This window comes from Choloepus didactylus, chromosome 2 (genome assembly GCF_015220235.1).
Source record: "Choloepus didactylus isolate mChoDid1 chromosome 2, mChoDid1.pri, whole genome shotgun sequence".
NCBI lineage: Eukaryota > Metazoa > Chordata > Mammalia > Pilosa > Megalonychidae > Choloepus > Choloepus didactylus.
The window spans coordinates 84695040-84767128 of NC_051308.1; the positions used below are offsets into that span (position 1 = coordinate 84695040).

At 40.3% G+C, this 72089-nt stretch overlaps 1 protein-coding gene across 3 annotated transcripts; it reads right to left on the reverse strand.

Annotated features, from left to right (window-relative positions):
* Positions 1-5507: 5507 nt before the first annotated feature.
* On the reverse strand, positions 5508-45852 carry FAM20B (FAM20B glycosaminoglycan xylosylkinase). Of its 3 annotated transcripts, none has more exons than XM_037825264.1 (8): positions 45729-45852; positions 32997-33503; positions 28616-28702; positions 17265-17374; positions 12496-12667; positions 12093-12284; positions 10385-10444; positions 5508-7406 (listed from the first exon to the last, which is right to left on the reverse strand). In XM_037825264.1, the coding sequence occupies exons 2-8, from the start codon at positions 33371-33373 to the stop codon at positions 7175-7177; spliced, it is 1230 nt and encodes a 409-aa protein (XP_037681192.1). In that variant the 5' UTR covers positions 33374-33503; positions 45729-45852; the 3' UTR covers positions 5508-7174. The 3 variants fall into 3 exon arrangements, with proteins under 3 accessions (XP_037681192.1, XP_037681194.1, XP_037681193.1); XM_037825266.1 differs by lacking the exon at positions 45729-45852 and adding an exon at positions 45560-45599; XM_037825265.1 differs by lacking the exon at positions 45729-45852 and adding an exon at positions 45216-45496.
* Positions 45853-72089: the final 26237 nt, after the last annotated feature.

Consider the following 72089-nt stretch of genomic DNA (forward strand, 5'->3'; position numbering starts at 1 on the left):
AAGGCCTACTACATAAGGGCACCCGTTTGTGCCCCGCCGGTGCCAGCAGACCAACTTCCCGCCAACGCGTTAGGCGACACGGGGGAAGCCTCACGCCCAGGGGCATTACATGGGGTGGGACGGTCAGCTGACTGCTGAAGGCCCGGAGGAGGACGCTTGCAGGTCAGGCGCGCAGAATGAAGCTGTGGGGCCAACGACGCCCTGGCTCTTCTGCAGAGGGAAATGAAACCTCTCAAGGCAGGTACTCATGGGGGTTTCCAAAACCAGAATAGATCCACACTGGAACTCATCAGCTTCCTCTTGCTTTTGGTATGCTCCCAGCTGTGGAAACCTCCTAAGTATGGGGAAATCATGAGGTCCCATGTCAGTGTACTGTGTGCACTTTTTTTAGCTAGATTTGTGAATTGGAGAGTATGCGGCTTTGAGACTCCCATCACACATCACTGGCAAAAAGACTGGAGGGCTTCTTTCTCTCAGGCCTCCTCTCTCCATAATATAGAATGTGGAATGAGATTGTTAGATGTCCGCAGAGCTTAATGCATTTTGCAAAATCCCCAGAGAGTTTTCTGAAGCCTCTGTTGTCCTGTGAGGAAACTGCTGTCTACAGCGATCAGGGGATGTCACATGCTGAGTAGCTTTGAGGTTGGGTTCTCCAGACAGTAAGGTAGATTCTAGCACCGTGTCCCACAAGCATCACAGGCAAGTTGACTCGTGTTCATCCCAATCTCTTAGACTCACTCAGTGTCTAAGGAAGCAAGTCTGCTGCTTCCTCAGCAGCTTATCAAATTTGCTCCTGCTTTTCATTCAGTTACAGAAATCAGATAAGCACCTTTGTTGCATACCAAGAGAGTTAAGTTGAGAAGTAATGAAGGTTATGCATGTATATTGTGTATCTTAGCCACTCAGAGTATGTCAAAATTGAACCAAAACCTTCCACAGAGCAGTGGCCATGGCACCAGTACAGTATTGTGTGCAGTGCAGCTTGTGAAATCCTTCAGAGGACTGTTGAGGAACACACCATTATTCTTATTTGAAAATTGCGAAACATTAACTCATTCAAGCAACATTATTTGAGCATGAATGGCAGTCCAGTATAGTCATTTACTGAATAGTCCCTTCTGTTTTCTATATTTGTGACTTTGAGTGTTACTTAACTGCTCTATGCCTCAGTTTCCCCACTTATAATATGTGGATAATAAAATAGCCACCTCATAGGAATGCTATGAAGATTAAATGAGCAAATTCAGTGAGGCACAGTAAACATTTAATACATGTTAACTATCAATATTGTATGCCCAGCCCTGGAGGCTCAGGATGGTATATACAGGAGGTTTGGATGGCTTTGTTTATATTTTATAGGTGAATTTATGGTGTTACAATTACTAGTATTGACACTACTTCCTTAAAACAATCCAAGCCTTGAGACTCTGCGGAAGGAATTCTCTCTACTTCTAACTCTCATTTAGGGATAAATAGTTAATTTCTGAGACATTTTGATTTGGATTTAGCATTTCATGGTAAAGTAGGTAATTGGAAAGTTCTTTAAATAACTGTGAAAAAGCAAGGTGGTTTCAAGAAGTCATTATTTTCCTGAAGAGTAGAGGGTAAACATTTATTTCTCTAAAGAGACTATCCCACCTAAATGAATCCAAACACCAGTTTCTGAACAAGCCTCTTTGGTGTTTCAGGAAGTTGCTGAAGTTTCATTCTCAGGTCTTAGAGGCAGCTGGTTGTGAAACTGCAGAAGCAAAATCTCACAGATAATGGGCCATCTAGAGGCTGCCACAGAAACTACAGGCAGCTATGATTCTTTAGCAAGCAAATTCCAAAACTTTCAAATTTTCCTTAGCGAGCAAACTCCACGCTCCTATGCAAGTGTGGTCCAAGGACTAGCAGCAATGGCATCACTGAGAAGCTTGTTAGAAATGCAGAATCTCGGGCCCCATCGAGACCTACTGGATCAAAATCTGCATTTCCACAAGGTCTTTCTAAGAGAAAAAGCACACAACAGCTTTATTAAGGTCATCTGAATGGGACCTAGTTTTGTAAGTGACATCTCAATCCTACTGAAGGCAGAACCATCTGCCTCAAAACAATCTTTGGGTAAATATCAAGTCTATTTCCAAGTTTGTAAAAAACCAACTCTGATGATATTCAAGAACATGAAATGAATGTTACACAGCTCATCTAGCTGTATGCCAGCGGTCCCTTTGTTGAACATCCATGCCACAGTGCACTTGAGGCATCACGTGGACTGAAACTGTCCTCTCAAGAGACAGGACAAGCCAGTATTTCCAGGTGAAAATTACAGGCAACCTCTGAAGTCTGGATCAACCTTCCCTTCTTCAGCAAAGACACTGCTACTCCTCACCTTTCTAACTCCCCAGATTCTTTCCCATTCCTTACTCCCATTGTCATTAATTTACATCACCTCCCTGCCCCCCCCAGCCATTTAGTGCTTTGCAAGCAGTTTTCTACTAGGAAGTGTCTTCAGGCTCCTTGAGAGAAAGGTTAGTCATCATCATGTGGGTGGCACCCACAACTCCCTGCACAATGTTCACATGCCTTCTGAAGACAGACAAGAACCTCACAAATTGCTATTTAATACTATTATTCCCTGGACTATATACAGCAGCCTACCTCACAAACTCCCAACCATGCTAAACAAATGGTTAGGACCATTCTGGTCTCTGTTTTACAAAATAAGGGCTGCTAAAAATCAGTTTTTATGGGCAAACACACTGGGTAAAATTAGCCAGTAACAGAAGTCTACCTTCCCCACTCCTAGATACCCTTTTTAAAGCTCTAATACTAGTCTTTCTGATATGCCCGAGAAACAGAGCTTGAAATCTAGCCTAGAAAAAAGATTTGTATGCAATGAGTCAGTAACATGTACCAGCCCTTAGTCTCCCACACATATTCAAGTACAAATGACAAATACTGGCACAAACAAATGTGCTGCAAATCAAAAAAGAAAAAAAAAAAATCTTATGTATTCTGTTCAGTTATGTGACTGAGGGTTAGGATACTGGATTTTCATTTTGAATGGTAAAAATCTGGGTGTGCTAAGAATTATAATCAGGGCATCTGGCTCTCTCTTCCATGCCTCTATGGCACTAGGCTGGCTGGCATGAGTTCTTCAGGATTCATAATTCTCTACCTCTAAGGAAGCTGCAAGAATGGAGTCAACTAATAAAAAAAAACAAAAACAAAAACAAAAAAGCACCTAAAAATTAACCTAGGGAAATCTTGGTAGAGTCACAATCTGGTATAGATCTTTTGAAGCCTGGCGAAGAAATGTATGGGTCTTATCCATCAAGACTCTGTGAAACAATCCTTGTGGGCCTTTTAAGTGCATGCAAAAGATGTAATCATCTCTGCTCCTGATAAAAGCGATAGGAAATTGGACTAGGGAACACTGAAAATAATCCTGAGGGGGGGAAAAAAGATTAAGAAAAAAAGATGACACATCATTTATTTACTAAAATCTTTATTTTTGTTTTTTTTTCTTCAGAATTAAAACCCATATTAGAAATTTAGCTTTGCATCTGTCTTGTTTGGTGTCTTACCAAATACAGCCTCCATTTGTGCAACAGCTCTGAGGTGAAATCCTTGGCAGAACAAGAGAGAGAGGGAGTGGTTCTTCCACCTCCCTTATAAGCAAATAAATTAGCTTCCCAGTTAAGTTCTCCCCAGTTCTCCCCACGCTTTATTTGGTTCCTTAAAATCCTGGGGCGGTATAGTACCCAGCCCCTACCTTTTCACCACCCAGACTTGCGGAATCAAAGGGAGAAAAATAGGCCTTCCTCTGTACAGTACATTTCACGAAGTCAGGTCTGTCCGGCTCACTAGTGTGTGGAGCAGGAGCTGGCACCCCCGACTTGTTCAAGTTGCTGTTCAGATGAATGGTCTTTATGTCACTTAGTACCCAGTCTCAGAGACTGAGAAAAGAATCTTTTATTAGCTTTAAGTCCTTCAGCAACATAAGTCAGTTTCCCTGTGTCAAAATAAATATGTTTTCTTCCTAGAATAACATATATGACAATATATATACATATATCTTTACTAATGTTTCCTGAAGCTCAAGAACACAGGATGTCTCCTAGGAGATAGCTCCCTGACAGAAGCTTTCTATTGTCATTCAGGTGTGGTCATTTACCTGTCAAACAAGAGTGGGAACGATAGGAGGGAGGCTGAGTATGATGGATGGGAAAGGGAGGCCAAAAGACCTTTTCCCCCATTTTAAAAGAAAAGACAGATTTCATGGGAAGAACATGATGCCTTCAGGTGACACTGAAAAATTTCCATGTATAGGATTCATCTTTCCTTTCATTTGACATATTAACCCTGAGTGAAAACAGGGTTTATTAATGAGGAGAAATGCTTCATTAATACATTACTGAACAATACTCTGAGCACACAGATCCTATTAATTTGTTCTTTACAGAAAGTTATTTAGGTCCCTCCCCTAATCCACAATCTAGCCTCATATTAAGGAACACTTAGAATGAATCCTCTACATCCACTTCCCCACTCAAACTTTTGAATAAATATTTTTTAAAAGTGGGGGAAGGAGAGCAGGAAATGGCAGGCAGTTCTGATTCTCCTTGTTTTGTAATATTAAAATGTACCCACATCTACCTATTATATATCAGCTAGGTACACTCAACTCAGGGTTGACAAACGCCGAACACCCCTCCAATGACTTGTTTTGATTGTAATAGCGCTAGATTCTAATAAATAAACCATTAGAAGGATAGCGTTATGAAACTTTAAAAACATAGCTACCCCTTTTTTCTAACAGAATGTACTGTTTTTGAACTTTAGGGCTGTAAACTTATGGTTGTTTTCTCCAAGTCTCACCTCTATGTACTTTTTCAGCTTAATCCAATCCTGACTCAGGAAATAAATCTGTACTGTCATACCACTCTATTATCATAATTCTAGCTTTAACTATAATGGATCTGAACATTTTTAAAGTCAAGAATTTGAAATTAGTAGGGAGAGAATTAAATGATATATTTTCGGCAATATTTTGAAGAAAGGATGAGACGTTTTTCAAAGCAGCTTTCCCACCTGCTTTTTTCGTTAGCAGAATCTTCTACCTTCAACATTATAAATGAAGTTCCCAGTTTGGGAAGCTGTGACTTACTCCAGTGTGGCACACTGTGTGGCATCATGTGTTTGAAAGGACATTAATTCACAATTTAGTTCAACTAACATTATCAAGGAGAACAGAGATGACATCCTTCCTACTGTCTCCTTCCAGCTGTCTCCCAGAAGCTGTAGGATAAGCACTATCTAAAGTATTCTCAAGCTAAATTGTGCATGTCCCTGGACACACATAGTAAATGGCCTGAAAATGGAAATCAGTGCCTCCTTTTGTTAATACTCCTTCAGTTCTGTGCTAATATCTGACATCTTAAATTCAATACCCTTTTTATAACTCAGCCCATGCCCACCTTAAAACAAATATACAAAGTACAAAAGTACCTCCAATTTCATGCTATTTTAAAGTAGTTACAGGTTACTCGGTTATCTTTCAATAGGAGAAAATTAGCGCACAAATCCTAAAGCTTTTTTTTTTTTAAGTGTGGTTGCCTAAAGTTGATCTCCAATGGCTGACATAAAATTTGTTCAACCGCACTGTTTAAAATATTAGTCTCTGCTGGACAGAAGTAAAAAACTTGAACAGCACCCAGACAAGATGCAGGAGAGAAAAACATACAGCTCTGAGCACAGGTTGAGTGGGTGCACCAGGCATGTTGCCTTCTGGCCCAGTCTTTCACTGCAGCTGCTTACATGTCAAATCACTTTGCCAGAACACAAAAATGCACTGGTGGTTTAGTAACTTGAAATGTGAATATGCTAAGAGGTGGAAGGACAGTACCACATCGTGGGTTCAGAACTCCAACAGAGACTGAATAATGAAATTAGGGTTTGATATAAATCAAAATCTTAAGGCTCCTCATGGTAACTTCCTTAATTTCAAGGCTCAGAAGGCTTAAAATCTTTGTTGCCAGTCTTTTGCATGGCCCAAATCGTAAGCTAAGTCCAGCCACCAACAGGACGTGCACTACTATCTGTAGGAGTGAGCTGGCTTTTCTCACAAGAAAGGCACGGACAGGGTTGTCAGTCTCTTGGGAGCAGCAGCTTCAATGTCCAAATGCCTTAAAGGCAGATGTGGAAATTCGGTTCAGAAGAGAAATGAAGATGGCAGAGAACACAGGCAACCTGACTCTTACTCAAGGTATTATTTCAGTTTGCTTTGTTAATTAAGAAAGGATTTGCCTGCTTTGGGCAAAAGGGGGAAAAAAAGTCTCCATAAGAGAATCATTCTTGGGATGTAAAATATTTTCTTTAGAGACAATTATTTGACCAATTTGGACAAAACTGTGAGAATGAAGACTTTACTTAGGTACAAAGCCATCTTTGTTTTTTACACACCTGAAGAACCTAAATTCAGGGGAATCTGTTTTCACTAATGATCTCAGTATAAAATTCAATCATCTCCCTGATTCTGGAGATCAAGTGATCCCTTTCTCCTTTCCTCCTCTAAGAATCATCAAAAGCACCACTAGCCAACTGCTTAAAAGCCCAAATGCCTTCCCTGCTTTTGCCCTCCTCTCAATGCTACCTAAAACCATGTCCCCTCCAACAGAGAGTGCGATCTCGGCTCAAAAGAAGGCAAGGTTTTATTTGCCGCCACTCCTTAGGAGGCAGTAAGCTTTCCAATGTGACTAGCTCTGGTGAAAAAGGACATAAGAGACTCTAAAGTGTTTTCAGAAAATCCACACATTTGGGAAAAGGACTGTAAGGTTTAACTCAAAACACACACTCCAGAAACAATGCCAGCATTAACCTATCCAATGTCACTTCTCTGCTTGTCCTTTGGCATGAGAAATTAAGACTAACCATGCCGCCCACTGCTAGAATGGGCAGATGATGCCAAGGAAGTCAAAAGGTGATTCAGCAGGAACAGCTCTGTGGTCTGAAACTTGTAGTCTTTGCTTTAGTTTCTACTATGGAAAACACCAAAGACATCCAAGGCCACCCTGTCCCCTATCGCCAGAACTTGCTGCTGGCCATTTCCAATCCATCTGTTACATTTAGAATTGATTGTGCTGTTTTTCTATCTTTGCAAAAAGAAGTTTCACATATTCTGTGTTGAAAATTACAAGTGGGAGAGAGGCATCCTGTCTTCCACTAGCACAGAGTCCACCCCAAACTGGTCAGTGCACTGCTTCACGGTGGCCAGGATGCTCAGCAGCCGTGGGTCCACAGCATCCAGGTGAGGCCCAGAAAGCACTGGAGAGATGGGGTCATGGGCCATGGCAGATTTTAAGGCAGACTTCAGCACACCATTCTTCAGGTAGTTTAGTCTGTTCCAAGTAGAAACCCGAATGCTAGAAGAAAAAGTTTTAGGACAAGTTACATACAAACTTGGATGGACTTTAAGGCCTGTTTGGTAGACAGAAGTAAAGAAATAACAATGTAAAATACCTCAACTGAAAAAAATCATTTCTATTTCAGAATTACCTCTACATTATGAGTTAAGTCACATTACCCGGTTTTGATTTTTTTTTTTCTGGGTATTCAGTCAGATACACAAAGATTTGTACATATTTATGTTCTCTGCAATGCTATTTTTAACAGGAAAAATGGGAAACAATTTGAATGCCCAACAACTAAGAAATAGTTAAATAAATTATGGTTAACCATTCAAGGGAATACTGTGCATGGTGGCCTGGGAAAATGCCCACTATATAATGCTGGGTAGAGAAAAAACCTGGGGGGAAAAACCCATTTTACTCTAAATCTATGGGAAAGAAAATGTGTGTATATATGTTTACATGTATATGCGCATGCGCACACACACACACACACACACACACACACACACAATTAGAATAAAGTACACTGCAGCATTAATAGGAGTTACCCTGAGATGTTACTGAGTAATTTTTATTTTCTTCTTTATATGTTTCTGAATTTTAAAAAAATTCTACTACTGATATTAAATAGGAAATTTTATTTTAGGAACACCTATTTTCCTTAATGATTTCACCAACTAAAGAGGGCATTCTGTTTATTTCAGCAAAAAAGTCTTAAGATAAAATAATGACCTCTCTGTGAATAAAGTGGGAATTACTAGGTATGCAGAAACGTCTGATTCTGAAAGAGGCTGCCCCTTCGGGAACTATTTAAAAATAAGGAAGATGGATCTTTGCACAAAGTATGAAAGGGACAGATGAGCACAGATGTGGTATGCCTTTATTTTTCTGAAATAAATGCCCAGGGCATCAGAGCTTCCCCTCTAGGACTAAGTTATCAATTTATTGCCTCTTAGTCTCCAATTCCCCCTTCAATATATGCTACGTTGTAAGAGACAGAATTCCTTTAAACATCACTCCTGTTAAGCTTTCTCAATAGAGGACACTGGAGGGACATTGTATGGTGAATCAGCAGCATGGGCTGAAGAACTCTGCCCAGCCATGTGCCAGAAGACACGTGGTTCCTCAGTGACCCTGCAGCCTCGGCCAGGCATGGTGATAACCTTTCTGAGGCTCTCTTGACATGGAAACCAGCACCCCAAAGACCTCCAGTCCACACCTGCACCCTGATTCCCTCTGTAGACCCATAAGCATGGCTTGCCTGCAGCCCAGAAGGTTCCCAGACTGCCCCTCTCTCTGCATGTCATGCCACCAGTTGTGGATTCCCCATACCTTGGCCATACTCCAGAGGGTTGCTTCCTGCTTGGCCAGTGCATGCAGACCAGCTCTGGCCTAGGCAAACCAGCAAGCTCTCTGCTATCCAGTGGGTTTAACTACACTTTCTCCAATGAGTTCCAAAACCCAGCATTGGGAAGGGGGCCCTCTTTCAAGTCTGTCCTTCCTTGAGGATTCTCCCTTCTTTTATCAGAGTTCAATAATAATTCTTTATATTAAACTTCCCTTGTTTTCCCCATTGTGTCTTCTATCTCCTGATTGGACCAAACTGATACACTGACTATTAATACAAAAACATCTTCCTTCAAAGCCAAACACAATTTTTGGATTGAATGTATTACTGCTTCCCAATATTAATGAAGACAATTAAGGGTTGCCTGGGTAAACTGTTAAATTATACCACTTAAATGAAATAATTAGAATATGAAAATTTATAGAGACAAAAAGTAGAGTACAGGTTACCAGGGACAAGAGTGGGGTGGGTATGGGCAGTTAAACCTTAATGGGTACAGGGTTTCTGATTGAGATGAAGTTTTGGTAATGGAGGGTGGAGATGGTAGCACAACATTGTGAATATGGTTAATGCCAATAAATTGTATGCTTGGGAGTGGCTGGGATGGGAAATTTTAGGCTGTAATATGGTACCACAATTAAATGCAATACATGATCCTGGACTGATCTAATAATAGAGAAGAAAATGCCCAAAAGAACATTATTGATACAACTGAAAAAAGTGAGATACAGACACTGTATGCTTTATATCAATGCTTAAATTTCTTGAACTTGATAAATGTACTTAATGTGGTTACATAAGCGAATATCCTTATTCTTAGGAAACATACATGGTAGTACTAGGTGTTAAAGGAGACTTATGTATGTAATCTACCCTCAAATGTTTAGAAAATGGAAGGGAGGGAGGGAGGGAAGGAAGGAGAGAGGGAGCGAGGATGGACTAACAAACGTGGCAAAATGTTGTAAGTTGGTAAATCTGTGTATCTGGGTTGGGGGGTGTTTACTAGAGTTTTCTGTCTTGTTTCTGTATTATTTTTGTAACTTTCCTGTAAGTTTGAAATTATTTCAAAATAAAAAGTTAAAGAAATTCTATCAGCAAGGATGATCTGAAAAGGAATGCTTTAGAACTCAGTCTTTATTTCATTTTCTTGATTTACTTTTTGATTTATTTGTTTCCTAATACAGACTTAAAAATATTAAATACCTATGAAAAAAGTTACTTTTGGTTTAGACAATTTCAATCTGAGACTTGCATACCCCACATGGTATGTGGCAGGCTAAGAAAGTACTTGAAGCCCCAGTGTAAACATGGTACAGCGACCTGGGACTCAGATTTTACTAGATATTTTTTTTTGTAGTGGGGAGGGGGAAGACACTGCATTTTGCTATTGAAGCAAACATGGACTGAATAGACTGCAAACCTCATTCATATAAAATTAAAATGAATTTTGAGCTTTGAGTGCCTGCCCTCCATCTTTCCATGATCCTTCATATCTCAGGATCTCCAGGGGTTCTGGGTTGGAAAGTATGAGAAGTACTACTCAGATATCAGGAAGTTTTAAGGCCAAGAAAATTGAGGTGCTGTTATCTGAGCCTGAAAAGGATGGCAATGCAGGCACATGTATCTGATGTGTGGAACTTACATGCAGCACTGATAGAGAGGGGCAAGAATGCTTCTCTCATCCAGCGAGGGGTTCCCAAAGCTGAAATTTAAATGAAAACTTTGTCAATTAGCTGAAAGCACTCCTTAGCATCAAAGCAAGAATGAATTCCATAAGAAACCCAATCGTGATCCAAGATAATTTCATGCTCCAACAGCTCAAATCACTTAAATTAAAAATAAGCAGGGCATAGCCAATTAGATACAGGATCCCCCAAAGCCTACAATGAAATATCAAACAAAAAATAATTTACAAAGACACTTTTATTCTGCCAAGATACTGCAAGGTGCTAGAGCATAACTGTATGGTAACACACTGTGGGGTTAACAGATTAAAGGGAGAACTTGAAGACCCCTAAACACAAACAGGTTTTAAGGAGTGGGGAGAGAGATAAAGGCTATTCGTGTTAGGTTCTATAAACAAGCACAAGATAATTACTTGTAAAAGAAATTATCATTGTTCTACCTCAAAATTACTAATCAGAAAAGATTTGAATTATCTTCTTCCTTACAAGTTTGTATATGGCAGATTCAAACCACTTTTCAAACTGCTCACAGAGGCTGAGAAAACTCTTATTGAAAGTAGATGTAAAAATGATCTTAGAAGTAACTCAAAGTTAGTAAAGGAAACCTGAACCTAGAAAAACTGACCATCCTACAGTCTTTCCCTGGAAGCTCACCTTAATAACTGTACCCTTAGCAGAGTGTAGGCCCACAAATAATAAACAGCAAAGGCAACTATTCCAATTTCCATAGTACACATGATTTAAAAAAAAAAATCATTTTTAACAAGTAAGGGTAACAATTTTCAGGAATATATATAGTACTGGCCACTAGCTGCTTTGCTGGGAGTGGAGAGAGAGCGTGGCAGGGCTTGCTGGCCCCTCACTTTCTGTAGCTGTCACCATCTTTCACAGAGCCCCTGGGGTCCTGCTTCATTAACAAATGCTGCCCAAGTGTTCTTTGCTGAGGACCCAAGTCTCAGCTTACTCTCAGGTAACCAACGTTAACAGCAGTGACCTAGTGCCAGGATAATTCTGAGCTCCAGGGAGCTTTTTCATTTAGCAAACATAATTATTAAGTATAACTAAAAGTGTGGTACTGAAATGGGTACCATGGAGAATGGACAATACAAACTGAAAATACACTGCTTTTCAAATAGCTCAGCTCTAAAAAAAAAAAAGGATATATACTTATTCAAAATGAATAAACGTGTCTTATTCAAGATAAAAATAACTTGTCTTCACATATAATCAAGCAGTTGCTCTTCTTCCCATGATAGCAAAAAAGTCTGGGCCTAGACTGCCACAAATGTAGCAAATGTCCTATGAAATGATTTTTTTTTAAAAATTGCATCAACCTTTGGATAGAATAAATTTAATGTTAATTAAGTTTCGCATTCTATTAAATCTGTTTTTCTCAAGATTGTAAACTCATAGCCAAGTAAAGTAGTGATAAATTAAAGACCTTGGTTTCCAGCTGTCTGTCAGGATCTTTGACTCTTTGGAAAGAACCACTTTTGTGGAGGTGGGGCAAACCCAGAAGGGAGGTTGGGTGCCAACAGTGGAGACAGCAAAGGGAAGAGTGCCTTCTGTCAATCGTGTTCTGGATGTTTTCCAGGACCCTCTAGTAAATTCCTTATTTTATACACAGACACCCCTAACTGACAAGGGTTGTCCTGCCAGTCCTACCTTTTGGCATTATCAAGAAGGATGAGCATACTAGCGCCTTCATCATCTTGAAAGCTCTCATAGTGATGGCGGTCAGCATTGCCAATGAGATAATCAAACACAGCTGTGTCAATGATGTCCAGGAGGCGTGGGCCAGAATCATAAGGAGACGTTTTCTTCACAGCGTCGCAGTAGCTCTCGTCATACTCCCACCTGGAGGCAAGCAGCATCACCAGGGTTATTTACTGAGTGCCAACACTGTACCTGGCACTGTATAAAACAAAGAGAAGGCAGAGTCCGGGCCTGGCAGTTTCACCCCTGACCCCACAGTCCTATAAGTCTGGGGCAGAAGCTCTGGCTTCTGTGCAGTGTGTGCATCTGTTCAGGCCTAGGCGAGAATCCAATGGCCCACAGGAGCGTTTACCTGGCCAATTTGCCCTCTCGGTAAGTTCTGCCCCATGGATGTCGGTGTTTCTGCAGAGGCCACACATCTGGAAGCCAGAGTGTGACAGATCCCTCCATCGTGTCTCCATCGGCACAAGCTGGCTCTGTTTCTCGGCAGTAATAACACTTCCCATAGAAGCAAGTATTGTTTCCTAAAGGAGAGAAAGGAGCCAAGTACACATAAGGAAAAACGACTCCAAATTCTCCCCAAACAATGCAGAAGATAGCAGCTGAGTAAAGAGTTACTGTGAAAGCTAAGATTCTAAACTGACTACAGTTAAAACATTTACTTATTTTCTGAATAGATAATAAAAGCACAGTGTGGAAATTCAAAAAGTACAAATGGATATACATCAAAAAGTAAGTCCCCCCCACCCCCATGTCCCTTCTACCCAGCCTCTCTCTCAGGAGTCAACAATTGTCATCAGTATCTTTCTGAACTCAAATTAAAGGAAAGTAATGCCCTCTTCCCCTTAGCCAAGGCTGAGATTTTGGCAACAGTGCCCAATGGAGAGAGAGGGCATGTCTGGGACCAAGCTATGGCCAGGAGTTTGGTTACATACAGGAGGTTTCAGCAAATAAGACTGAGGATAATGGGAGCTAGTCTTCTCACAGATAGAGAAGGGAGTTACCCATATAGAAAGAAGGAAGGCTAGAAGTCCTGTGGTATTGGGTTAGAATTGGAGATACTGGTGTGAATAGATGGTTTTAACACACATACACACATTTCCTACCTCTATTCATTAAGAGAACCTAGAAACAATGACACATTGGTGGTAATCAGCACACCTAACACCCACAGTTTAATTCCTAAATACCATTTTAATACCATATTAAAAGGAATCAGTGCTCCTTGGGAAAACAGCTGACTCCAGGGCTGTGGCAGGAAAAGTACACGATGAGCTTATCTGTTATGCCAGTTAGTAAGGGAGTGCTCAGAGAATGAAGGGGGCATTCCAAAATGACACAGGAGCCAGCTTGTATGAGTTCCCACTGGCCATACTGGGGACAGTCTGAGCATCAAAATAAACAATGATAGTGACAAACTATAACTGAGCAAATAAGAGTCTGTGAGTTCATAGTACTATAAATAAATTGGGGAGGAGCTCAACCCTTCAATAGAATGGTGAGTAATAAATCTAGAAGGAATGATGGAATTAGAAAATCAGCATTTGACAACTACCATTGTAATAACTGACTCAGGCAATAATTATCAATGAACACATAGCTGGTGGGTGAAAGTTTTATAACAAACAGAACATTTATACAGTTCTAGAGTAGCTCCCTACAAAGTATTTAGTAATTAATAAGTACAACATACTTATTAACTTTATATTGTAGAAACTCTGCAGACATCATCTTAAGTGATAAAAAAAGTTAACATCACCAGTAATGGGAAATGATAAGTCAACATTGTGTGCCACTTGATAAGATAAACTGAGAAGAGCACAGTACCACTTCTCTGGTATTCCTAACAAAATTTTAAATCATGAGGAAACATCAGACAAACCCAAACTGGGAAACATTATAAGCAACTAACCTGTACTTTTCGAAAATGTCAAGATCATGAAAGACAAGGAAAGACTGAGGAATTGCTCCAGATTGATGGAGGTTAAAAAGACATGACAATTGCATGCAACATGATTATAAACTGAATCTCTGATTTATATGGGGCATTACAGAGACAAGTGGCAATACTCATAGTGTCTATGGATTAGATGGTGAGACTAGATCAATGTTTATTTCTTGATTTTGATAGTTGAATGTGATTATGTAGGAGAGTGTCCTGGTAGCTGGGAAATATTCACTGGAGTTTTAAGGAGTCATGAGGCAGTCCACATCTGCAACCTATTCTCAAATGGTTCGAAAGTGTTAACTGACAAATCTGGAGGAAGAGTATATGAAATCCAATCCAGAAACTTGGAAGTCATTCTTAATTTTCTGTTCTCTCTCAGTCCCCCTCCAAGCCCCACTGTTCACACCAAACTCCTTCCATTCTAATTCCTTAATTATCTCAAAATGTTTCTATCTCCTGTCCCTGTCTGAGTTCTGACTCTTACTGCATATGAATTTACTGTAACAGCCTCCAAGTGCTCCCTTTATCTCCTGATTTTCCTCTTCCCAATTCATCCTCCAATTGCTGCCACAATTATTTTTCTAAAATTCAAATCTGAATTTTTCATGTTCAAACTCATTGAATGGCCTCCAGTGCCTAAAGAGAAAGTCTTGAAACCTAATTATGGTGTACAAGTCCAACTTCAGTGACACTGTCCTGACCGTCTGCCTTTCTCACTCACGGACCCCACATACCCTTTACTTCGGCTAACCTACACAGTCTCCTGAGCTTGTTATGCTCTTCACTCACTTCTTGTCACCCGTGTCCATGCTCTGTCCTCCACCTGGAGGAACAGGATTTTTAATTCAGGAGGGCTGTGGACAACATGGGAACAAAATTACCTCTTTATTTTCCTAGCCTCTATTTGAAATGTAGCATTCCCTTCAATTATGAAGGAAGAGAGCAAACTATAGTCGTATTAGCATGACCTGTGACTTTGTCACCAGAAGAAATCACAGATTTTTTTATATCACTTTAGTGTTGCTGCAGATATCTCAAAATATCATTTATATTCATCACTAGTTTGAAATTATGGTAGTCACTAACTCACCACTAGAGTTTTTTATGTATTATGTTAAATAAGGACGCACATGTTGCTATACTACAAATTTGCTTTTTGAATTTTTTCATAACAAAACTATACCTTCAATATTATTGGTTTCCTTTATAAATCTATGCATCTCAGGTATTTAAAAACACCATTCTGAGAAGGGATTCATAAGTGTTTCCAGACTGTCAAAAGGATCCAAGAGCCCAAAAAAAGTTGAGTCCAAACCTAGAATGTTCTTTCCCACTATATCTACCTGGGGGGCTGCTATTCTCCCTTTAAGTCATGGGTTAAATATCACCCCCACCAATCCACTATCATTTAGGCCCTAACTTCCACCCATTCCCTGTTCCCTTAGGCATTTGTACATATCTAGCTCCCCCATTTCTCAAAGTGCCTTGAAGGGAAGACAGTGTCATTCATTTTTGTATACTAAGAACCTACTTCAGAACCTGTCACACAGAAGTGAAATAAACTATTGTTGAATAAATGAATGAATATTAAAGAATATAAACAGATGAAAGATTTTAGAATCTTAAAATCTAGATCTGAATCCCGGCTAATAATTGGTAGCTTTGTGACTTTGGAAAGGTGTTTGACTCTTCTAAGCCTCTTTTCTATGTATGAAATGTAGGCAATATCTCCCCTACTTACTGTACTCTTGTCAAGAGAATCGAGTAAGGTAATTGTGTGAAAGTGCTTCATAAAACTGCAAAGGCTACACAGAATTTAGTCTTTGTTATACCAAGTTACCTATTAATACTTAAAAAACAATTGTGCTAACATCAGCACATTATTAAAAATTTCACCTCCAATCAAATCCCTCTACCTGTGCTATGCTGTGGGATACCCAGAAGCTCATCATTCTCCAAAAGTACCATTCCTGTGTACTTTCAGGCCTTTATGCCCTTGTTCCCACTATTATTTCCTGTTATTCTACCCAATGCCCTTTCCTCTTTGCCTGCCTAGGTAATGCTTACTAATTCTTCAACACTCAATCCAGTGTTAATAACATCTTCTACAAAGCCTTTTTCTGTCCTCTCCCTTCTCTGTACTTTTTTATAATGTATGATAGTGAGTCTCTGGAGAGCAGGGACTCTGGTTTGTTCTTCTTGACCTTCTCTCTCTATCCCAACACCAACAGGAATTCAAGTCATGTTTGCTGAGCATAAAATTGAACAACCAAAGGTGATTAGAAAATATATGAAACAAATCAGTGACTTTGCTATTTGTAAGAAAAGCAGAGTCCCAGCCTTGTAAATATTTAAATTCTGAATGATAAATCTGTCACAAGTCCTTTAAATATTCAGTTTCACTTCATTTTAAACATAAATCTACTCACGCTAGCAAAGTAAGGTGAAGTTCGTCTTGCTATGTCTGTTTCAACAGTCATACCATGATGCGGAGAACTGTGTCACTGAAAATGTCACCATGCAGAGACTGAGGCAAGAGACCATGGCACCTCTGAATTCTTCTTGTTCTCATTATGCCCACAAGGAGAACAGGAGTGAGAATTTTAGCTCAAATCTCTAACCTCAGAATGAGAGAACAGAGACCCTAGCCAATTCCATGCACACTGAGTTATAGGCTAACCCTTGCAGAACAGCAGTAGGTAGCAGTGATCTTCCAGGTCCAAATGCAACCCTACAGGGGAATTTCTGACCCTCTACAGGGTTGCCTTAAGGTTTCCTCAATTTAAGAAGATAAGAGACAGTTCCTAAGAAAGCACATGTATAAGAAAAAAAAAAAAAAAAAAAGCCCAACCCAATGAATATAGACAGTAACAGAATAAGGCCAAAATCAGTTTGAGGTTTAACTGTAACACCAGGCAGAAAAAAATAAAGTTATTACACCATTGGTAAATGACTTCACACCCTAGTTCACAGACAAAACAGGGGGCATTGAGGAAAACTTCACTTCCTGCTATTTAGATCCATTTTCTACAGTAACCTGAGAACAGGTTGCCTGATTTGCTTTTGTATTCCTTTGAGCTCTTCAATTCCTAAAAGTCATGACCAGTTTGCTCAATGATCTCCCATTTAACTTAGGAACTATTCCCCTATTTAAATGTTCTCGATAATCTTACCTACAGTTAGAAAGGTGCTCAACAGCTGCTCCGTGGCAACAGGCTTGATCTCTGTCCGCAGATTAATAAATCTGCCAACCACCAAGGGGGCTCGACGGAAGCCCAGAATCCTGATTTGGAAGGTTGAAGAAGAGAAGAGAAAAATCTTTGGGAATGTATTTTAAATATCAGCCTTAAAACATGGCAATCATGTTAAGTGTGTAAAAGTATTGTATCTCCTTAATTTTTAGAGGTACAAATATTTAGGAGTTTAATAACTATATATATATATATATATATATATATAATTTATTTTGATGTACTTCAGCAAAAAGGATATAGCAAATCTGGCAAAATGGGAACAATTGTTAAATGTGTAGTATATGGGTTCATTATACTAGTCTACTTTTTTGTTAGAAATTTTTTTCATAATTACTAAAATAAATTTTAACAAAGTATTAGAAAAAACTGGGTCTAAACCCATACACAGGTTTAAAGCTTTGGCTGAAACAGGACACTAACGAAAAGCTATGCAGACTGATCTGAAATAACAAACCCATAGGACAGCTTAAATATAGAGACATTGGAAGATAGCTCTCTAATGGCCTAAAAGCACTACCTTATGGTTGAACACAAATAATTTTGTAAAAAGGAATACACACTGAAGAAAAGTTTAGAGGGACAGAATTTGAAACACTCAGAAAAATCATAAAGAAGAAAATAAAAATGACACATAATTCTACAATCCAGAAACAACCATTAACACTTTGGCATATAAACATTTTTTCCTTCCCATGTACATATAAACACATACAATTATGTATATATATATAGAGAGAGATTATACTGTAAGTAGTAAAAAAAATTTTTTTTTATTAGAGTAGTTGTGGGTTCACAGAACAATCATGCATAAAATACAGGGTTCCCATATACCACCTAACTATTAATACCTTGCACTGGTGTGGTACATTCATTACAACTGATGAAAGTTCACTTTTATAACTGTACTACTGACTATAATCCATGGCCTAACTTAGGGTCCATTGTTGTGCAAGTCTATGGATCTTCTCACAAAAATTTTTATTTTAGTACCATATATACAACTTAACATCTCAATCGCTTTTAACCACATTCAGACATATATATTTCAGTACTGTTAATTACATTCACAGTGTTGTGCTACCATCAATGCAATCCATTACCAAGACATTTCCATTTTTTCAAATAGGAACCCTATAAATTTTAATCCTTAAATCCCTATTCCCTACTCCCTCCCTGTCCTTTGGTAACTATATTCTAGATTCTGACTCCATGAGTTTGCTTATTCTAGTTATTTCTTATCAGTGAGATCATACAATACTTGTCCTTTTGTGTATGGCTTATTTCACTCAACATGATGTCTTCAAGATTCATCCATGTTGTCACATGTATCAGGACTTCATTCCTTTTAATGGCTGAATAATATTCCATTGTATGTATACACCACATTTTTTTTATCCATTCATCGAATGATGGAAACTAGGGTAGCTTCCAACTTTTGGCAAGTGTGAATAATTCCGCTACGAACACTGGTGTGCAAACATCTGTTCAAGTCCCTGCTTTCAATTCTTTTGGGTATATACCTAGAAGTGGGATTGCCAGGTCATATACTAAAATTCTATTCTTAACTGTGAGGAACAGCCAAACTGTCTTTTACAGCAAAGCTGCACCATTTTACATTCCCACCAGCAATGAATAAGTGTTCCTGTTTCTACATATCCTCCCCGCACTTGTAATTTTCCACTTTTTTTAATAGTAGCCATTTTAGTGGGTGTGAAATGCTGTGTGTAGTTTAGTATCCTCTTATTCATCGTTGTATCATGAGCCTTTTCCCATGTCATTGGAAATTCTTTAGAAATGGCTATCTAATAAATAATCTATTTTTCATGGCTGTTGACTCTGTCCCAAACCCAATCTTGGAAATGCCACAAGAGCAAGGAAATCAACAATTTTGTCAAAATAACATAGAAATCAAGAGAACCCCCTAAGGCAACAGAAGGTAGTTAAATCCTAATGTAATGGAGAAACAGCAACCCAAAGCAGAAAAGTATCAGGATGGGGACTCGGGCAAGATGGCGGCATAGAGAGGAGTGGAAGCTAAGTAGTCCCCCTGGAACAACTACAAAAAACCAGAAACAACTAGTAAATAACCCAGAATAACTGCGGGGGGACAAACGAGACCATCCATTCATCATACACCAACCTGAATTGGGAGGAATGCCCGAGAACACAGCATAAAATCTGTAAGTAAAACCTACGGAACCAGGTCGGGAGACCCCCTCCCCCATAGCCCGAGCTGCAAAGCCTCGTGGTGCCAGAGAAGCTCTCTCCCAGCAAGCGAATATAGCTCAGCTGAGCTCCAACTGGGGTTTTAAGTAGCGAGTGTGAACTGCTCACTACAGGTACGCAGCCCCAAAAAACAGAGGCTTTGGGTGACGACTGACCTGGGAGAGCCGGAGGGTTGCCTTGGACTCGGCCTGAAGGGGACTATCTGTTTCTTTTTTGGCTCAGTGGAGAAAGCCCCAGTCATTTTCAGTTTCCAGGGCTGTGACTCTGGGAAGGGTGGAGACAGCACAAGCAGAGAGAGAGACCATTGAAATGCTAATGACCTCCACCTGAGGGGTCTGTCTTCTCTAGGAGGAAAGGGGTGGGGCCCTTTCCATTCAGAACCAGACCCCAGAGCCTGTGGGAACACAGCCATACCTCCTCACACCAGTCAAGAATTATAGGCTAACAGGCGCCACCTGCTGGGCAGAAAAGCACAGTGACCCAAGGCATCAAAGGGTGGAGCAATTTTCTAAGACACACCCTCAGGGAAACCAGATACTGAATATTTCTTCCCTCTGGGACCTGAGCCTGTTCTGGTCTGGGAAAACCTGATTTGGATAACCAAGGAAACCATGCCTAGACAACAAAAAATTACAACCTACACTAAGAAAAACAAAGTTATGGCCCAGTCAAAGGAACAAACGTACACTTCAACTGAGATACAGGAATTTAAACAACTAATGCTAAATCAATTCAAAAAGTTTAGAGAATATATTGCAAAAGAGATAGAGGCTGTAAAGGAAGAACTGGACATGTATACGGCAGAAATCAAAAGTTCAAAAAACCTACTAGTAGAATCTATGGAAATGAAAGGCACAACACGAGATGAAAGACACAATGGAAACATACAACAGCAGATCTCAAGAGGCAGAAGAAAACACTCAGGAACTGGAGAACAAAACACCTGAAAGCCTACACACAAAGGAGCAGATGGAGAAAAGAATGAAAAAATATGAGCAACGTCTCTGGGAACTCAAAGATGAAACAAAGTACAATAATGTACGTATCACTGGTGTCCCAGAAGGAGAAGAGAAGGGAAAGGGGGCAGAAGCAACAATAGAGGAAATAATTAATGAAAATTTCCCATCTCTTATGAAAGACATAAAATTACAGATCCAAGAAGCGCAGCGTACTCCAAACAGAAGAGATATGAATAGGTCTAGGCCAAGACACTTAATAATCAGATTATCAAATGTCAAAGACAAAGAGAGAATCCTGAAAGCAGCAACAGAAAAGCAATCCATTACATACAAAGGAAGCTTAATAAGACTGTGCGGATCTCTCAGCAGAAACCATGGAGGCAAGAAGGAAGTGGTATGATATATTTAAGATACTGAAAGAGAAAAACCACCAACCAAGAATCCTGTATCCAGCAAAGCTGTCCTTCAAATATGAGGGAGGGCTCAAAATATTTTCTGACAAACAGACAATGAGAGACTATGTGAACAAGACACCTGCCCTACAGGAAATACTAAAGGGAGCACTACAGGGTGATAGAAGACAGGAGTGTGTGGTTTGGAACACAATTTTGGGAGATGGTAGCACAACAATGGAAGTACACTGAACAAAGGTAACTATGAATATGGTTGAGAGAAGAAGGTGGGAAGCATGTGAGACACCACAAGAAAGGAGGAAAGATAAAGACTGGGACTGTGTAACTTGGTGAAATCTAGAGTATCCAACAATTGTGATAAAATGTCCAAGTATGTTGTTTTACAAGGGAGAACAAGCAAATGTCAACCTTGCAAGGTGTTAAAAATGGGGAGGCATTGGGGGAGGGATGCAATCAGCATAAACTAGAGACTGTAACTAATAGAATCATTGTATCATGCTTCCTTTAATGTAACAAAGGTGATATACCAAGGTGAATGCAGATAAGAGGGGGGGATAGGGGAGGCATGTTAGATACTTGACATTGGTGGTATTGTCTGATTCTTTATTCTACTTTGATTTAAGGTTATTTTTCCTTTTGCTGCTTCCTAGCTGTCATTTTTTTGTTTCCTCTTTCTTTTGCCTCTCTACCTTCTTTGACTCTCCGTCCTGCCTTGTGGAAGAAATGTAGATGCTCTTGCTTAGTATGAGCAGAATGTTCAATTAGGATGAACTTAAATGTTTGGAAATGAACAGGGGTGTTGGTAGCAAGATGTGAGAATTAACTAACAGCGCCGAATGGTGTGTGAATGAGGTGGAAAGGGGAAGCTCAGAGTCATATATGTCAGCAGAAGGAAAGTTGGAGGTCAAAAGATGGAAATGTATAAAACTGAATCCTATGGTGGGCAATGTCCATGATCAACTGTACAAATACTAGAAATTGCTTCCATGAACCAGAACAAATGTATGACAATACAATTAGAAGTTAATAATAGAGGGGCATATGGGGAAGAACTATATACCTATTACAAACTATATACTACAGTTAGTAGTATTTCAACATTTTTTCATAAACAGTAACAAAGGTACTATATCAATACTAGGAGTCAACAATTGAGGGGGGTTGGTTAGGGATAGGGGAGTATTAGAGTTTCCTTTTCTTTTTTTCTTTTTTCATCTTTCACTTTATTTCTTGTCTGGAGTAATGAAAAGTTTCTAAAAATTGAACAAAAATTAAGTGTGATGGATGCACAGCTGTATGAGGGTACCCAGGGGCAAGTGATTGTACACTTTGGATCTTTGGATAATTGTATGGTATCTGAACAATCTCAATAAAAATGAAAAAAAAAAAATCTTCAAAAAAAAAAAAAAGAAAAGTATCAGGATGGGAAAGGTTTTTCCTCTCAACATATCACTGCCGGGCCAAATAGCAGGCAGCTTAGCACAGAGGGGCAGTATCACAGTGAAGTTTGAGCTTGGCTGGGGTGGCAGTTAACAACAGGGGTAGAGAGAATAGCTTGAGAACACTTTCAGACTTTGAGGTAGGGAAGGGCTTTTAAAAATAAGACTTTGAGGGGGCAAGATGGCAGCATAGGTAGGTGTAGAATTTAGTTAGTTCCCTGGAGCAACTAATAAACAACCAGGAACAACTAGTAAATAATCTGGAACAACTGCTGGGGGATAGCCGTGACTGTCCACATATTGTGCACCCACCTGGCTTCGGTGGAATGGCTGAGATCGCAGCATAAAATCTGTAAGTGAAAACCGTGGAACCCCACCGGGAGTCCCCTTCCCCAATGGCAGGATGAGCTTCAAGAAATTCGCTGTGGGAGAAAGCAGCATTCCTGGAGCAAGCGAATATAGCTCAGCCTAGCTCCAACTGGGGTTTAAATTAACAAATGTGGACTGCTGAATACAAGCTACAAACAGAAAAATCCCTAACAAGCAGCCAAGGACCCCAACGTCGCTCCCAGTGGAGAGGAGGTGGGGCTGATGGGAAAAAAAATTAATTAAAAAAAAGAAGGAAAAAAATACAGAGGATTTTAAAGACGACTGACCTTAGAGAGCCAGAAAAAGCCTGTGCCCCAGGAAAGGGAGCCCAGAAGACCAGGTGAAACTGGGGGACCTTGGACTGGCTCTGAAAAGGGGCTTTCTTTCCCTTTTTCTCTCTCTAAACCTGAGTGGCTCAGTGAAGAGAGCCTCAGCTATTTTCAGTTTGCAGTGCTCTGACCCAGACAGGTGGTGTTAACAGAGAGAACAAGGAGTAATTCTTCCCTAAGAAGAAAGAGGTGGGGCCCAGATCTAGTGCTGGCCCTCCCTTCAGAATTCAGACCCCAGAGCCTGGGGGAAAACAGTCAAAACAGAAACAACCTCAGTGGAGAATTAAAGGGGCCACACTTCCTTATACCAGTAGGGAGCAACAGGCTGACAGGCGCCATGTGCTGGGCAGGTTAGAAAACGCACAGCGGCTAGAGACCTCACAGGAAAGTCTGTCTCTTCTAAGACACACCCTGAAGGAAACTTGACACTGAATATAGCCCTATTCTGAGACCTGAACCCGTTTTGGTCTGGGAAAATCTGATTGGGGTAACCAAGGAAAACAGATGCTAGACAACAGAAAACTACAAATTACACTAGGAAAAATGAAGATATGGCCCAGTCAAAGGAACAAACTTACACCTCAATTAAGATACAGTTAAGATACTGTTTCACTTTAATGAAACAATCAAAGATTTTCAAATAAACTTGCTAAATCAATTCAAAAATCAAGTCAACAAGTTCAGGGAAGATACGGCAAAAGGGATGAAGGATATAAAGAAAACACTGGGCAAACATAAGGTTGAAATTGAAAGTTTGAAAAAACAATTGGCAGAATCTATGGAAATGAAAGGCACAACCCAAGAGATGAAAAACACAATGGAGACACACAACAGCAGATTACAAGGGGTAGAAGAAAACACTCAGGAATGGAGAACAAGACACCTGAAATCCTACACACAAAAGAACAAATAGCGAAAAAAATGGAAAAATATGAGCAACATCTCAGGAAATTGAGTGACAACATGAAGCACATAAATGTATGTGTCATGGGTGTCCCAGAAGAAGAGAAGGGAAAAGGGGCAGAAGCAATAATAGAGGAAATAATCAATGAAAATTACCCGTCCTTATGAAAGACATAAAATTACAGATCCAAGCAGCTCACTGTACCCCAAACAGAATAGACCTACATCAAGACACTTAATAATCAGATTACCAAATGTCAAAGACAAAGAGAGAATCCTGAAAGCAGCAAGAGAAAAGCAATCCATCACATACAAAGGAAGCTTGATAAGACTAAGTGCAGATTTCTCAGTAGAAACCATGGAGGCAAGAAGGAAGTGGTGCCATATATTTAAGATACTGAAAGAGAAAAACCACCAACCAAGAATCTATATCTTGCAAAACTGTCCTTCAACTATGAGGGAGAGTTTAAAATAATTCTCTGAAAAACAGCACTGAGAGAGTTTGTGAACAAGATACCTGCTCTACAGGAAGTGCTGAAGGGAGAACTGCAGACAGACGGGAAAAGACAGGAGTGAGAAGTCTGGAACACAATTTTGGGTGACAGCAGCACAAAAATGAAGGTGCACTGAACAGAGATGACTGTGAGTGTGGTTGAAAGAGGAAGGTCAGGAGCATGTGGGACACCAGAAGGAAAAGAGGAAAGATATAGACTGGGACTGCATAACTCAGTGAAACCTAGAGTACGCAACAATTGTGATAAAATGTACAAATATGTTTTTATATGCAAATAAATTTCAACCTTGCAAGGTGTTAAAAATGGGGTAGTATTGGGGAAAAAATACAATCAATGCAAACTAGAGACTACAGTTAACAGAAACATTGTATTATGCTTCCTTTAATGTAACAAAGACAATATAACAAAGCTGGTTTCTATGGGAGGGGGATATAAGGGAGGAGCATTGGATTCTTTTGGTGATATTGTCTGACTCTTTTATTATACTTTAGTTTAACTCTAGCTTTCTTTTTGTTGCTTTTTAGCTGTCATTTTTTTTCTTTCTTTTTCTTTTTCTTTTTCTTTTGTCTCTTTACCTTCTTTGACTCTTCCTCCCGCTTTGTGGAAGAAATGGAGATGTCCTTATATAGATAGTGGTGATGGTGATGATGCATAAATACATGATTATACAGGGAACCATCGACTTTTCACTTTCGATGGAATGTATGGTGGGTGAACAAAATCATCTTAAAAAAATGGGTTGATGAAGAAACCGTGAGGGCAATACATTGAGTGAAATAAATCAGACACATAATGACAAATATTGTATGGTCTCACTGATATGAACTAATTATAATATGTAAACTCATAGACATGAAATATAAGTTACCAGGACATAGAACAAGGCTAAAGAATGGGGAGCATTTGCTTATTATGAGCAGAATGTTTAACTAGGTTGACTTAAGTATTTGCAAAGGGACAGAGGTGATGGTAACACGTTACTGTGAGAATAGCTAACAGTGCTGAATGGTGTGTGAATGTGGAAGAAAGGGGAAGCCTGGAGTCACATAGGTGACCAGAAGGAAAGTTGGAGGTTAAAAGACGGGAATGTATATAACAGTGAATCTTGTGGTAGACAATGTCCGTGATTAACCATACAAATATTAGAAATCTCTTTCATGAACTAGAATAAATGTATGACACTACAACTAGAAGTTAATAATAGAAGGGTATACAGGGAAAAAATATACCTATTGCAAACTATGTATTACAGTTGGTAGTATTTTAACATTCTTTCATCAACAGTAAAAAATGTACTATACCAAAACTATGAATCAATAATGGAGGGGGGAGTGGTTAGGCGTATGGGAGGATTTGAGTTTTCTGTTTTGTTTTTATTTCTTTTCTGGAGTGAAAATTAATAAAAAAATTAATTGTGGTGATGCATGCAGAGCTGTATGATGGTACCATGGGCAACTGATTGTGCACTTTGGATGACTGTATGGTATGTGAACAATCTCAATAAAATTGAATTAAAAAAAAATAAGACCTTGAAAGCACAAGTCATTAGGTGAAACATTATATCTAATTAACATAAAAGTAATAATTTTCATACAAAGAATACCTGACTCTAAGATAACAAATAGATATCACGTGAAAAGGAAATCTAAACTTTGTCAGTAATTAGGGAATACAAAGCAAAATAACAGTGAGACACTACTTTGCATTTATCAGATTAACAAAAATCAGTAAGTTGAAAAACATGAACCATTGGTATGGATATGGGGAAACAAGAATCTTCCTGCATTGTTGGTGTTCAACAGGAAAACAGGAAGGGGTTGGGGATGAAGAAAAAAGTGAAACAAACAAGGCCCTGAAGAGAATGATTCTAAGGTACTATCAAATAAGAGTAGGATTGACCCAACCCTCCTCCTCTAGGTGTTAAAAGAGGTGGCAACCACCTTGGCAGGTGAACTCACTGCCCTCCCCTCTACGTGGGACCTGATTCCCAGGGGTGCAAATCTCCCTGGCAACACAGGATATGACTCCCAGGGATGAATCTGGACCCTGTACCATGGGATTGAGAAAATCTTCTTGACTAAAAGGTGGATGTGAAATGAAACGAAATAAAGTTTCAGTGGCTGAGAGATTTCAAATGGGGTCGAGAGGTCACTCAGGTGGACATTCTTATGCACTATATAGATAACACCTCTTAGGTTTTAATGTATTGGAATAACTAGAGGTAAATACCTGAAACTATCAAACTCTAACACAGTAGTCTGGAGTCCTGAAGATGACTGATAACAATGTAGATCACAAGGGGTGACAGTGTGATTGTGAAAACCTTGTGGATCACACTCCCTTTATCCAGAGTATGTATGGATGAATAGAAAAATGGGGACAAAAACTAAATGAAAAATAGGGTGGGATGGGAGGGATGATTTGGGTGTTCTTTTTTACTTTTATTTTTTATTCTGATTCTGATTCTTTCTGGTGTAAGGAAAATGTTCAAAAATAGATTGGGGTGATGAATGCATCACTACATGGTACTGTGAACAGCTGATTGTACTCCATGGATGATTGTATGGTATGTGAATATATTTCAATAAAACTGAATTTAATTAAAAAAAAAAAGAGGCGGCAACAACTTCATGACATTATAAACATTTAACCTTTTCCATGTCGTTAAATGTTTAGGCTGTTACCAGTTTTTCACTATGAAAATGGTACAGCTAAGAATCTTGCATAAAATCTTCGAATTTTTGATTATTTTTCTAGGGTACTCCCTAGAAGTATCTTGGAATTTTCCTACATATTTGCATAGAAAGGTAGTTACTAAAGGATATGAACATTAAGTTTTTTTGATACATAATGCCAGAGTTCTTAAAAGAAAGAATTGAACCAATTAATGCCACGAGGAGCATATATATACATATATATATATGTAGTCCTGCCGATGTAGTCTCAGTGTATTCCTGACAATAATATATTATCTTTTTTTAAATCTTTGCCATTTTTGGGAGGTGTAAACAGATCTCATTGCTTCAACTGTATTTTTTTTACTGGTGAGGATGAACTTTCTCCCCCTATTTATTGTGATTGATAATCCCTATTTAGGGAAGTGCCTGTGTCATTTGCCTATTTTTCTACTAGAGTTTGTAAAGTAGTATAGATTTGTATAAGCATTTATACAAATAAGATTTGTATAAGATTTATATAAGGCTATTAATACTTAGGTTACATTAGATTAATATATTTTCTCCTAGTTTATTGTGTGCTTTAAAAATTTTGTTTGACGTTTCTTGATAGATAAGTTAATTTTTTCATTGTCAAGACCACTGAACTTCTCCTTGGCGATTTTTTATTATTGTTTTTATGCTTAGAAAATCTTTCTTAATCCAGAGAAAAGGCAAAAACCTTTATTTTCTTTTGGTTTCCTTATAGGGTCACTTTTTCAATATTGTGAATTTCTTTTGAAGTCTGCCAATATGCCCTGATAAAAGAGCTGGTCAGAAAAGTAGCTGGGATACCAGATAGTTGAGCTACAAGATTCCTGACTAGGACCTTGCTGAAAAAAATATTAATTTTCCTAGTAAACTAATTAATTTACGATTCACATCTATTTTTCTTTTGGAATTATTCTGGTTTTTGAAGTTGCACATGTTTTGTAAGAAGGGTAATAAGATTCGTTACATATATCAGGCTATATATGTTTCCAGAATATGGGGATAAGTCACTAGTACTTAAAACAAAAACAAAACAAAGAAAAACAAACAGAACTGCCAGGACCAATTTAACGACAAATTTAATGAAGGAATTTGAGTTCAAACATTGGTTTTCATCCTGCCATTTTATTTACCAAGAACATCTTCACTTATGATAAGTGACAAAGGGCATGCCAGGAATGAAATGACCCTCCCCAAATCCTGGAGTTAAAAAAGTTATTTTGTTATTTCTGGTGCAACCCAAATTATGATGGGCTCATAAAAATTTAATGGAACTAGTCAATCAGATATATATAAGAGGCAATGAATGAGTCAGTTATTGCACTGCACCCTTGAGAAGTCCTTGAGACCTCTCCAAGAGAGATTTTTTTAAAGGAAACAAAATGAACAAAACCCACTGTGATTACACATACCTGTCCAAATGAAAGGCTGCTACCTCTGCATTGTGTCTATCATAACCGGCATATGGTTCCCCTTCTACCACATAATCTCGGCTATACCTGCAAAGTGAATGGGAAGCACAGATGTAGACATGAATTACATCAGTACCAGAGGTGACAGCACAAGAGGAAGAATATAAACTTTAGTAAGCCTGAGATTCTGCAATACAGACACCTTCTCTGTCAATCTTGAGAACAATTCTGGGTTAACATAAACCACTGGGGTGATGACAAGGTAAAGAAGCAAACTAAAATTCTGTATCTACCTCAGCCATCATCCTATGAATATTTTGGAAGATGTTATTTTTACCCCTCTAAAGGGCTTTCAGTGTTGCTGATACTAGCTTAAATAGAACCACAGATTATATTATGGAAGGCAAGGACCATCTTTGTATCTTCAGAACAATGTTGAGCCTATAGTAGGTGCTTAATAAATGTTTACTGGGCTGAACTGAAGAAACAAAGGAAAACAGCTAATGAAAACTACAGCTTACCAAAATGGCATATAGGAAAGTTTAAATGTCTTGGGAAAAGTGGTCCTAAGATTCTTCATTTTTGTTAATGAGTAGGCAACTGTGCTTGTTTAAAAAGTTGTTTGAATAGCTATTCTCTTTCTCTCTTTTTATGTTTATGATGATGTAGTGGATTGGGAATGAGAGTTGGGCATCTGTCTGTCATACCTGACTGTGTAATCTTGAACAAAACCCTTCTCTTCTCTGGGTCTCAGATTCCTTATCCATTAGGGGCTGGATTATTTCTAATCACAAAAAAGATATTTTAAATCTGGTAGTTGGGAAGATAAAAATACTTAATTCACCTATGACCTTTACTGCTCATTTGCCTTACATGTCCTGAATCAAAAAGAGACCTATTAGACTTAATCAGGGAATTGTGGAACAGTAATGACTTGAGACTGAAGTGAAGAAGAGCAGGTCCACCAAGGACACCCAGATCTCCACTGCTGAAACAGTTATGAGGCAGTGACCGTCAACTCAAATGCCCTTAGAATATGAAATGAAATCACTGTGATGTCCACAGAACATCTTCAGGGAAAACTGATTAAATATTTATGTTAGAAAGCAACCTAGCATCATCATCTGGTTGGACATCAATTTCTTCTCGGCATGGTCAACACACTCAAATGCATTTTTTGCTTCTAGTGTCAAAGGATTATTTAGGCATTATACTGGCTACCTCCAAAGTAAAAGTCTCAATTGTTAAATATGACTTTAGCAAAAGCTGACATTATTCAAGCACATCTATCTCTACTACAGATGTGTGGTTATGGGTAGTGCTTTCCTTTCAGTGTAACATCAGAGAGCTTTCCAAGGCATCCAAAGGCTACTTGGAGTGATATGTAAAACCCAGGAGGAAGGCAGAACTTTGGGAGTAGGGTTGAGGGTTGGGTGGAGAGGAAAGGAGGGAAGGAAAAGAAAAAGATGTAAGAATCAAAAACAAAAGAACTACTCTGGAGTCAGAAAGCTTAGATCCTTAGCTCATGTTTTGTCTGTGTGAGATATGGAAAGTCAGATAACTCTCTGGGTCTCATATTCCTCATCTGCAAAAGGAATGTCTGGACTAGCTGAACTCCAAGGTCCGGTTCAGGGCTTCTAACTCGCACATTCACTTCTACCCACTTCTAGGTCCCTGCCGTCTTGTTCCTTTTCCACCGTAACTACAGTTTTTGCTTCTGAATATCAATTTACTTCCACAATGAATACAGCAACATTGATAAAAAAAATAACTTTTAGAATGAAAGGCAAAATGTCAAATAAAAGTGTCACTGTGCTCCCATATATGTCATGTACCTATACATATCTTCTATCTCTGAGAGTAGGTTATGGACAACCAGGCACCAGAAATACTAAGACCACAGTGGCTATTAAAGAAAGGTGCATGTCTTGATTTAGCAGTCAGGACTTAGTACCTCCTCTCAGCAGAGAGTAATCCATCTTAAGTCAGTGACAGGGCAGCAAAATTCATACAGTGACTGCCAATAAATCACTCCTATCCTTCTGGTGGAGGACATCAAAGTCTGACCAAGGACATTAATTTGCACTTAGACTAGGACTAAAGAGCCTCTGAGGCCCTGTGGGTCAGAATAGCAATTTACTGGGTATTTAAGGACTGGAGTCTATTTCTACAAGCACTTAAACCTACACTCACCTCCCCCAGCCTCCAATAGTTCCTGGTGTAAAGCAGCACGGGTCAGTGTGTGCAGTGACTAAGAAAGCTATCACCCATTGCAGGGGACCACAAAACTTGCTCGGTGGGGGAGGTGAATGCCACAGAGCTGGGAACAGACAGCCTGTTCAGGAGGTGGTGGGAGTTGGGTGGCCCAATCAGGAATAAAAAGGAGGGGGAGGGTAAGGCTGGGTCTACAGAGAAGGAACAGACAGTGTTCAGCCATCAGGCTTTGGAGGCTGGGTTTCTGTCTGGTGGGCAATGAGAAGTTGGCAGATGTTTCAAAGCTGGGCAGCACAGTGATAATACAGGTATTTAGGGAAAAATGGACATGGTTTTCAGGATGCTCTGGAAGAGGAAGGTAAAGGGATGCTTGGAGTGGTTATAAGAGACATGCTGAAGCAAGTAGTGACTAAGGTTGTACATTTATTTGCTGCCACTTCCCCTATTAACCAGTCTGAACTCTCGTCTCTCCAATTATGCCTACTTCATCTGAATACAGCTCACCAATATGCAAGACACCTGGGCTAATTCTCCAGCATGGAAGCAGTGGGTGTGGAAAGATTGCCTCTTATTTGAGCACAAAATGCCCTCTTTTCTTTCTACACAAATTTAATTTTCATTTTTAGTTTGCTTTCTTTCCATTATTCTGTATATGCTGCTGATCTCTCAGGCTTGAAACCTAGAGGTCAGGGATCATATTTCAAAATTAAACTGGTAATTTTTGATGATGAGTGCTCTGTATCATCACACATAGAGGAAGGCAAACACATGTGTGGTAGACTACAAACTGCTCAAAACTGCCAGATCTGGGTTCAAACCCCAGCTCCACCCATATTACTGGATGACCCTGTCAAATTAGTCACTCTCTCCAAGCCCTGGTTCCATACTCCGAAAATAAGAACTGTAACCTCCTACAATTGTGATGGGGTTAAAAGCATTAAGAGATACAGAAATATTTAGTGTAATGCCTGGCTCATCATGTGCATTCTAAGGAAATTAGATCTCAATGGCCACATAACCATACTTTTTAAATGTTACCTGCCAATCAGTCTTGTCTATTCTCCAAAAGTCTACTGCATTTTTAAACACTCCTAATTTCCACATCTTCCATACATCATACTTCCCAGTTCCAGGCAAACAGAGATTTCTTTCCCTTTTTGGAATCCCAATACATTCATTCTCAGGTTGCTGTTAACCTAATTAAAAAGGGAGCTAGACCAACTACTTGTGGGCACTTGAATTGTGCATCTTTTCCCCATATTTCTTCTCCCAACAGAACAGGAAACCAAAGGTATTTGTTACAATTCCCTCAAAAGCTCCACTGAGGAATGAAAGAATTTTAATTATTATGAACTTTAAGAATATTCAGATAAGTAATGCTTGAAAAAAGAATATATATATAATACTATATTATTATATCATTAATATAATTATATATTAATGACATACTATAGTAATACAAATTATATATTACATAACACTATATTTTATTAATACGTAATATATATTATATGTATCAGCATGTTAACCTACTTCAAATTCATAAACCCACAGAAAACTATTTTTGTTATTACCCTTTCTACAGAATTGCCACACAAATTATCTTTGTAGATCCCTACAAAAGTTCAAAGGGATCACTGTGTTAACACACAATTCAACCCACTCCTCTAGTTGGGATTCTGGCTTGAAGTAGTAAATCAGGTAATTAAAATGGCCCAGTTCTTTGCTTAAAACAATTGCAAGAATCATTGCTTCAGTGATGAAAGGCACATTAGCCACTCATCCAAATCCCACTCCAACTCTGGGCAACTCCAATTCTAAAGCATTCCTGCCATGTGGTTATCCTGTCTTTAATGGCACACTTTTGGTGACAAGTTGCTTATTTCTAACTATTTTATAACAACAGGCACATATGAGATATTTGACAAATCAGAAATTGAGGATGGCTCTAATTGCCAAAAAGTTCGGCCTTATATGGAACCAAAACATTTTCCTATAAATTTCCCCTACTCCAAGAATCACAGAACATTAAGAATAGAAAAGACTTCAAAGATGCTTTAGTTTATTCCTCTCACTTTACTGAAGAGAATACCAAGAGAAAAAAGATAAACACTCTTATATAATCCCCAGATTAAAGGGATGAACAGCTACCAAGATGAAGACTTACCGCTTAGGTTTGAAGACAACTTTTTGACCTCCTTCAAGTATAAGTAAGGCTTTCAGTTGTGTCCCTTTATAACCCACATCAGCTTTAATGATTTTCTTGGTGGCCATGGCATGCATGATTGCCCCCAGTTCTGGTGTCTCTTCAGGGTACACTTCCCGGGGAACCACCCATTGGGCTGCAATCTCCCAGGGAGACTGCAAGGTGTGGTCCAGCTTGGGTTTCAGCTCCACCCGCAAGCCAGCCATCATTCGGTGAAAAGCCCTCTGATCCTCCCGGTTGGCAGCTGATGTATCTAAATTATCAATCAGGAAAACTTTGGTGAAGATAAAGATGACAAGAAGAATTGCTAACAGCACGACTCGCTGCTTTAGCTTCATGTTGACCTCTTTTCCTTTCCCCCTGACTCAGACTCTCACATATCAAGGAGAGCAGGTGGTGATGTTAGCAAGAAGATTCCATGATCATACACACCGGTCCATGTCTTCTTTGTAGTACCTCCTGCAATTCCTGCAAGCCCAAGTACAAAGCAAAATTCAATCAGAAATACTATCCTTTCACCCCTGACCCTTTCTCAAGCTTCTAACACCTAACCCTTTTAGCCTTGCTAATCTTATGCTTAAGAAGACCCAATAGGACTGGTGGTTTGATGGGTTGAGCCCTCTACCATAGGTTTTACCCTTGGGAAGACGGTTGCTGCAAAGGAGAGGCTAGGCCTCCCTATAATTGTGCCTAAGAGCCTCCTCCCGAATGCCTCTTTGTTGCTCAGATGTGGCCCTCTCTCTCTAGCTAAGCCAACTTGAAAGGTGAAATCACCACCCTCCCCCCTACGTGGGATCAGACACCCAGGGGAGTGAATCTCCCTGGCAACGTGGAATATGACTCCCGGGGAGGAATGTAGACCTGGCATCGTGTGACAGAGAACATCTTCTTGACCAAAAGGGGGATGTGAAAGGAAATGAAATAAGCTTCAGTGGCAGAGAGATTCCAAAAGGAGCCGAGAGGTCACTCTGGTGGGCACTCTTACGCACAATTTAGACAACCCTTTTTAGGTTCTAAAGAATTGGGGTAGCTGGTGGTGGATACCTGAAACTATCAAACTACAACCCAGAACCCATGAATCTCGAAGACAGTTGTATAAAAATGTAGCTTATGAGGGGTGACAATGGGATTGGAAAGCCATAAGGACCACACTCCACTTTGTCTAGTTTATGGATGGATGAGTAGAAAAATAGGGGAAGGAAACAAACAGACAAAGGTACCCAGTGTTCTTTTTTACTTCAATTGCTCTTTTTCACTCTAATTATTATTCTTGTTATTTGTGTGTGTGTGCTAATGAAGGTGTCAGGGATTGATTTAGGTGATGAATGTACAACTATGTAATGGTACTGTGAACAATCGAAAGTGCGATTTGTTTTGTATGACTGCGTGGTATGTGAATATATCTCAATAAAATGAAGATAAAAAAAAAAAAAAAAAAAAAAGAAGACCCAATAATTTAAAATTAACTAATCCAGGGAATGTCCTAGTAGGTAAGAATTGGGTACAATGAGAATTTAAAAGCAAATATTCCTGTTTTCATTGGGATGCAGAACCATCTAGGAGGACTTGTGCTGGAAATGTACAATTCAACATTAATTAGATTCCTCCATAACGTGGCAACTGGCCTACTACAAATGCCTAGTAACCAAAACAATGAGAAATAAAAACAAAACATTAAGATCTGCATAACTCCTTAACTTTCATGTATACCTTTCAAAATCCAGAATAGACTTTTGAATAGCCAAAACCACCAACTGTTGGTAACTTTCAAGTTCTTATTTTCTCCAAATATAAGTTTTAAGACCCACTGTAAGACAAGAACTCCCTAAAATACTAAAGAGGGTACACAGTAGAATAATAACTCCTTCTCCAAATCCAAATATCCAGCAATCCTGGATGTGTCATATCTGCTCATCACGTATTTAAATACAACACACTGACATGCATCTCTATTTAATCAGTCTCCGCTAATTATTTTTCAAAATTAAGATCCTTGTAAAATATGGATAGTCAATTCTGGATAACCTAAGTAATGGAAAAACATACCTCTACACCATCTGGCTATTAGCAGAACATGACCAGAAGACTAAGGAAATTGGGTACTCCAGCAACACTGCTAAATCTGGACTGGTCAGGCAAAAAAAGAAGTGCTACTTCCATTGTGGGACAGACTACATTTTGGACAATTCTCAAGCTGAAAGATTCCTAGTACAAGATTTTTGCAAGGGTGTCAACAACCATACAATTCAGTCGTATTTGCATGCTGCCTGGTTGCTTTCCTCCACAGGACCATTTAGAAACATGCTCAAGCTTGCTCTACTATATGCCTATGACAGCACAGCACTGGGGTTAGACAAAGACGACAAGAAGATAACAGGGTGTTACAACACTTCAATTCATTTAACCACTCAAACCATTAATTGAAGAAATAAAACAATACAAAAGGTGCGGCAAATGATTCAGGCTGAGACACTCCCACCCAAACTTTTGAGACTGTTTTCCTACCAGCAGCCGGAAACAAATTCAAAAACAGCCTACTAGAAGAACTGTGTTCTAAGGGCAATATCCTGCAGTGAGCCAGCTGACATGCAGTTTACTCCCAGTGATTAATCACTCTTCCTGTTCATTTTCATGAAAGAAACCGAATGCAAAAGTAAATACTAATTCTAATTATCCCCAGCCACCTGTTTTGCTTCATCATCATCTCTCAGGGAGTATAAAACACTGTTAGCTGAAACAAAGGCAATTCAAGTGCATCTAAAGTATAACTCTGATGGTATCAAGTTGGTGTGTAAACAGTAAAACAGGTCCCTGGGATAACTGATAACAGTGCTAGCAGAGCAGATTTCTGAGATTTTTGCTAGTTCCAACATGACCTAAACCACACAACTCCTTCAATTTTTTGTTCAACAGTACACATCCCAGGTAACAATGACAAAAGCCAACATGGAAATCTAGCTGTGTTAGCAAGTGCTTCCTTAGCACTTCCAGATGTACTAACTACAAACGCAGTACAATTCTGGCACAAAGGGACAGGTGAACAGGCTTTCACTTTCTATACAACAATATCCTTCAGGGCTAAAGCCTGGTTGAGCCATAAACTTCTACTGGGGAATCACCCATCATATCATATCCAAGCAATCAGCATAAAGGTTACTTGGGCTGTTGGGTTTTTCTATCATCAACGCAATAGGAAGTTTAGCATCTTCAAAATTCAGGTAAAATAAGCTGTCCAACTCAGCAAATCTGAGTTTATGCGTTTTTAAGTTTTAGAACTCATTACCTTTTGAAAAGGCATCAGAAGAACATATTCATCGATCCAGGGCTGCAAACAATTCACCCACTTAAATAGGATAGAAATTTTTATCAGGCAAATTGAGTTCAATTATTCTGGTATTTCACTATTTACCTCTGCAGTTTAGTAGTGAGGGCAGGTTAAAAAAAAATGAGGCTGAACACGTTTTCATGTTTGTGATTAGTCACCACATCCTGGTGGAAGGAGGAAGATTATGATTTGGCATTGTTCTCTGAAAGGGCCCTTTATTCCCACAGCCACTAACCTAATCCTCCTATTGGGCCTCTGAAATAACTGACTTCTGGGCCTAGATAATACAGCTAAAATTATTTTTCTAATCAACCATCTTTCATTTCTACAAATTCCTTAGGAGGGCATTCAAAGCTACCCCAAATGGCTTCAACCTACTTTGCGAGGCATTACACTTACTGTTCCTCTTCTCAGCTTCAACCAAAATGGACCCTCACCCTCCCCTTATTTGCAGCTATCCTTCTACCCTTGCCATTCTGCACACCTGGAATTTCTTTCAAAACTTTCTCTTACCATTTCTTCCCATCTCCTCCTGTTTATAGCCTAAAGGTCATTTCTGGTCCTGTCGGCAGTAGGAATTTCTCCCTCCTCTAGACCAGAATTAACTACATTCTGCCTTGTATAAGAACTTGTATGTAGTTCTTAATTCCTCTATCAGAATCATGGCTCCCTAGTGATCTTAACCATCTTTGAATTCCCTAGTACAGACAGTAAGGATAGATGCCTTATTAACCTAAACTGAACAAGCTACTACAAATGAGGCTTTGCAGATATTTTAGAACTCTGATGTTAACCTCCTTTGGTATTAAGTATTAAGTAAGTATGTATCAACTGGCACCTTAATGGTGGCAGAAGATGTCAGCTATTCTTTATTTGGCAAGCTACTTCTCTGCCAACACCATTGTGACTCAGTTTGGTTGGTGGTTTCAGAGTACGGTGTAGTGTCTCTTTTTCTGAGGAAATATTGACAGTTCAAAAAGAGATTTTCTTTTACTGGTAAGTAACTACTCCCTTAGCCCAGGGGGCAAGCTCAAAGCTATTTGAAGATACTGGCAATATAGTCATCACAGTGGTATTTCTACAACAAGTCTATGAGCTTGCAGAACTCCTGTTCTGGAAAAATGTATGAGATGCAAATGATAGAATAATTCCATCCTCTAATGATGGAATGCTATTTATTCTTTAGAATGATCCCCTTCACCCTTTTATACTTGAGAGAGGCGAGAATGCCCAAGACAAGATTTCCATGCTATATTATCTTCCTTTCTTTTTGGAGACATTCAACATACATATACCCATTTCAGATGGTAAGTTAAAGCAAGATCACTGGGTGCATTCTAAACTATTCATGAAAACCCTACCAGCATTCCCAGAGGAGTCTGCCTCCTCTACTCTATGTCCTTGCCTTCTCCTATAAAAGCCTTAATGTAACACTGTCCAGTTATATTATGGTAATTTATTTTAATGTTTGAGTCAAAGAACAAATAGGCTCAAGTAATAACATAATTCAAAAAATGTTAAATATAAAAAGGCAGTGAAAATGGAACATTTATAAATAGTTTTCACACTAAAAGCCGGCATGAACTCCCAGTATGGAGCTCTGAGAGGTAGACCTGCATAAGGAATTTTCCTACCAAATCCTGGTTTCACACTCGGCTCTAAAAGCTAAATGGGGCTTGCTTTAGAGGCTCAATTTCTCTCATCCTTCACATTCACATATCCTACATGTTTGGTAAATGTTTTATAAAGAGAAATTTATGACTATAAAATTGTTTGGGGAGAACAGATATACGTTCCATAGAAAAAAGTAAGGACTTAGTAAGTCTTCTGTTCAAGAGTCCAGCTGATGTTTGGAGGAACATATAAAGTAAAACATGCCAGTGCCAAGGCCTACAAGTCATCATGTGATGAAACTCAATGTATGTAGCTGATGAGGAACAAGACAATCCCTGGCCTCCTACAAGCCACTACTGAGTTCCAAGACCCATTAATAGCAGCGTCCCCTTAAGACCTCACAGTACTATTTCTAAGGTCAAAGGGAAAAAATCCCAACTTCTGCTCACAGCAACTAAAAGCTAAAGTTTAGTAATGTCCCTTTTCTGTGTTTCTAATTCAGTGGTCAAATCAGGTTTGTACCACATAAGTGGAAATGCAATATACTAGCTGAGGTGCCAGACAGGAAGCGAAGCTGTTGAGGGCATTTCAGCACCAGCTGAGGTCCCAGCTAAATACAGCCACACATGTGAGCCTGTTTATACCACATGGGTGTAAGAACCAATCAGCTGAGCCCAGATAACTCACATAATTATAAGAAATAACAAATCATTGTCATAAGCTTTTAAATTTTGGGGGTAGTTTATAAAGCAGCAATAGATAATTGTAACACAATCTTATTCACTATTTCTCCTTATCTGCAGGTGGGGAAAAAAAACAACATTTTTATTTATATTAGCCCCTATCAATTATTTGGGGGACATTAAAAATATCCAGGGAGAGGACATTGAGAAATAAATTATATGGCTAAAAATAATTGTCTCAGGATGGGGGGAAACACTAAATTAGTCATTAAATGTAAATAAAGATTGGATTGCTAAATTATGTCATATTTGTAAATGATTATTAATGCCTTCTATGGAGCAATAAACATATCATGAAAGTTATATGACATTTCTATTTCTTTTCTGCCTTCATTGTTTAAGAAGATAAATAATTAAGAAGGTCTCTTAACAGTAATACAAGAAGAAATAGATTCTCAACTGGATCATTTACTAAAAGCCATTTTTATACTTTACAGCCCTATTCAGCCCTACGCAGAGCAAATGAGGCTAACCTCATACACAAGCTCACACAACACACACCAAGTTTCTAAAGCCTAATCTTTATACTTCAGCCAAAGCACAAACAATAGCAAAAATCACAACCCTTTAGTACAAAACAAAATAAACACATTTCCACCCTGGGCTAAGTGTGACATACTGTTCTTTTGTTTTTTAACTGGTAGTGACATGAGAGCAACGTGCTACATTATTACCTTTATGAATTTATATCCCCTTCCCCCAAGAAGGTAACCGGTAGTGATTTTAAGTAAAATCAAGAACATTCAGAAATCTTTCCACTTAGCATTGTGCTTCCATACAGGAAGTAAAAACCTCCAACACCAAATGGCATCAAGTGTTTATGACCTGAATAAATCCCGAGTACCCACAAAAAAACCAGACCACTCCTGCACTGCCACCCACCGCCTGCCACAACAGAATATCATTCTTCCTTTTCATCTTTAAATGGGAGGCTACGACTAAAAATAAAATCTTTAATCAAGATCTAGACATACTTTCTCTTTTCGTGATAAATGCCTACTTAAGAAATAGCTTCTTAATTGACCTTCTTATTCTAAATGTAAGTTCTTCTATAGAGTTAAGAGCATGTGCTCTGGATTCAGAATGCCTGCCACTAAACGTTTACCACCCACTATGGGGCACGGGAAGTGATTTCACCTCTTGGGGCCTCAGTTTCTTCAAGTGAAAATGGAAACAAGACCACTACTATCTAACTTATAGAGTTGTTATTAAGAATGAATGTCATTACTACACGTACTGTGTTTAGTAAGTGAACGACCCATAGTAATCGCTCACTTAAGTGTTGGTCATTATTACCACATCAAAAACCCAAAGATAAACTCCTGAGGAGAAAAATGACAAAGAAAATGACCCACGCTGTAGCCAACATCTTTTTTTTTCTTCTGGGTTACATAATCAGGACAGAATATACATGTTGTGTTGCTAAGAGTGTAATAGTAATTAGTAGTCTTGTATTCCTGAACCAGACCCTTTCCTAAATTTGAGAAGTAGATAAGACTGTAAGCAAAGAGACATTTTCAAAGCGGGTACCTTTTGAAGCAGAAGACTGGGAGGCCATGTCACTAACCTGACCAGCCTGTTTCTCTTCTCTTCTCTACAAAGTTCAATTACGCCACATTCAATGTAAATGGAACAGATAGAAAGCATGAATTTATTCCACATCAGGGAAAAGGCTCAAGCAGAATGTCCTTCACAATATTCTTCAATTTAGAAATTTAACTCTATATTTTAATTATGACAGCTTTGCATGTCTTAAAATATAAAGCTCTTAAAAGCCTTAAGAGTAACTTAAAGTTACTGGTTTAGAAAATCTAATTCCCATATAGTCCAAATTGCTCCCAGCGTTAGATTTCCCTCACTGTTTTCACTTCCACTTACACATTAATTCTTATCTGTAAACACAAAATCCCTCATGTGAAACCCTCTAAAAGTCCCCCGTGAAGGACACCAAACAAAATGATTACTATGCATTAATGAAGCATTAAGGGAGCCTTGTTTTTGGGTGTGAGAGTAAAAATGGAAGAGGCAATAAAGAATGTTTATGTTTTGAAAAAAAAGTTAAACCTTGATTTAGGACAATTCTAACCCTTCTCCTTGAAAAACTAAAAGAAACAATTTTAAATTCATACTGCTAGCAAGATTTGTTCTAAAAAACCAACACAAGCAGTGTTCACTGATCTAGAAACTGTGGAAATGCCTAAGAATTTGCATTCTGCTTTAAATGGGCCAGTTACAATGGAGCACCCTAAGTTCTAGACATTTCCCTACTCAACTGTCAGTATATAACCACCACTTAAGGCTATATTGTAGAATGGTATTCCTGTACAGTATGGAAAAATGGAATGTAAATAATATAACATTTTCCTTCAGATTTTTGTTTACTTTCTATTTTTACTATTCATTTCACTACAGCTCTTAGAAAGGTATATAAGCTTTACCCAACAACACCTTATATTTTTAACCTTGTGTTACAGGGTGTGTCAAGCTACATAGGCCACAGGAGATCACTTTCTAAAAGAGCAGAACCCCAAGCAGGTCTGTGTTGAAATTATACTCCAGACATGATTCCTTTGTTATAATATGAATATGAATATGAATATATGGCATGCCTGTCTACTATACTGTGAGCTCCCTGAGGACAAGCGATGTTTCACTCTCTCTTTGTATTTCCAAGTAACCTGGCACAGTGCAGAACACATGAGAGGTACTCAATAAATGCTTGTTGAGGAGTGAAGAGTAAGGAAGAGAGACCTCTATGGTCATAAGAATTTCTTCTGAAATGTCAATTCTTTGGGTTAAAGAGGACCCCTGTTACTGACATGAAAAACTAAGCTCTGTAACTAATTTGGATACGCAGTACAGTAAAAAATGCAGATCTTATATGCATATCAACTCTATACATTCGATTTAAAATTGCTGCCTTCTGAACACCCTTCTTCCATCTTTCAAGGCCACGGCTATTGCCAACTTGGTCCTTGGAATTGGTTGGGGCTGGGAGAAGAGAATGATCTGGAAATACCAAGAGGAAGAATGGAGATGATCCAGTACACTGCCCAAGAATGACAGAACACAGGGTTGGAACCAGATCTTCAAGGATTATATATTGGCCATGCTTTCTGAAATGAGAACCAACACAGGTACTCCCACGTTATTTTCTTTTTTCTACAGAAAGAACTACAGGAATATAAACGCACCTAGACAGAGTACAAATTTGCTATCTAAACCGAGGATGAGAAAAAAAGAAATGAACAAAAAGGGTCTTGGGGCAGCCAAAATAGTGGTGTTAAAGTTCATATGCTGGTACCCAGAGAAAAGTCAACAGACCCTCTGTTTAGCTGTATAGCTGTTTTACATTCAATTTCAGGAAGCAGAATTGGGTCCCTACTTCACAGAAGATCAGAAGCTGTGGATTTAAAAGAAGGCAGCAGGACACTAATAATAATAGAAGTGCAGTTTTCCCACCACTGAATAAAGAGACAGATTGACTATGAAAAGCAGATGCAAGAACTCAAAAAGCAGAGGAGACAAACAGCCTATATATTTCAATCACCTCCAAGTACTGCTTGATTACTGTCAGTAATGGATGCTAGTAATCCTAACCTGAGTCAAAAGAAAAGATTAAACTACACTGTTTTAAAAGAAAACAAAGTATGTAATACACTAATCTTTTTTCTGCAAAAATGTTGCTGAAATAAGAATTTTGGCACATTATCTCCTATTTCCTAACAATATTAAATAAATGAGACATTGCTATATGCATAAATCAAAAAGTCAACATTTGAGAGCATGGAATGATAGCTTCACTGCCTCACCCTGCATCTATTTCTGTCCTCTTTACATATTCATAATGTCACATTCCCTGACCCCCAAATTAACATGTCTCCCTAGGGTTGTTACCTTGCTGGAAAGCACAGACCTTAAACAATCACCAAAGCTCAATGTCTCTTTTCTGCATCAGCCTCCATTTCTCATCTCATTATAGGATGACAAATGCAACTCGAGATTCTCCAGGTCCAGAGTGAGACATTTCTTGTTTTGTTTTTCAATAAGAAAGGCAAAATCAGAAGTGAGATCTTTGTATTATACTTTCTTCCAGGCAGTTCTAGCAGTCTTGTTGACATTGTAAGTGGGTCAGAAGTTGGGTTTCAGTTGCCAAGTAAGGTCTTCTTTGTATCCTAGGCCCATGCTAATGAATTAATGTAGTGTCCTTGGGGGTTACAGAGGCAGCTCAAGGAAGGAAAAGAGGAAGCAATATATAGGTATGGAAGGAGGAGCTGCTGGAGAAGCACCTCTAAGAAGGAGAACTCCCTCTACCACTCTCAATATGAAGGACGAGAAGATGGGCAGTCAGGGTCAACTCGACTGGTGTGGCCATTATCAAGAGCTCTAGATTCTTCAATTAATGCAAAAATATTGACTGTTAAGTAAGCTTAACAGAAACAGACTGCAGGGGCAAGTCTGTGAAGCTGTACCTTACCTGAGCACCACAGGCTGCTCCCAGACCTGCATGTGGCTAGAACATTCTACAAGCATAGAATCAAATCTCAAGGCAGCTCTAACGCATAGCAGCAGATACCCACCTCAAGAGAATATTTTCAATAGGAATCCAAAACACATTTTCTTGGCTTTGTTGTGACAAAAAGGAGAACTAAACAATTTTGTGTATACATGAGAATATATCTCCTTCCCTCATGCCATTTTCCATTTATTCATTCAACAACAAATGTTTCCTGCACACCTACTATGTGCCAGGCACTGTTAGGTACAGAAAGAAAAGCATACCAGATTACTATGCTCCATATCCTAATCCACAAAACCACCAGGCACTTAATCCCACGGAGTGACCTGCCATCCAGCTTCAGAAGCTGGGTTCCTTTCTATTGTTTGCAACCGCGACCACAGAATACAAAGAGCAGCCAGGCTCCTGCTTCTTAGATTACAGCAATCACTAGAAGACAACCACTGTGGTTAGCTATTTTAAAAAGTTATATTTCAAGAGCTGAAGTTTATGGCTTCAGGGTTTATACCATTGAAATGCTAGTCATACAAAGTATAGGAAGCTAAAGTCTGCGCTGAAAGTAAACTGAGAGAATTTCATTTAGGAATTCAAAATTCAGAAAAGCTAAAATGAAGAAGCTTCAAGGCTGTGTGAAAGAGTTGAGAGTTTACAAATAGAAATCAGGAGACTGGACTAAAACTCAAGTAATACAATAATTCTATGATGTAAAAGATCATGAAAAATAAAGATGGAAAGTGATATTTTGTTTGTTCCCTAAACAAAAGTACCCAGAAGAAAAGCAGGGCATGTGTTTCTCTTCTTTAACCAAAGCATGGCTCTTTTTCTTAGTTCCAGAGAAACAGAAAAATCAATGTCACATTTTCACCAGTCACAGAGAAGGGAAGCTGTGAACTCCAAGATTTCCTGATCACGTTTTACCTCTATCCATTTATATTGCTGCACTTTATTTAATAGTGAGGCTGGGAGTTTGAATTACTTGCTTCTGCCTTTTTATTTTTCTTTGATAAGCACTTTCAAATGCGGAAGGGCCTCCTGTTGACTGGTTTCACTGCATGGTTTTAAGGGCCAAGATTCAATACCTTCACAAACTTCAGAAAAGTTAATACTGGAAAACATGAATTTAATTTTAAATCTGCCTTAGAATGGCTGAGTCTAGGCAAATACTTTAGCACCTTTAACACCTATACCTCAATTGCTCAAAGACATGTCCTGATGATAGATAACAATAAATGTGGACATGCTCTAAGTCTCTTAGCTCAAAAGCACTGCATAAACTCAAGGAATGTTTGTAATACACAGCACACTGAGGTCTTTAACCCAATTAAAAAAAAAAAAAAATCAATCCCAATGAAACTCAGGGAGAGCCAAGGAGGATAGGCATGGCTAATAAACCACAACCTTAACTTTACCAATTAGAGATGTGTCAAGTCCTAGATTTTAAAAGCTAAAAGACCTCACAGTCCAACCCCTTCTTTTGAAGGTAAGAAATCAAACCTTGAGGAGGAAACTGGCTGCGTGGGGATGATACTGACACCTGGCCCTACCTAGACTCTGTGAAGTCGCAGTATTAAGCACCTCTTATTTTCCCAAATTATAAATTCCTCACACATCCAAATAGTGATGTAGCCTTTTAGAAAACCTAGTAATTCCATAAGGACCTCCAACAGTCCTTCTACCCCTTCTCTCCGTACCAGAGACTTGCAGGTAACAGCAGCCTGAGTAGGATGAACCTCTTATCAGACCCCACAATCGAGGACACAGCTTGACAACTGCTCACATTCATCATTAATGGTAACGTTTTGGTTTGCTCTTAATCACAGAACCATCACACCCGGAAATGAAAACTCAAGTGCAACCCACTTGAGCTACCATATCATTTCATTAAGTTGTGCCCGACTGCTAGCGGGGTCGCACCCCTCCGAGAAGACCGCGGGCCCCCGGGCACGGTTACCCCCACCTCGGGCCTGCAGATCACTCACGCTTCTCCGCCACCAGGGGGTCCCGGTACGGTCCCGGCGGGCGCGGGCTCCTCCCCGGGGCGCCGCAATGGGCGCTCGGCGGGACACGAGGGCGGCATCAGGGCCAGCCGCCTCTGGGGACCGCGCCCGGAGGCGAGGGCTGGTCACTAGAAGGACCCGGGCGCCCCAAGGTGTCCCCAAGTAAGGCCGCTTCTCCAGCGGCCCGGGCCGGGGAGACGGCGGCCAAGGCCGCGTCCCTTCAGCCGCAACGCGCGACCGCCCGCGGGATCCCACCCCGAGGCCGATAGGGCGGGGCGTGCAGCCCCCGGCCGGTCCCCGAGGCGGCAACAGGCCCCCTCCCGAACCTGCTCGCGGGCGCTCAGGGACCGCTCGGGGTACGGGTGCTCGGCCCCTCAGGGAGGCGCTCCGCCCTCAAGAGGCCCCCGCCCAGTGCACGCCACGCACCGCGCCCCGCGGCGTACCGGCCCGTACTTTCCCGCCCAGCGGGCTGCCCCGCGTCCCCACGCCGCTTACCTGCCCGGCCCTAGGCTCGCTCCATGGCCGCCCGCGCCGTGCGGTGCGGCGCCGCCCCGGCCGCCACCGCCGCCTCCGCCGCCACCGGGAAGGGGCAGCCGCACACCGCGCTCACTGCCCCCAGCCGCCGCCGCCACTGAGGCTCCCGCCCACCCCCGGCCCGGCCATTCCTTGGCCACCTCTCCGAGCGCTGAGGCGACCGTCCCACACCCAGCCCCCACCTCCTCAGCCCCAGATTGTTGGTACCGTCCTAGCGTAACGCCTTCCCGCTGGCCAATCCCAGGGCTCAGTCGGCACGGCCCCGCCCCCGCCCTTCGGTGGGCGGAGCCTGCCAATTCAGTTCGGTACGCCCATTTCCCCTTCCCCCTCCCCCTCCCCCACTTAACGCTTCCCATCCCGGCCTGGCCCGGTGGCTCACTTACCTTCTCCTCGCCGCCCCGCCCTGCTTACATCAACTGACCTCTCACCTCTCTCTTGCCTTTGCTTTTTCCTTCCTGCTTTTCTTACCGAGGAAGGGACTCAGGCAGCGGGAAGAGAGAGTTGGGGTTCTCCAGGCCAAGTACTATTTATGACAAAGCAATTTGTCTCCTTTCACCCCTTTCATTTGCTCTGATTTCTGCCTGGAGGTTCTGCCTATATAAATGTATCCCCCTTGCCCAAAAGAGGCCACCTGTCATCCACTGAGTGCACATTTCTTTTCCTTCACTCCAGAGCAGAGCTCCCTGCTACATGCTTTTAGTAGCATTTAACAAAATTGTGATTACTATATTATTAGTTTTCAACATCTGTCTCTTGCATGACTGTAAGACCCATGAGGGCAGAGCAGTGGTCTCCAATGCTCAGCACCCAGTGGGCTTTTGATAGATAGCTTGAAAGTTTCTCCTTCCCCTTAAGTTTTTTTTCCCTTTCCACTGACTCCATATAGTACATCCACTGTAGAAAGCATTCATTCATTCATTCATTCACCATCTACTAAACTTGGAGATATGCCTAACCAGAAATATTATAATGTACTTTGCTCAATGGGGTAAGATGTGAGATGGGGGGAGGGGAAAAAACAAGCTGACATTTTTCAGTCTGTATAGTTAATTTAAGCAGCAGGGTAGTGTGGCAAGAACTCTTCCTTACTGGCTCTATGATACTGGATGTGCCAATCAAACTTCCTGAGCATTGGTTTCCTTATGTGGAAAATGGGAGTTAATTGTAGTACCTACTTTACTGGGTTTTCATGAGGATTAAATTAGGACATATGCAGGGAAAGTACTTTGCAAATTGTGTAATGTTAGGTATTGCTCTTGTATGTATTTATTGAGCACTTATATGAGGATATAGTAGAGAAGTAATTGGGTTCAACACTGGCCCCAGCCAATCAAGTTAAGGGGGCAGCTCCTTTACAGGAAGCATTGATCACTGCTAGAAGGAGTAGGCTTTGTATCAGTTTTCTACTGGATGCAGTTGAGGGTCATTTTCTGACCACAGAATACGTAATCCTTGAGAAAACGAGCTGTATGGTAATAAGAGTCTACCTTATTTAGCTCCACATGAACATTGATCTGCCTGCTATCAGCTAACCTTCCTGAGCCTTGCTCACTACATCAGGAGATTATAAAACAAAAGGGCAAATCAAAGGCTCTTCTAAGATACTCTTCCCAAAAGCACTTTACTTTCTTGCGTGTAATGCTGACAAGGACAGCGACGGTAGACTTCCTAACTGTCACTGGTCAGGAAACAGTCCTGTGGCTTCAGCTTTCTGGACAGATGGTCTCCTTTGTCTCTAAGGACTTTCAGCAGGAGCAGTTCTTGGGCTCTCTAGGAAACACAGTTCATATATCCATCTCACGTGCTGCAGGACAGACACCCTTCCTCATCTTCTGTCCTTAGAGAAAAAGAGCCATGGGTTCGAGGACTCTGTGTCAAAGGCTTTCAGACAGCAACATTGTTCTGTTCCCCAGTTTTCTCTTTACGAGGTTCTTAGTGAATGTACTCACAGCACAGCACAGTGCCTGAGTTGTCCAACCAATCAACAGTCAATATATTCTAGGTATTGTGAAGAATGTAGTCATTTAAGACCGGGACTTCACCTTCAGAGTTTGCATGCCTAGCACACAGGAAACAGCTGAAAGGAACGAGGTACACTTAAATTATACAGCACAGGCTCTGTGATCCCTGAATCAGAGTCCAGGAAGATGGTGTGGGCTGGTGTTGTCAGGGAGAGAGCTTGAGGTGAACAAAATAAGGGTGGGAGAAGAATATCAACCAAAGTCAGGCAGTGCTATGTGAACTCAGAGAGATATGCCGCAGATGATGCATGATGGGAGAATTGTTCATTCATTCATTCATGTAATGAATGTCCACCAAGTGCCAGGTACTGAGCTACACTGGGGCCAAGCAAAGATGAAGAAGACCTGGTCTCTGTCCCCGAGAGGCTTAGAATCTAATTTTGGGAAATGGAATGGAAGGTTAGCAGAGTCACCATTAGGACTATCTGAGCACTTTGCCAAGACTCCCACGACACTCTTTTACTCTATGATGTGTTGTGGTTCCAGAAGTCTGTGTCTAATTTCTCTTCTGCTCCTCTCCCCCCAGTCCCTAAACTGCAAGACTTTTAAAGATACAGATTGTGACTTTAATTTCGTCTTTATTTCCCACTGTGTAATGTTTCCCGCAGAGTACCTTCTCTATACTGATGTGTTGCAGTGCATTGAGTTGAAGCTAGGACAGTATTTTAGCTGGTTCCCCTCCAGTTGAGGACAGCGTAGTTTCCTCAGCAGAGGAATCTTGGTTATTACCCCCAGTGCCGAACCTTCCATGGCCTGTGGAATTGAATAGAAACTCCTTTGCTTAGTATTTACAGTCCCAGTCCACCTTTCCGCCTGCTCTTTGCATACATACCATTTCCCTGTCCCCATTCTTTCTCCTGGATTCACATCTCACCCCCACTCCAACCTTTACCTGAAAAATGTTATATATCTCTCAAAACCCACTTGCTCAAGAAGCCTTTCCTGACCTTTCCAACTGTGTATTCTTTCCTCCACTTCTGAGACCCAGCACTTTGTTTGTACCTCTCCTGCGGTCTCATTTAAATCGAAGCCCTTGGGGGAAAAGTCTGACTCCCCTTCCACTGACGGTAAGCCCCTGAGGCCAAGGACCATGTTTTATTCACATATATGTTTTCCATAGCACTGACTCTGTACATGGCACATGGTAGTCACACAACTCCTGAAAGAAAAGTTTTAGGAGAACAGGTCTGGCTAAGGTGGGAAATTAGGAGCACTGGAGGTTTCTTTCTAAGCCCCTTGGTCATTATAGGCATTTTCCTTAAAGTGTTTCAGAATATCCAAGTTTCTGCCAATTTTTCAAGCCCCTGGACTCAAATAACAATCTGGCAATCCCAAGGTATAAGGGGAATGCTGTCTCCTGGAACCTGCGCACAGACATAAACACACGTACAGCTTCTTTTAACCCCACGAATACACCTACAACAATGGATCCCACTGAAACTAATTAAGTTAATTCTACATCAAGAAAGTTGAGCAGAGCTATAAGAAAGCTGAGGCTGTTCCAAGGTGCTAGGAACCTGGGGAGATGGTGACCAGGCTGGTGAGTAAATGAAGGAGCACGTGTCCCTTTGTTTCCAGAAGCGTGGGATCTGCCATGGCTGTGTGGTCCCCTTCCTACCCCAACCAGGGTAGGTTTATTCTCTGAATCCGGCTCTGTGGACAGCTGCTTCTGTATTTCCTTCTAACCGAGCAAACTATTTCTTTCATTTTGCCACACACTCTGCAGAGCTACTCCCAGCTCACCCTTTGCTTACAGCAATGGGCCTGCCCGCTTAACCCTTCACCTGGCATCTCAATCAGTGTCAACTATGCAAAACTTTCAAGTTCTGGTGACATATAAACCACATATGCACACAGACACACCACCAGCTTCTTTACCAAGAAAATCAGGGTGTGTATTCTGAAGGTGGTGGACATCTTTCATTATTTTTTTCTCATTATATATGAGAGTCAGAGAGAGAGAGACAGAGAGAGAGAGGGAGCACAGCTTTATTGAGGTATAAATTGCAAACCATAAAAACCCACTTGTTAAAAGTGTACAATTTTAGTTTATTTACGAAGTTGAGCAACCATCACCATAGTCTAATTTTAGAATATTTTCATTGCCTCAGAAAGTAATATGGGTTTATTTTTTTCTCTTTTATTTTGAAAATATATTTATCTACCTATTTAGTTTATTTCTTTTTAAAATCCACTCATTAAAAGCAAAAAAGAAATACATTAAGGGGAAAGGTTGATCTTCTAAATTCCTAGAGTTAGTAAGTGTCCCGGTTTGCTAATGCTGCTGGAATGCAAAACACCAGAAATGGATTGGCTTTTATAAAGGGGGTTTATCTGGTTACATAGTTACAGCCTTAAGGCCATAAAGTGTCCAAGGTAATGCATCAACAATCAGGTACCTTCACTGGTGGATGGCCAATGGTGTCTGGAAAACCTCTCTTAGCTGGGAAGGCACGTGGCTGGCGTATGCTCCAAGTTCTGGTTTCAAAATGGCGTTCTCCCAGGACGTTCCTCTCTAGGCTACAGCTCCTCAAAATGTCACTCTCAGTTGCCCTTGAGACGTTTGTCCTCTCTTAGCTTCTCCAGAGCAAGAGTCTGCTTTCAATGGGCGTCTTCAAACTGTCTCTCATCTGCAGCTACTCTCTCAGCTTCTGTGCATTCTTCAAAGTGTCCCTCTTGGCTGTAGCAAGCTTGCTCCTTCTGTCTGAGCTTATATAGGGCCCCAGTAAACTAATCAAGGTCCACACTGAATGGTCAGGGCCACGCCTCCATGGAAGTTATTCAATCAGAGTTGTCACCCACAGTTGGGCGGGTTGCATCTCCATGGAAACAGTCAATCAAAGAATTACAATCTAATCAACACTAATACATCTGCCCACACAAGATTACATCAAACATAATGGTGTTTTAGGGGACATAATACATCTAAACCAGCACAGTAAGAATGCAAAGGAGTTATGGTTCTCTAAGCTGTGTCTCTCTTAACCACCATGTGTCACTACAGTAATTTAACCACTTCAAAATGTATACTTTGTTTTGATATATCTCTTATACACTCTTGAATTAATGTCCAGGGCCCCATCTGTGAACATTTTCCAGTTTGTTGTACTTGTCTCTAATTACAGTAGGCACTTCAATGGGTTTGGCAGACACAGTATTGCAAATTCCAGGTTGGTAATTCCCACAAGGCTGTAATTTTGTAATATACCTAGGATGGTACCACATACGTCTGAGAATTTAATACATAATTCTTTTTGGTGTGATGGAAGATCTTTCAACCTGGCCCCACCTTCAAACTGAGTCATTTACATTTAAGAATATATATTTTTATAATGTGAGATATTGATTGATTATCATGGATAGAACATATGCTATATGAAATTAGGAACCCCCTACCTTATAAGTCAAGCTCTTGATCTTGAGGCTTGCTCTTGTGAAATTTGTGGTTGTAAAAAGGAGGCTAAGCCCACCTATAATGATGCCTGGAAGTCACCTCTAGAGAACCTCTTTTGTTGCTCAACTGTGGACTTTCTCTCTCTAAGCCCAGCTCTGCAAATAAATTCATCACCCTCCCCTCAATGTGGGACAGGACCGCCCAGGTGAGTGGGTCTCCCTGATGATGTGGTACACAGATTCTGGAAATGAGCCTGACCCTGGCATGGAGGGGTTGAGAATGCCTTTTTGACCAGAAGGGGGAAAAGAAAGGCAATCAAATAAGATTTCAGTGACTGGGAGATTTCAAGTACAGTTGAGAAGCTGTCCTGGAGGTTACTCCTATGCAAGCTTCACCTAGATTTGCTGAATGGCCACAGTATGATAAGCCCAAGTGAACAGTGGTCCTGAAGACACTAGAGAATAACTGGGTCCCTATCTGAGACTCTATAAAAGTTTCATTCACTAAGTTTATTCTTCAGAAACTTAAATCCTTCAGAGAGCTCCTATGCCAGCTAAGTCCCAAAACCCAGAGGCAACAGGATCTTCAAGAACATCAACCAGTTGCGTCCCCTTTTCCCATAATGTCCATACCCCTTTTCAACATGAACAGGTTGGGTCATCCCTGAAGATCGGGAAAGTGATTAAACTAGAGGAACGGGTAACAACAGTCGAGATAGAATTTAACAAATGATTATTAATACTGAGTCTCTATATAATTTTCTTTTTCTTGGTTTCTGGGGTATTAGAATAGCTAGAGGGAAAGAACTGAAATAGTGGAATTGTAACCCACAACATTCTTTGAAATTTGCTTTATAGCTGCTTGTTAGATTGTAATTTGAAGGTTCCTTTTCAGTCTCTGGTAGGAGTTAAACATGCCAGACATTAGTTTTTACAGCCTCCTGTGCTGTTAAAACATGAGCTATGACTGATCCTGACCAATGGGACCTGTCTGCTTCCAACTTGTGTATGATAATAACTGTCCTTAACTGTCTAAGCAATGGCTCATCAGAGTCACTGTTACTTGTGACTCTTCTTCCCAGCTAAGACATTCTACAGGGGTAGATCAGGGTAGTTTTCCCTGAAAGGCCTCTTTGCTTCAAGGCCAGCTGCTTCTAATCTGTGGGTCACCCACCGCTGTGGCCGAGGCCTTTGTGTCTCCTTAGGGAGTGACACATCAGTACCCTCATTTTCATTACCATTGTCATCACTCATCTAGGCCTTCATCGTTTCTTTCCTGGATTGTTGTAATATTCTTTCAGTGGATTTCCTCACCTAAGTCTCTACCCATTCCAATGTATCCTTCAAACCACCCACGGTTCTGTTATATATACTCCCCAGTTAAATACCTGAGGGCTTCTGGAGACTCCAAAAGCAACTGAAATTGTTTTCCTGGATAACAGTTAGCTGTCCAAGGACAGAATCCATTGACAGGCCTCTTTGTTAGCTGTCAGCTAATTAACCATTATAACAATACTGTTAATTGAGAACTCATATTGTTTGTCAAGCCCTGTTCTAAGGACATTACATAGTTATCTCATTTTAGTCTCACAATAACCCCAAGAAGATCCTGTGCCAGTTATCAACTTATTGTCTCTCAGCTTCAAATCCATCCCTCATTGCCTGCTCTGTGAAAATGATGCTGGACCTTTTAAGTATTTTTCCTTTGCTAGCTGGCATGTCATTAAACTTTGCCGGTAGAGCGCTGGAGAGGCAGTGCTGTGGAAGGGCCTCACCTTCCCGATTCCAGTGTGCTCAGATTCATGCCAGTTCCCCTAGAACCTCACTTTGTGCTTGTGGTGAGATACCTCCCCATAGGACTTTCCCTAGCACCCTATGTGTTGGATTTCTGTCAAGTTCCACTGGGCATATTTCCATTCATTCCCACTGGTGCAGCACCACTGTGATTCTCTCCCATTTAGTGAGCCACTCTGTGTCTTTTCCACCAGGGGCTGGATCTCAGCCGGGGAAGGGAGGGTCTTCCTGGAGGGCCCAGTCTCAGCCTTAGGAGGTAGTGGCCGCTCCTTATGTCTGCTATTCCTGTATTTTTAGAGAGTTCTCTTTTGTTCTTACTAGCCAATCCCTGTTACCAGATAAAGGCAATAGATTCTTTGCCCAATGAGCTCAAATGACCAATTGCTGAGACACTGGGGTTTTAAAGAGAGAATGAGTTTATTGCTAGGTGCAAAGCAGGAGAGCAGACAGCCTATCAGCCCAAAAATCTGTCTCTCCAAACTGCAGTAATTCTAGTAGTTTTATAGTATCAAAAGATGGGCAGGTTTTAGGATGATGAGTACAATGGCCCCAGATGATATAATTAGGGGTGATTTAATACGGAGCATAGGCAGATTGATCGTATGCTTAGTCACAGAACATATGCAAGAAAATGGTGGCCTTAATATGATGGGCATGACTTTTAGTATTATAATGAGGTATAGGTGACTTGTAGGTTAGTCTAAGCTACTGTGCATGTCAGGCAGGTCCATTTGGGTTAGATCCAACTTTGGTTATCAAGATAACTTTGGAATTTGGGTGGGTTAGTTCTGGATTGACCCAAGGCCCTTCATTAATAAACATTAGGGGATATCTTTAGTGATCATAAGACTCTAAAGTCGAAAAACCGGATAAAATGGGTAGAAGTAAAGGTTAGTTAGTCATGAGGTTTTTACAATCACAAGGGCAGAAGATAAAGGCTGTACAATCATTATCAGAGATCAAGGCAGCTGGACTACAGTTCAGAGATTTCAGTTATTTCCCTCTGTCTACTCGAATATACCAGAAAGTAAAAAGGAATATTTATATAATGATTCAGTAATTATAATCATCCTTTAAATCCTAACTTCTCAGTTATACCTCTTTTACTTCAATCCCCTGTTATACTTAATAATTACTTGTATTAAACGTTCCTTATTCAAATTGCTATGCGTTTTTTCTTTCCTGATTGGACTCTGGCTGATATAGTCCTTTTCTGAATTCCATTTTTTTTTTAAAGTTAATATTTGTTTTTCATTTTTATTTCCTTAGTTTTCTTTTTTACTGCTATTTCAATCTGAAATCTCTGCCAGTTGACTATATCTCCTTTCTATAAATTCAAGCATATTAGTTATTCTAAAATCTCCTCTTCTTTGAGAAATCCTTCCTTTCAGCCTTCAGACTTTCCCCAATATAGACTGCTTGCTCTTTATGCCTGTGTGCAACTTTCATCCTGGGATCTGCCTTCAACATTGTCTTAGGAATCTCCTCTGCATGGACCAAATCTTCTCTGCATGCTTCCAAATTTTATTGCTTTAGTTTCCTCTTCCTTCCCCTCTGTTCTAGTTTGCTAATGCTGCCGGAATGCAAAACATCAGAAATGGATTGGCTTTTGTAAGGGGGTTTATTTGGTTACAAAGTTACAGTCTTAAGGCCATAAGGTATCCAAGGTAAGTCATCAACAGTCCAGTACCTTCACTGGAGGATGGCCAGTGGTGTCTGGAAAACCTCTGTTAGCTGGGAACGCACGTGGCTGGCATCTGTTCCAGAGTTCTGGTTTCAAAATGGCTTTCTCCCAGGACGTTCCTCTCTAGGCTGCAGTTCCTCAAAAATGTCACTTTTAGTTGCTCTTGGGGCATTTTTCCTCTCTTAGCTTCTCTGGAGCAAAAGTCTGCTTTCAATGGCTGTCTGCAAACTGTCTCTCATCTGTAGCTCCTCTCTTCTCAGCTCCTCTGCTTTTGTGAAAGTGTCCCTCTTGGCTGTAGCAAGCTCGCTCCTTCTGTCTGAGCTTATATAGTGCTCCAGTAAACCAATCAAGGCTCATGCTGAATGGGAGGGACTACACCTCCATGGAAATTATCCAGTGAAGGATCTCACCCATAGTTGAGTGATCACATCTCCATGGAAACATCCAATCAGATGTCTCCAACCCAATCAACACCAATACGTTTCCTGCCCACACAAGACTGCATCAAAGATAATGGCATTTTAGGGGACATAATATATCCAAACCAGCATACCCTCTTATTAATATTGCTAAGGTTCTCATGAAGAGCTTAATTTATTTAAGAAAAAAATAACCTTTTATTGTTATTTCAGTGGCATTTCAGGAAGACCCAAAAGTATATGCATATTTATTCTTCCATCTTTACCCAGAATTTCCTGTATGTAGTCTTTGAAGTCTATTTTTAAAAAACCTAATGGATTATCATGAACAACTTCCTGCATTATCACACATTCTTTTACTAAAACACTGTAGAACATTGGTATTCTTCTTTGAAGCTATACCATAATTTATTTAGCTGGTCTACTTTTGTTGGACATTTAGATTGTTTGCATTGGTTTGCTATTGAGAAATGTTTATACATGAAATGGTGCAGACCTGCCTAAAAGAGAGGGAGGTGTTCACCAGAACACTGGCAGACCTAATACAGGACAGCACAGTTACACACCCAGGGTCTTCTGGAGAATCCAGAAACAATTAGAATTACTTTCTTTGAAGACTCATCCAACTGCCAAGGGCAGAACATTCTGGCTTCTTAGCTAGCTGCCAACTAATCAGCAGCTTACCTAAGAAAAAGGAAAGATCATTATTTTCTACTTGTCTGCAGTATTTCTTTCTTCTTTTTCTCCTCTTGTTTGTATTTTACTCCTAATTTTGCCTTAGACAAATGCAATAAATTTATTATTGGTTTCCCTTATATGCACTGATAATTAACTTTGTCTGAGTTATTATTTGACACTATTACAATGTTTCACCAGTCATTCTCATAACTAAATTTCTATTCATACAGCATCATTTTCCATGGATAAATAAGGTCTTGTCTAATTTCTGGTGGATGCTGTACAGCCATCTCAGCCCATCTAACTACTGCACATAATGTGGGAAAAGACAACAGCTTTCAGCATCTCCAGTTATAAAAATGCATGAAAAATGACATAATTACACAGAAATATAGGATGCTCAATGAAGGGCTAAGTGCTGAAGGAACTTACAAGGAAAATGAAAAGAATTTTGTCTCTTCAAGTCCTTGCCCTTCTCCCTATACAAATACAGGCAGGCAATTCACGAGTAAATGCAAGGTTTTCAACATCCAACAGTTTGGAGCAATGAAAAAAAGGTAAAAAGTAAACACTTCATACAGTGCCTTTCCTTGTCCTTTTTAAAACTCAAAAGCAGTTCAAGCAACAACATTCTCCTTCTGAGTTGAAACTAATGGGGGTTGAGGTTGCCCTGAGACAGTGCTCCTTTTATGAGCTGAGAGTGAAGACTGGGTTTATTCACAGGACTTGCAGAGCCCTTTAGACCACACCCTTTCTGCTGCTGCTGCTTCTGAATCCGTGGCTTAGCCTGGGTCTTGATGGGATCCCTGACCGCCAGAGGGCAATGTGGAGTCTGCTTTTTACCAGGCTCTCCTTTGTGGGAAGCGCACTGAGATGGAGGACTTTAATGCCAAGTTTGAACTGTTGCTCTTAATCGTCAGGCCTTTAACCCACATTTCCTGAGCAGCTGCCATGTGCCAGGCCTGGGGACGATACAGGGCCCCATGCTGGCCTGTGGAGGCTCCTCAGGCCAGTGGGGAAATAGACATGTTCATCCAGAATCGCAACAGAATCTTTCAAGTGCCAGGCACCCCTGTAACAAACACCCACCCAACAGCAACCTGTACCAGTGCCACAACTTCCATGCAGGAGGGGCTATGGGATAGCCAGGGAACTAGACTGAAACTCTGTTTTTATTTAGATCGAACACTGCAGACTAATAAAAATCACAAAATTTTCCAAATATGCTTTTATACACATACATAAGTTGAGAAAATGTCAGTTTTCCATATCATTACATACTTTGCCAAATTTAAAAATGTTTTTCATGTTATTATCTGGGCCAGCAGGGAAAACACTGATGGAGATTGTAGGAGACATCTAAACCCTCTAAGGTCTAAGGACTAAAACACAAAAAAATAAAGATGTGCAGTGTGTTCATGGTGTTTCACAGGAGAGTGATAATTCCAAAGCTGGCTCAATGGTAGGTCCTAGCCCTTGAAAGGTGCTATGATCTGACCTTCCTACTCAGAAGAGTGAAGACCAGTGCCCCCGAGGAGAGGGCAGAGTTTTGTTTTTGACTTTTTTTTTCCCCCTATGAAAAAAAAGTTATTTGCATGTAGTAAAATTTACTTTTCTTGGTGTGCAGTTCTATGCATTTTTACTCACACATAGATTCTCATTTCCACCACCCTAGACAGGATACAGAACAATTCCAAAGAATTCCGTGCTGTCCTTTTGTATTCACATCTTTCCCCTTCCCTAAATTCTGGCAACTACTGTTCTGTATTCCTATATTTTTGTCTTTTCCAGAATATCATGTAGATGAGATTATACAGTATACAACCCTTTGGGATTGGGTTCTTTCACTCCACATAATGCATTTGAGATTCATCCATGTTGTTGTGTATGTCAATAGTTCATTCCTTTTTATTGCTGAGTATGGACATAACATTTTGTTTATCCATTCACCCACTGAAAGACATTTGGATTATTTCCAGTTTGGGGCAATATTGAATAAGGCTGCTATAAACATTCATGCACAGGTTTTTGTGTGAAATAAATTTTCATTTCTCCAGGATTAATATCTAAATGTGGATTGTTAGGGGCACATGGTTCTTAATTTTTGAAGAAACTTTCTGTTTTCCAGAATGGCTACACTATTTTGCATCTGAGAAGGCAGAGTTGTGTTCTCCCTCCCTCCCCTCCTCCTTTTCTTTCTTCCCTTCTTTAAAATTTACATTTTAATTGAAGTATAACTGACCTGCCACCTAAAGTGCACCATCCTAAATGTACACATAGATAAACTTTATGTATGTGTTTATCCGTGTAACCATCATCCAAGCTAAGCTATAGAACATTTTCAGCACTTCCTCCTGGTAAATACTCACCAATCCTTCAAATGAATGCTATCCTGACTTCTATTACCATTGATTAGGTTGGCCTGTTCTAGAACTTCATATATATGAGATCATAAAGTAATGTACTCTTGGGTCTGGCTTATTTTGGCTTGACCTTAAGTGAAATTCATCCATGCTGATGTAAGTTGTAGCAGTTCATTCTTTTTTGTATTGTTGAGTAGTGCTGCATTGTATGCATACACCTCAATTTATCCATTCTCCTGTGATGGACATTTGGGTTGAATATAGATTTTGGCTATTATGGATACAGCTGCTATGAATATTCTTCTCCACGCATTTTTGGTAGACACAAGCACTCATTTTCGTTGGGTATATACCAAGGAGTAGAGTCGCTGGGTGATAGTGTATAGCATTAGTAGATACAACCAAACAGTTTTCCAAACTGCTTGACCATTTTACAGTCCCAGCAACAATGTAAAAGAATTATGGTTGTTCTGCATCCCAACACTTCGTGTTGTCATTTGAGCACTCTGGGTAGTGGTATCTCATTGTGGTTTTAATTTTCATTTCCCTGATGACAAATGATCTTGAGCATCTTTTTATATGCTTGCTAGCTATTTGGATATCCTTTTTTGTGGGGTACCTTTTAGGGCTTTTGTCCATTTTTTATTGGGTTGTCTGTGTTGACCTTTCTCTGCTGGAGCATGGAGGCCATATGAAGTATCCACACTTAGCCAGTGACCACCTCACAAAGAAAGTTGACATTGGCCCAGGGGCAAAAGTTGCTTTTTGCATTGTGAGTGGAGTCAGGGGTGTGAGAGCTGTCCTCTCTGAAACCTTGCTTTTACAGGCCTAGAGTCCTCAGATGTGGCCCGGGAGGTTCTGTGCACTTGGCCCACCCACCTCAAAGGTTCGGAAAGCCCCTCTCCCACCCCCACGTTTCTCACAAGTCCCCTTGGTAAACTGTTGGGGGTTGGGGGATTGGGGACCAGCCTTTCCTCCGGGATCGCAGTGCTGACTGCTCTTCGCCACCGGCCAGTGCCCTTTATCTAGCGAGAACCTTTCCCGTGGCCTGAGTGAGACCTGCCACCTGCTGGGCCTGCTGCAGGCCAGTGTAGTAGGGGTGGGAAGAGCAGAGACCCCCAGGTCCTCAGCTCCTGCTTCCTGGAGGCTCTGCCAGGCTTCCAACATCCACACTGAAAGAAGGGAGGGTGTGGACCCTCAGGCCCCTGACCTCAGAAGCCTCCAGGAAGAACCCAAATCTGGCCCTACCACAGAAGACCCAGCCCTTTAACCTTGATTCACCTTGTGGCAGGGCCAGTTCCTGGTTGGGAGAAGGCAGTGAAAGGTTGAATGTGGCAGAGCATGGGAGACATTGCAGACCTCACATCTTACAGGCTTGAGACTGAGGCTTGTGAGGTGAAACTACCTCTCTCCACTGTCTGTCGGGCAATCAGTGGCCAAGCCAGGACTGTCCCAAGAACCAGGACATAGTCAGTGGCCCTGAATATGGCAGCAGCCCCACTGGGAATAGTCCTTCTTGACAATTAATGGCAGCCTGATGCTGAGTGCTCACCGTGCACGAGACATTGCTCTGAACTCCTCATGCACTGTCCTTAATCCTAGCAGCCACCTTGTGAGCTTCATAGATGAGGAAAGAGAGCATTAACTAGCAGGTGCCAAGCAGAGGGCTGAATAGTTGTGCACTTAAGTGTGTTTCTGGTGACAACTGTTTCCTGTTAAATTGAAAGCATGATTCAGATTAAGAATTATAAATAGCTGGGTATTAAGTAATTGCTGGGGACAGTGGGGATGAATGGGCTGCTGTCCAGGGACATAACTGCTCTTTTGACTCAGTGAGAACCCCGGGGACATTGCTAATACCTGGGTCCCCAAACAACGCATCTGGGGGGGCTTAGGGGACAGTCAGAAGATTTCACCTGCCCACATCCCTGGGCCTGGGACCATATCTGACCATGTTGGTTCCATCCACATCACTTGTCTTCTTTGGAAGGTAGCCGTGATGGCCAGTTTTATATGTCACCTGGGCTATGCTAGAGTACCCAGTTATAAAACCAGGCATTAATGTTGCTTGGAAAGTATTTTGTAGATGTGATTAACATCTATAATCAGTTGACTTTATTAAAGGAGACTATCCTAGATAATTTGGTGGACCTTGTCCAACTAGCTGAAAGGTCTTAAGAGCAGAACTGAGTTTTCTCTGAGAAAGGAGCAAATCTATCTGTGGACTGCAAAGTCAGCTCCTGCCCAAGAGTTTCCAGCCTGCCCTCCTTGACAGTCTGTGCTAAGCATTTCAGGCTTGCCTAGCCAGCCCCCACAATTACATAAATCAAGTTCTTGCAGTGAATCTCCTAATATATATATTAATCTTAATACAAATTGCTACACATGCACATATATCTATCCCCTAATGGTTCTGTTTCTTTGGTGGAACCCTGACAAATACAGTACCCTAATCATTTAAACAATTTTTTATTGTGAAATATGTTTACAGAAATATTTAAAAATCATAATCTTATAAACAAATCACCACAAAATAAATACACCCATGTAATCAGGTCAAGAAATAGAACATTGCCAGCCTCCCAGGGGCCCCTCACCTACTCTCTCTCAATCTCTATCTTTTTAGTCTCTCTCAAAGGTAACCTCTGCCCTGGCTTTTAACAACAGATGAGTTTTGCCTATTTTGGAGCTTTTATAAATGAATATGTGAATGGAATCACGCATGTGTATTTTTCTTCTGTCTGACTTTCTTTCAGTCAATATTACATTTAGGAAAGTCATCCGCGTAGTTGCTAGTGGTCATTGCCATTTATTTTTGGCTCAGAATATGCCAGTGTGAATTTCTCCCAATGTTTTTATCCATCCTACTCTTAACGGATTTTTGGTTATTTCAAAAACTGCTGCAATGAACATTGCTATACATGCCTCTTGATGCACATATGCACACATTGCCTCGAGATATGTATGCAGACTTGTTGGCTCCTAGGGTATACACATGTTCATCTTTAGTAGATACTGCCTAAGGGTTGGCAAAGTGGCTCCTCTTGGTATTGTCACTTTTCAAAATTTAGCCATTCTGGTGGGAATCACTGTTTTTAAACATTTTAGTTGTGAACCTAGTGAGTGGAGAGGCCAGAAATCCATTGTAGCTCCATCTGCATTCTGCGTCCTGAAGGTGGGGCCGGGGATCAGATGAAGGTAGCCGGCGCTGTTTCAGATGCTACCCACCCCCCAATGGTGCTCATCTCCTCTTCTCCCTGCCCTTCAGAAGTTGTAGGAATGTTCAGTCTCACTCATGTTAATGCCATCTAGTTATTCCAACTACAAGAAAGCAGTGACCTTGAAATTATAGCTTAATTTATAACGTACGCACAAATACAAGTAATATAGCTGAGTAGGTTGGATTCAGGACTTGGCAGGCTCTCTTGAACCTTTTAAAGTCAGCTTAAGCTTTCCCAAAGGCAATACATAATTAATATGTAAGTGGGCCCAACACAGTGACTGGAAGATAGTAGGGGCTCAGTAATCATCTCCATTCTTAAAAATGGCATCTTAGACACTACAGTTGCTACAAATAAGTGTAATACTGGCCTTACAAATGTCACTAAACAGAATGGTCCCGTGAACATACCCATCAGACAGTCACTTAAGTACCTGCCTGCCCAATTCCCAGCTTCCAAAGCAAGGATCAACAAAGGCTCTGGAGGAGATGGTGCTGGCATGGGTTCTGGGTGTAGGGTTCTAAGTGCATTTCTGTGTGTGCGCCTGGGCTTCTGTGCATCAGTGGTTTAGTGTAGAGGGGAGTTGGGCCATCTGTGCTCCTCCTCTCCAAAAAAGAAAAAAAAAACCCACTTTATTGGCTCTTGATGAGGTAGTTTTCCTTCTCTATCCATAGGAAGTACAGCAGAAGTGTATGTGAGTGCTGCCTCTAGACCACCTGCGTTCAGATTGCAGTTCTACAGAATCACAGCTATGTGAACCTGGCCAGGTTATTGAATCTTTCTTGTCCTCTGTTTCCTCATCTGTAAAGTGGTTTAATTCTAGCGAATTCCACATGATTGTATGAGTACTAAAGGCAGGAAGGCCTGTGAAGATCTTGCCCAGGGCTCAGTGTAGAAAGCCCATCCACTGATAACAGTCATTGTTGCAGGGGTTATGGCTATTGTCATTCACGTGGATCAGGCTTTACTTGTTTACAGTTATTGGATAGTGGAAAGGGTGTTGGGGCAAACAGACCTTTCTTAGGGATGACTCTCTTTGTGCATACTGTTTCAGAAGGTTCTGGGCATGTTCATTTGTTTAGCAATAAAATAGCATTACTCTCCATCGGAACGTAAGCTGTATGTGAGGTCAGGCATTTTGTCTATCTTGTTTACTGCTAGATTCTCACTGCCTAGAACAGCAATTCATACTTAATGTGAGCTCAATAAATATTTGTTCACTGAATGAACATTGTCTGAAAGGTACCAGTCTGTCACTGCTCACAAATTTGAAGTCAATGTATCTGGATGTGGAGTGGAAGGAACATGTCTGGGAGCTAGATGAGCAAGTGGTGGGGAAGTCCAGAGAAGAAAGGGAACAAAGAGGGACAGACACCTCTGAAGGGAACAGAAAGAAAGGAACGAGTAGATGGCAAGGAAGACCTCAGGCCCATATCCGATAGGCTCCAGACAGATGAGGTCTCCAAGGTGGAGTTTACACTAATGCCAGAGACTGCTCTGTCTTCCAGCCCCAAGGACGCCCCTCACTGTGAAAACAGGCCAATGCAAACAGCAGGAGCCCCTCCCTGCTGTTTATTTTGCTAAAGTCTGCTTTGCCCACCGAAAATCAGGCCCCTAACCAGCCAGAGTCCAGATGAGACTAAACTTCCTCTTAATGGAAAGACAGGGAGAGTCTGTTTCTATAATGTCTGGATCCAGTAGGCAGAAGGGAAAATGCAAAATGCTGTTAGCCAGGAGGACCTCACAGAGGCCAGATGTGAGCTGAGGTTGTCTCCCACAGAAAACCATGAAAAAGTGAAAATTTCCCTCATCATTGAGGCTTCCAATTCCCTGATGTTTCAGAGAACAAAGGAGTTATTAAATACCAAATAAACACTGTGCCCAAGATTATAACAATAGCATGAAATGAGTAAGTTCAATTATTCATTCTAGCTTGGAGGCAGAGCAAAAATTAACATCATTCCAAATGTATTCATTTCATTCACTGACTTTTCAAACATTAACTAAGCACCGTCGTTGAGTCAGACATCATGCTAGGGGCTTGGTGCACAGAAATGAATAAGACACTGGGCCCATCCTCAAAAATGTTATGGTTTATTGGATAATAGCCAACTTCAGAACACAAAATTGTAAGTGTGTAAGTTTTGCTACTCTGGGTCAAAGATGTGCAGTCAAAGAACCATGTTTCCTTTCTTGTCAACCTCAGAAGTTTTGAACTTGCCATGAAGCATCCTTGTTGCCCTTATGCTCAGTCTCTCCTGATCCTTAACCCACTGGCCTTTTGGGAATCTGGCTGTGGCTCTGGCCTCTGATCCTGCCTCTTAGGGTAATGGGGCCTGGAAGTTGTTCCCTGTTGGGTGAGCCAGGTGAACCCTTTTTTGAGTTTGCTGGAGCACATCTCTCACCCACATCAAAGGGGCTCCCTCAGTGAACAGACTTTGTGTGTAAACTCATCATCTCCTCCTTCAAACTTGCTCCTCCTTCTGTATTTCTCCCACCTTTGAATGGCACCACCATTCACCGCTTTGTTTAAACTAAAAAACTGGGGCTATGCTTCTCTCCTCCTGTCCCCTGCTGCCAAAAGCCACCAGGAGTTCTCAGAATGCTAAAGCATCATTGGGTCTGAGCCAATGGGGGTGGGTGATGGAGCGGAGCAAGGCCCAGCCTCCAATTCTGGATCATGTGGTTGCCTGACACTGCTTGTCAGCCATGTGATGTGAATCCCACAAAGCTCTTTAGCATCTGGCCCTAAACTTACTCCTTTATTCCAACTGGGAAGGAGCCCATATACCATCAACTGCCCCATTCCCTCCTCTTTCTCTTTAGTTACTTCTGCACAAAAGCAAACCAAAAAATAACACCCCCAGAAAAAACAAAAAACAAAACCTGCCTCTTTGATTTGGTCAACAAACACAAGCTCCCATTTATATACACTTATTCCAGTGGATACTTTGGAGAAGTGGTGTCTCCACCATGGCAGACAAAGTGGAAGCCCAGGCCCTAAACTAACATTGGTGATTGACTGAATGAATCTGTACTGTTTAGTTCTAGCAACTTTGAATCACATACCCATTCTCCTTTGTCCCTTACACACTGAAGAGGTCCAGGGTCTTACTTTGCTTTCTTCTTTCTTAGCCATTTAAATTGATTCTCTCAAGAGCCATTAAATCTTTTTGAGGACATGGTGACCTTCACAGAGGATTCTAGGAGCATATACAGCACAGCTCTACATAGGGCAAAACAAAAGCATTGTTTTGTTTCAACATATCTTTTCAATGATTTGCTTATTCTCTGCCAATTAACACAGCCTGGCAGGATTTTCATTCAATCATTCAACAAAATATGTTGCGGATTTACTCTAACCTTATCAGAGAGCCAGAGGCCTATGTACAAAAGTGAGTAAAACAAAGTCTAATCTCTGCCCTTAAAAATTTATGCAGCCTAGTAGGCAAGGCAGACAAGTTAACAGATACAATACAATGTGATAAGTGCTGGGGAAGGAGCCTAAGAGGCATGCAGGGGAAGCAGGTAACCCAGTTTTTAACTTTTTATTTTGGAAATTTCCAAACAAATACAAATGTAGAGAGAATAGTATGATGAACTCTCACGGACCCATCACCCAACTTCAACAATTATCAATACCCTGACATTCTTGTTTCATCTACCTCCTGCCCCACTTCTTTCTTCTTAAATATTTTAAAACAAATTCCAGATATCACATCATTTCACCCATTTCAGTTTGCAGCTCTAAAAGATGTGGCATGTCCTAACCAATCACAAAAGGGTCAGGAGAGCTTCCTGGAGGGAGTGGCATCTAAACTGAGGCCTGGGGGAGGAGCAGGATTAGCTGGGTGAACGTGTCTGAGGGAGTGGGTGGGGAGAAGGAAAAGTGGTAGCTGAAGGGACACTTTGTGTACAATTCAAAGGAGAGGGGAACAAGGTATGTTTACTCACAGTGTGGTCCAGGAAAACAGAGTTAGTGCCACATGGGTGCTTGCTAGAAATTCAGAACCAAGAGGATTGTGGGAAGATGGTAGAGTAGGAAACTCCAGGAATCAGTCCCTCCACCAAAACAGCTACTGAACTGGCAGGAACTGCCTGAATCAACTACTTTGGAACTAAGGGGTCTAGTCAAACATTGCAGCATCCAGGGAGGGATGGGAGGAAGAAGCTGGTAAATTGCAATAAATACCGGTGAGTTTCACCCTCTCTGCAGCAGCTACCACCCCCCTTCCCTAGTCTCATGGCAGGCAGTGGGGACTGCAACTCACCAAACAGCTTGCTGCTGCCAGGGTGGGATGTAAAGACCTAGTCCTCCAAACTTCGGGGGTATGTTGTCTGATCGATGATCACTGCTTTTAATCAGCTACTTCAGATTGCAGGGGTCTGGCTCTGAGGTTACCCATCATTTCAACCCTCCTTGGGCAAAGGTGGCAGGGGATTCTTAAGAACAGTGCCCTTTCTCAAAACTAGGAAAAACAGTTAAAGGGCTTCCTTAACTGGGCAAGTGCTGAGTCAAGAAAATGAGGTTTCAAATGCCATAGAAGAAGCTTCTGGTGCCCTTGCTGGCTCTGCCCCCACTCCCTCCATACTGCAGGGTGGAGCCAACGTGCACTACCATTGTGGGTCCCTGGCCCTGTTCCAGATGGAACAGAGTGGCCCCTGTGCGCATACTGGGGTGCATGTACATCAGGGCCAAGCTATTGGGAGGAAATCTGAGAGACTGAGCTGGGACACCTGCCCCAGGCTCACCCTCCCAGAGTTTGTCTTGAGGGCAGAGAAGTGGCTTGCAGACAGCTGGGACAGTGAGAAAAACAATTAAGTTGAAGAGGCCTAGGGCAAAGGACTACCTGCATTAAGTCATTCAAGGGAGTACCCAAGAGGGGGCGAGAGTCTATTTCAAAAGGAGTACAGAGGGTGTTCACTTGAACTGTACACTGTAAATGGGGGAATTCCTAAGACCTCTAGCAAGCACAAGCCCAGGAAAAGAAGCAGCTCCACGCAGGCTCAGATAAGACAGACAGGACCCTGCACTTCTCATGTGCCTTGGGCTGATCTTGATAGAAGGGCTAAGCTCCAAAGGAGACCACCAGCCAAAGCAGAGCCAATTTTGAAAGACAGCAAATAGTGCTTTTTGCTTTGGCTTGTCCATTTCAATTAGCTTCTGGCATTTAAGAAAATCTCTGTAAAATCACAAGCTGGATACAAACAAGAAACAGTTCAGGCACTAAATCCCAGAGCTTACACTTTAAAATATTAAAATGTTCATTATGCAACAGATTACAGGACAGATAAACAAGAAATGATGGTGCATCCAAAGGAACAAGATAAAAATTCAGAAACCATCAACAAAGAGGACTAGACTTTGGACTTACTGAACAGAGATTTTAAAAAAATGATCCTCAATATGCTCAAGGAGATAAAGGAAAACATGGAGAAAGAACTAAAGGACATGAAGAAAACACTGAATGAATAGAATGGGAATCTCTTTGAGATTCTGAAAAGGAACCAAACAAAAATACTGGAGTTGAAGACCATGAAAACTGATTGATGGTTTCAAAAGCAGATTAGGGCTGGTACAAGAAATAATCATCAGTCTTGAAGACAAGAAAATTGAAATGATATAGGCTAAGGAGCAAAAAGAAAGAATGAACAGAGCCTTAGAGATTTGTGGGACACCATCAAGCAGACCAACATATGCATTATGGGGATCCCTGAAGGAGAAGAAAGAGAGAAAGGGGCAGAAGGAATATTCAAAGATATCATGGTAGAAAACTTCCCAAATTTAACAAAAGACATGGATATGCATATTTAAGAAGTGCAATGAACCCCACACAGGATAAACTCAAATAGTAATCTAGACATATAGTAATCAAATTGTCCAATGCCAAGGACAAGGAGAGAATTATGAAAGCTGAAAGAGAAAAACAATGTTTTCTGTACAAGGGAGTCCTTATTAGATTTAATACCGATTTCTCATCAGAAATCACGGAGGAAAAAGGTGGTGGGTTGAAATACTTAAAGTGCTTAAAGAAAACAACTACCAAACAAGAATTTTATATCCAGCGAGACTTTCTTTCACAAATGAAGGAGAGATTGACATTCCCAGATAAACACAAGCTGAGGGAGTTCATCACCACTGGACCTGCCCTATGAGCAATGCTAAAGGGAGTTCTTTAGAATGAAAGGAAAGTGTCTTAACACTAGAGTGGTTCAAAGTGGCATAAAGAAATAGAGACCTCCAGTAAAGGTAACCATTAGTAATTATAAATGCCAGTACTACTGTATTGCATTTTTGGTATGTAACTCCACTTCTCATTCCCTTCAGGTACTAAAGTGCAAATGCATAAAAAGTAATGACAAATCTATGGTTTTGGACATAGAATGTACAAACTTATCATTTATAACAAGCAAAAAATAAAGGTGGTGGGACAGAGGGGAAGAAGGACAGTGTATTATACTCTATTGAAGATAAGATGGTATCAAATCAGATGTGATTGTTATAGATTTAGTATGTTAAATTTTAAACCCATGGTAACCATAAAGAAAATACATGAAAAACATATTCAGAAAGAAATGAGAAGGGACTAAAAATGGTACAATACAAAAAAAAATCAAATAAATATGAAAGTAGGCATTAAATGGAAGAATTGAGGGTCAAAGAGGTATAAAAGTTACAAAGACCATGTAGCAAAATGACAGAAGAAAGTTCTGCATTATAAGTAGTGATTTTAAATGTAAATGGATTAAGGCAGAGAGTGGCAGAATGAATAAAAGAGCATGACACAACTACATGCTGTTTACAAGAGACTCACTTTAATTAGACACAAGTGGGTTGAAAGTAAAAGGGAGGAAAAAAATATACCAGGAAATTAGTAACCAAAGGAGAGCTGGGGTAGCTATACTAATATCAGATACAATAGACTTTAAGTAAAAAACTGTTATGAGGGACAAAAAAGGTTATTATATGTTGATAAAAGGGTCAATTCACCAAGAAATAACAATTATAAATATATATGCATCTAATGGCAGAGCCCCCAAATATATGAAGCAAATACTGACAGATTTGAAGGGAGAAATAGATGGTTTTACATTGATAGTAGGAGACGTCAATACACCACTTTCAATAGGGGACAGAACATCTAGACAGAAGAGCAACAGGGAATAGAAGAGTTGAACGATACTCTAAGACAGCTAGACCTAATGGACACATGTAGAACACTTTACCCAACAGAAGCAGAAATCATATTCTTCTCTAGTGCATATGGACCATTCTCCAAGATACACTGTATGTTAGGTCACAAAACAAGTCTCAACAAATTAAAAAATAATGAGATCGTACAATGTATTTTCTCCAACCACAATGGAATGAAGCTCAAAGTCAATAACAGAGGGAGAAATGGAAAATTCACAAATGTGTGGAAATCAACCAACATACTTTTAAACAATCAGTGGGTCAAAGAATAAATCACAAGGGAAATGAGGAAATGCCTTGAGGTGAATAAAAAAGAAAACATAACATACCAGAATTTATGGGATGAAGCAAAGGCAGTGCTGAGAGGAAATTTATATCTCTAACTGTTTATAGTAAAAAAGAAGAAAGATCTCAAATCAGTGATCCAACCTCAAAACTGGAGGATCTAGAAAAAGAAGAGAAAACTAAACCCAAAGCAAGCAGAAGGAAGGAAATAACAAAGATTAGAGCAGAGATGTATGAAATAGAGAATAAGAAAACAATAGAGAGATTCAACAAACCAGAAGTTGGTTCCTTGAAAATATCAATTAAAATGACAAACCTTTAGCTAGACTGACAAAGGAAAAAAAGAGAAGATTTGTTGTATCTTTACCTGGCTTTGGTATGAGGATGAGGTAATAATTAAATTCAGAAATGAAAAGGGGGACGTTAAACCAACCCCAGAGAAATAAAAAAGAGTACAACAGGGTACTATGAACAACTTTACACCAACATTAGATAACCTAGATGATATGGACAAATTCCTAGAAACACAGAAACTACCAACACTGACTCAAAAAGAAACAGAAGATCTCAAAAGATCAATAACAAGTGAAGAGATTGAATCAGTAAATAAAAACCTCCCATCAAAGAAAGTCCAGAACCAGATTGCTTCACTGATGAATTTTACAAACATTCAAGAAGAGTTAATAGCAATCCTGCTCAAACTCTTCCAAAAAATTGAAGAGGAGGGGATACTCACTAACTCATTCTATGAGGCCAACATCCCCCTCATACCAAAGCCAGATAGAGACAAAACAAGAAAAGAAAACTAGAGATCAATATCCTTTATGAATATAGATGCAAAAATCCTCAAAAAAAAAAAAAAAAATACTAGCAAACCAAATACAACAGCACATATCAAAGAAGGCCTAAGTAAATGGAAGGGCATTCTGTGTTCATGGTTTGGAAGACTAAATATTGTTAAGATGTGAATTCTACCTAAAGCAATGCGAAAATTCAATACAATCCCAATCAAAATTCCAACAGCTCCTTTGCAGAAATTGATAAGCCAGTCATCAAGTTTATATTGAAAGGGTAAGCAGCCATATTGAAAGAGAAGAACAAAGGTGGAAGACTCACACTTCCTGATCCTAAAACTTATTACAAAGCTACAGTAATCAAAACAGCATGGTACTGGCACAAATACAGACATATAGACTAATGGAATTGAATTGAGAGTCAGAAATCAACCTTCACAACGATTTTTGCCAAGCATACCAAGTCACTCAATTGGGAAGGAATAGTCTCTTCAACAAATGGTGCTGGAAAAACTGGATATCCATATGCAAAAGAATGAAGGTGGACCCCTACCTCACATCATATACAACAACCAATTCATAATATAAGAACAAGAATTATAAAACTCCTAGAGGAAAACATAGAGAAGCATCTTCAGGGCCTTGTATTAAGAAATGGTTTCCTAGACTTTACAACCAAAGCACAAACAGTAAAAGAAAAAAAAATAGATAAGATAATAAAAAATAAAAACTTTTCTACATCAAAGGACTTTAACACAAAAGTAAAAAGACAACCTACACAATGGCAGAAAATATTTGAAAAGCACATATCCAATAAGGGTTTAATACCCAGAATATACAAAGAAAGCCTTCAACCCAACAACAAAAAGACAAACCACCCGATTTAAAAATGGGCCAAAGACTTGAACAGACATTTCTCCAAAGAAGATATACCAATGGACAAAAAGCATAAAAGATGTTCAACATCATTAGCTATTAGGGAAATGCAACTCAAAACCATTTCACACCCACTAGAATGGCTACTATTAACAGAAAATTACATGTGTTGGAAAGAATGTGGAGAAATAGGAATACTCATCCATTGCTGGTGACAATGTAAAATGGTGTAGTCTCTGTAGAGGACAGTTTAGCTGTTCCCCAGAAAATTAAGTATAGAATTCCAGTTTGACCTGACAATCTCACTTCTGGGTATATACCCAAAACATTTGAAAGCAGGGATTCAAACAGATACTTGCACATTGATGTTCAAGCAGCATTATTCACAATTGCCAAAAGATGGAAGCAACTGAAGTGCCCACCAACCAATGAACGGACAAGCAAAATTTGGTATATACATTTAATGGAATATTTTCAGCCATAAAAAGGAACAAAGTTCTGATAAGTGCGACAACATGGATGAACCTCGAAGAAATCATGTTGAGTGAAATAAGCCAGATGCAAAAGGATAAATATTGTCTTATCTCACTGATATGAAATAATTAGAATAAGCAAACCCACAGAGTCAGAAACTAGAATACAGGTTACCAGGGGTCTGGGTAGGGGTAGGGGATGGGGAGTTACTTCTTCCACTGTATCGAGTTCTATTTGGGTTCATGGAAAAGTTTTGGTAATGGATGGTGGTGATGGTAGCACAACACTGTGAACATAATAAACAGGACTGAATTATGTATCTGTTTAAAAGGGGACATTTTACATTGCATATATGTTACTAGAATAAAATAAAATTAAAAACCACATAGGACTGCACAACACAGTGAACATTAATGTAAACCATGGACTATAGATAATAGTACAATTATAAAAACATGCCTTCATCAATTATAACAAAAGTACCACACTAATGCGAGATGTGAATAATAGGGTGGTATATGGAAACTCTGTATTTTTGCATGATTTTTCTGTAAACCTACAACTTCTGTAATTAAAATAAAAAGAATTTCAGAACCCTGAGCCCCTGAGCCTAGTGAATTAGAATCTGGATTTTATCTGTATCCCCAGGTAAGTCGCATATTCTTGTCTGCTAGATGTTGGTTAGGGAACTGCCAGAGGCTCCGTGGATGGGGAGCAAGGGGCAAGGCAGAATACTTGATGTTTATTTTAACATCAAATAGCCCCTGAAGGTTTTGAGCAGGGACAGGATCAGATTTGCCTTTTAGACAGAAACTGCTACAGAGGAGAGAGTGGATTGAGGTGGGGGAAACGGACTTCAGAAATTAGGTTTTTGTTCCCTTAGAAGCTGCAGGGTATAATGGACCCAGCATGAACTCTGGGGTATGGCAGGCTTACCAGTGTTGTATTTTTTATTATATTGTTCAAATCTCAGCTTGGCTTCTTGCAAACTGAGTGTCTTTAAATTGAGACATAGTTATTTAACTTTTCTAAGCCTTTCTTTCCTCATCTGTCCCAGGTGTGGTACCATCTTTTTAATGGAACCTCGAACACAATGTCAATGAAGAATGAATGTCTAGAAATAGA

Coding starts and splice junctions, on each gene's coding strand:
- FAM20B (XM_037825264.1), bottom strand. CDS start 33,373: ATGAAGCTAAAGCAGCGAGTCGTGCTGTTAGCAATTCTTCTTGTCATC. Junction 28,703..32,996: donor GTTGTCTTCAAACCTAAGCG/GTAAGTCTTCAT, acceptor TTCACTTTGCAG/GTATAGCCGAGATTATGTGG. Junction 10,445..12,092: donor CTTCTTGATAATGCCAAAAG/GTAGGACTGGCA, acceptor TTTAAATTTCAG/CTTTGGGAACCCCTCGCTGG.